The sequence below is a fragment of the Salvelinus fontinalis genome, chromosome 34 (genome assembly GCF_029448725.1).
Source record: "Salvelinus fontinalis isolate EN_2023a chromosome 34, ASM2944872v1, whole genome shotgun sequence".
In the NCBI taxonomy this organism is placed as follows: Eukaryota; Metazoa; Chordata; class Actinopteri; order Salmoniformes; family Salmonidae; genus Salvelinus; species Salvelinus fontinalis.
In genome coordinates this window covers 27,956,626-28,017,573 of record NC_074698.1, presented here as the reverse complement: position 1 = coordinate 28,017,573, position 60,948 = coordinate 27,956,626, and the positions used below count along the sequence as shown (strand labels likewise).

The following is a 60,948-nucleotide window of genomic DNA, read 5'->3' as shown; positions in this document are numbered from 1 at the left end:
TATGTGAATACACCCTCTGAATACACACATAATAATAGACACTGAATACACACATACGAATAAACTATGATAATACACATTCTGAATGCACAGATAATAATACACACTATGTGAATACACCCTCTGAATACACACATAATAATACACACTGAATACACACATACGAATACACTATAATAATACACACTCTGAATACACACATAATAATACACACTCTGAATACACACATAATAATACACACTATGGGAATACACCCTCTGAATACACACGATGGGAATACACACTGAATACACACACAAAAATACATACTATTGGAATACACACTATAGGAACAATATACTCTCTATCCACAAAATGTATTCTGTCTGTACAAGCCCTAAGTGAGGGCCGTCTATTTGAAATATGATGGTTATTTTGGGAAGCTTTGCAGTTACAGGGGCCGTTCTAATGTCCCTCCATGTTTCAGGAACTCATAGTGGGAGAGCAATAGTAATAAATTATATGACATTTATCAGACGCTTTTATCCGAAGGGACTATATATAGTTCTGCATATATTTTTACGAATAGGTGCTCCTGGGAATCAAACCCACTATCCTGTCATTGCAAGCACCATGTTCTACCAACTGAGCTACAAGGGATCAGAGGAGTTTGATCTTACCCAGGTCCTGGACAAGACGAGGTTCATGGTTAAGGAGAGCTTTGTAGAAGGCAGATTTCACTCTTGTTCCTCCTGCTTGTACAGCATCAAACAGTAGTCTCCTTTGTTCCTGACTGGGCCAAGCCATGAGGATTCTTGAGTACAATTCATCTGGGATCATCTCCTCCACAAGCAGGTCATCTGCTACATGCAGCACCATCGTGACCCTCTGAATGAGAGCAGCCATATGCTTATCCACAAACGCTTCACCCGAGAGCTGCTTCAGTTCAGTCTCAGCACCTGAGATTCATGTCAGAAAGTGGTCATATTATTAGAGCCATAATTAACTAAAACCCTCAAGAACAACTGTGTTCTACATAACAAGCCACTAAATACAACAAAACATATTTGATGACCTGAATGTGTCTCTCTTAATTAACTTTCTCAATAGGGGGGCGCTGTTTTCACTTTGTAAAAAATCGTGCCCAAATTAAACTGCCTCGTACTCTGTTCTAGCTCGTACAATGTGCATATTATTATTACTATTGGATAGAAAACACTCTCAAGTTTCTAAAACCGTGAATTATATCTGTGAGTAAAACAGAACTCATTTTGCAGCAAACTTCCTGACAGGAAGTGAAAAATCTGAAATCGATGCTCTGTTCCAGGGCCTTCCTATTCATTTGTTTGAAATCTATGGATATACATGCACTTCATACGCCTTCCACTAGATGTCAACAGGCAGTGGGAGGTGAAATGGGGTGTCTAGCTTGATCTGAGGTCGAACAAGAGCTTTTGGAATGACGTGTCTGGAAATTTCATTGTCTTCGAAGGCGCGAGAAGGAACCCCAGATTGCCTTCTGAAAAGCTTTCGGTATACACGGTAGATATCTCCGGCTCTGATTTTATTTGATAGATGTGATAAAAACATCATGAAGTAGTTTTTTTCAACCGAGTTGTATCAGTTTATTGAACGTTAATTGCGAGTTTTGGAATTTTCTTTTCTTTGCGTGATGTGAAGTTGGGCACGTTTGCGCCACATGGCTAGCTATGGTTGCTAATTCGACAGGAGAAGAGGACATTCTAAAACCAAACAACGATTATTCTGGACAAAGGACTCCTTGTACAAGATTCTGATGGAAGCTCAGCAAAAGTAGGAACCATTTATGATGTTATTTCGTATTTCTGTGGAAAATGTTTAGTCCTATTTTCCGCCCTTATTGCGGGCGCTGTCTCGCTATAACGTAAGCTGTTTGTTAAGTTATTTTAAAAAATCTAACACGGCGATTGCATTAAGAACTAGTGTATCTTTCATTTGCTATCCAACATGTATTTTTTAGTAAAGTTTATGATGATTTATTTGGTCAGATTAGGTGAGTGTCAGAAATATATCCGGAGATTCTGGGAAAAAGTTGCTACATTTTCACAATGTATAACCACGGATTTCAGCTCTAAATATGCACATTTTCGAACAAAACATAAGTGTATTGTATAACCTGATGTTATAGGACTGTCATCTGATGAAGTTTGTCAAGGTTAGTGAATAATTTTATATCTTTTGCTGTTTTTTTGCAATCGCTACCTTTTGCTGCTGATAAATGCGGTTGTGTGTTTGGCTATTGTGGTAAGCTAATATAATGCTATATTGTGTTTTCGCTGTAAAACACTTAAAAAATCGGAAATATTGGCTGGAGTCACAAGATGTTTATCTTTCATTTGCTGTACACCATGTATTTTTCATAAATGTTTTATGATGAGTATTTAGGTATTTCACGTTTCTCTCTGTAATTATTCTGGCTGCTTCGGTGCTATTTGTGATTGTAGCTGCAATGTAAAACTATGATTTTATACCTCAAATATGCACATTTTTCGAACAAAACATAGATTTATTGTATAACATGTTATAAGACTGTCATCTGATGAAGTTGTTTCTTGGTTAGTGACTAATTATATCTCTATTTGGTCGGTTTTGTGATAGCTACCTATGCGGTAGAAAAATTGTGAAAATATGCGGTTGAGTCTTTTGCTATTGTGGTTAACTAATAGAAATACATATTGTGTTTTTGCTGTAAAACATTTAAAAAATCGGAAATGATGGCTGGATTCACAAGATGTGTATCTTTCATTTGGTGTCTTGGACTTGTGATTTCATGATATTTATATGCTAGTATTTACTTGTGGCGCTATGCTAGGCTATGCTAGTCAGCTTTTTACTGATGAGGATGCTCCCGGATCCGGGATGAGTACCAAGTAGAAGTTTAACAAGACTGATCACTTGATGATGTACATAACAATAACAATGATTAATTATTTTGCGTAAGACAAGACTCAAACACAATCCATATCAGACATTTAGCCACAGACAATGAAAGAGAAAACAAAACCCCACCAGGATTAGGGTTGATCGGGTTGACTTGAGGTGGTTCGAAATCTGGAGAAAATCGAAACACATTTATTTTATCCTGTGTGTTAAATACAGTTTAAATAAGTAGGGGGTGAGGGGTGTACAGTGTGTTGAATACAGTTTAAATAAGATGGGGTGAGGGGTGTACAGTGTGTTGTATACAGTTTAAATAAGTAGGAAGTGAGGGGTGTACAGTGTGTTGAATACAGTTTAAATAAGTAGGGGGTGAGGGGTGTACAGTGTGTTGAATACAGTTTAAATAAGTAGGGGGTGAGGGGTGTACAGTGTGTTGTATACAGTTTAAATAAGTAGGGGGTGAGGGGTGTACAGTGTGTTGAATACAGTTTAAATAAGTAGGAGGTGAGGGGTGTACAGTGTGTTGAATACAGTTTAAATAAGTAGGGGGTGAGGGGTGTACAGTGTGTTGAATACAGTTTAAATAAGTAGGGGGTGAGGGATGTACAGTGTGTTGAATACAGTTTAAATAAGTAGGGGGTGAGGGGTGTACAGTGTGTTGAATACAGTTTAAATAAGTAGGGGGTGAGGGGTGTACAGTGTGTTGAATAGAGTTTAAATAAGTAGGGGGTGAGGGGTGTACAGGTTCATAACAAACTGGCATTTGATCGAACCTGTTGGAACTAGACACTCCCACACTCTTTGGTCGTTACTTCCTCTGTCTAAAAGACTCAGTCTGATGTTCTCTGCACCCGACATACAGTCTAAAAACACCTGAAATGTGGGGTGGAAGTTTGGGCTATAGTCATAGTCAAACTCCCCACTCTGAAACACAAAATGAAAGATAATATTAGCCAAATGTAGACAGTAACAGAGAGCTAGAATTACTGTAGCTGGTCATATAGCACATAGAATGTTTTTTCCTGTAGAAACTTCATGGTGTCAGGTACATGCACATAAAAACCACACATCATACCCAACACCACAAACCAGTAGTAGCACATTACAAAGGAATACTTACACTGAGTGTACAAAACATTAAGGACACCTTCCTAATATTGAGTCACAACCCCACTCCCCACAGTTTTGTCATCATGGCTGGATGTCCTTTGGGTGGTGGATCATTCTTGATACACACGGTAAACTGTTGAGCTTGAAAAACCCAGCAGTTTTGCAGTTCTTGACACAAGCCAACTTCTGTACCATACCCCGGTCAAAGGCACTTAAATCTTTTGTTTTGCCCATTCTCCCTCTGAATGGCCCATATACACAATCCATATCTTCTTGATACACACGGTAAACTGTTGAGCTTGAAAAACACAGCAGTTTTGCAGTTCTTGACACAAGCCAACTTCTGTACCATACCCCGTTCAAAGGCACTTAAATATTTTGTCTTGCCCATTCTCCCTCTGTATGGCCCACATACACAATGCATATCTAAATTGTCTCAGGGCTTAAAAAATAGTATTTAACCTGTCTCCTCCCCTTCATCTATACTGATTAAAGTGGATTTAACAAGATTCATCTGGTCAGTCAATGTCATGAAAAGAGCAGGTGTTCCTAATGTTTTGTAAACTCTGTGCATGTAGGAATGTATGGTAGTATGTGATGGCCATGCTTACTTTTGGCTGTATGGTAGAATTTGCCACCAGCTCACAGCAGAGGCCATATTTTCCTCTAGGAGTCAATGTGCAGTTGGAGCTGGTTTGAATGAAGGTACTCCCCTTCTGTTGATGTTCCACCTTCAAAGAATAAAGGTGCATTACTTCAGGGTAAACTGATCAAATACATTCACACTAACAGTTCTGAGAGAAATCAAGTAATTGTAATGAGCCATTTTACCACCATTTATCCTTCTAGAACAATGTCTACGTTCAAGTTCATTCTACAAAACAGCTCTTGCAGTGTGCAGAATTAATTCCTTCATACTGTAAACATTACCTCACAAAGTGGCACATTTCTGGGCAACAACATAACACTCAGTATGCTCTTCTGGTGTCTGTTCCCTTGTGGTCGGAGGAACAGCAGCACCTGGCTTCGGACCGGGAGGAAGGTGAACACATCCCTGACGAGGCCAAAGAGGGAGAGGTGTGTGATGTTTACAATGACGTGTGTAGCAGTCGTCTTGAGTGGCTGAACAATCTCCATGTTGCCATCAGTAACATGGGCCACGGACAATTTGTCATCCTTCTCTGCAGAATAAGAACAATGCTTTCATTGACTGTAATTAATGCTTTAATTTACTGTAAGTCTCATCCAAAGTATGTATTATTATTGAATGTATTATTCACCGTTATTGTCCCATTATACTTGTTTTATAATTGTATTAGAATAATCTTGATATTGTATATTAAAACAATCAATATACTGAAATGATGCATCACTTACCATCACACATACAGTGAGGCATCACTTACCATCACACATACAGTGAGGCATCACGTACCATCACACATACAGTGAGGCATCACTTACCATCACACATACAGTGAGGCATCACTTACCATCACACATACAGTGACGCATCACTTACCATCACACATACAGTGACGCATCACTTACCATCACACATACAGTGAGGCATCACTTACCATCACACATACAGTGATGCATCACTTACCATCACACATACAGTGATGCATCACTTACCATCACACATACAGTGAGGCATCACTTACCATCACACATACAGTGATGCATCACTTACCATCACACATACAGTAATGCAACACTTACCATCACACATACAGTGGTGCATCACTTACCATCACACATACAGTGATGCATCACTTACCATCACACATACAGTGTGGGAGATGCAGTTGGCGGACAGACTGCTCAGGACAGTCAATGCTGAATAGGGGTCCTGCTGGTATCCTGGAGCCCAGGAGGCTGCTGTCCCATTGAGTCACCATGTAAACCACATCTCCTTTCCCTTCCATCAGAAACACCAGTCCAGTGGAACTGCACTGGAAAAGACCTGCCTTGGGGGATTGGAGCCTGTGAGGCAGACGAAGGGAAAAGATGACAGCTGTAAACTTTTTGGGGGAATAAAAAGAGTCAAGCACTCTTTTGGTAAACATGACCATAGGAAAAGGCCATGATAAAGCAGTGAAAGTTTTAGTGATCAATAGTTACCTATATGTAGGCTTGTGGTTATGTGTTGTAAGTTCTTTGACAATCTCAGGAGTTAACAGTGTTACACCTGTTGACACCTGTAACAGAAAAAGGAAGACCAGGCAACTCTAGTACATGGGATCAAATAATCTCAGACAGAATTGTGGTTGAAATATGGTTAATCAACTCCCCACAAACATACCTGCACACGCTTCCTTCTATTCCCAGACTGTGATTCAAAAGTGGTAGTTTTTGTGTGTAAATCCAGTCTTGGAGTGAAGTGTACTGTACTAGAGCAACCCATCAGTTTCTCATAGTACATCTTCATCTTGTTATACTCCACAGTGACATCATCTGCATAAGAGAAAGGGTTCAGAACAAGCATCAACTTTTAAGGGGGAAGTTCAGGATTTTAGAACTTGATGTTAGATAGCGGCCAAATCACCTGAATTTAACTAAAAATCAACTCTGTATTTGGTTATATATATATATATATATTTTTTTTTTTGCATACACATACCCACATATATATATGAATATATACACATACATATATACATATACACTGCTCAAAAAAATAAAGGGAACACTAAAATAACACACAGGATTCAGGACAAGCAGCAACTTTTAAGATTTTTATAATTTGATGTTAGATAGTGGCCAATCCCCTGAAATTAACTCTATTTGGTTTGATGTTACTTTAAGGTGATTTGACCATTTCATTTTAAGAAGAAAAAACACATGATCAAATGTTCCCATCATTTCTATTGTTTGTTAGCTTGTGGTGGCTAAAGTTAGCTGAAGTTTGCAGTGGCTGTTTAAAGAAAACCAAACATGGATTACAGTTTCTCCTGGCCAAATACTTTAAGGGTGAGCAACCAACTGTCATGGTTCCACCTGTCACCAGAGGGCAGCAGAGACCATCCTAGAAACATTAATGACACTCCGGTGTGTCCTACTACTCATTATGAGTTCCCTGTTAAAAGAGGTGTGTTTTCTGGTTTCCTTTGCAGAAGCTTGAATTGTTTACCATGTACATTTGTCTCCTGAGTGAGTTTGAGATGGTGTTTGTTGTTTTTCCAGTGTTACTGTGGTCCTTCAGTTACCGTTTCTCAGTAAAGAATTTATGATTATCCGTAAGCACTGATTCCTCGACTGGTCTCTTCTCTGCACCTGGGTCCAATCTCACCAGGTCACACTAACATCAAGTTGTAAAATCCTCAACTTCTCCTTTAAGTAAAAAGCTTTCTAGCTGTCATCCAATATTGAGGTTTCTTTAGTCATTTTAGACTGCCATGGACAAAAATCCTGAAATGTTTTTGTGTTCTTGTCTTACTTTATTATAACCCAAAATATAAATGTTTATTACTCAATTGTTTACAAACAACAAGATTGAAAGTAACGTGAGTAATGTATAACTTGAAAACATTTACTTATGACACGAGCTAAATGGAGCTCAAGATAAAGTGGACATGGTTTCCAGACTTGTTCTGACGAGTACTTGACTTGATTTAAACTATATTGGAATAGCTCAAACATTTGGTCCATTTCATTTACCTGGGAGGAACGAGCTGTTGGGGGTCTTCAGTGAGAGATCCATTGATTCTTGTAGTTTACACTTCAGCTGCATCATGATGTGATCCTAATGTAGCACAGACATTATTATTTAGTCCACTCTCACACTACGTGAAGATTGTGCTTTACCACAACCAAGTCTAAATGCTGTGCACTGGGTGTTCATAAACTAAGTTCTTCTTAAGTGCATTTTGGTGTGCTTTCAAGCCACAAATACTTGAATTCAGCAAGTGTGATCATAATCTCTATGGTGGCCTGTGGAAACATGCAGATCCCAAGAGAAGTACTAACCTAAACCCATCTGAAAATGCACCCCTAACCTGCTGTGTGAAAGCAGAAATGACAATAGCAACAGCACTTGAGTACATTTACCTTTAGCAAACATCAATCCGTCTGCTGTGTAAACCGAAGGGTTGTAATGTGTACAGACACAAATGTACTTCATTTGAACCCTAACATACACTACCGGTCAAAAGTTTTACAACACCTACTCATTCAAGAGTTTTTCTTTAGTTTTACTATTTTCTACATTGTAGAATAATAGTGAAGACATCAAAACTATGAAATAACACATATGGAATCATGTAGTAACCAAAAAAGTGTTAAACAAATCAAAATATATTTTAGATTTTAGATTCTTCCAATAGCCTTGATGACAGCTTTGCACACTCTTGGCATTCTCTCAAACAGCACAATGTAGAAAATAGACTAAATTAAGAAACACCCTTGAATGAGTAGGTATTCTAAACTTTTGACCGGTAGTGTACATGCCACATGCTGCTATTCAAGGCAATATGGACTATAAACCTATATGGCTTCACCAGTGGCAATGTATTTCTTTAGAATTTTCAGAGATTTTGCAGCATGACAAATGAACGTCTATGTAAATATTTATTTTATGGGATTGTGATGTTGCTGATAAACAGACCTGAAAGTAACTTTTGGGACAGAACCCTATGTACGTACTGTTTTATCCAAGCAATATCGACACTATTTTGCCAAATCTAGATGTGGAGTGGCCCCTCTCTCTATTGAGACTGGTCGAAACAAAGCACTCCCCTAGATAAACGTATATGTACTTTTTGTAACGATGATTTCCTTTGAAACTGAAGCTCATGCATTATTTTACTGTGGGTTATACAACAAAATCCGCGTCATCTGACCACTTCTTTATTGAGCGAGTCACTGGTATTTCCTGCTTTAGTTTTTGCTTGTAAGCAGGAATCATGAGCATAGAATTGTGGTCAGATTTGCCAAATGGAGGGCGGGGGAGAGCTTTGTATGCATCTCTGTGTGTGGAGTAAAGGTGGTCTAGGATTTTTTCCCCCCTGGTTGCACATGTGACATGCTGGTAAAAATTTGGTAAAACTGATTTAAGTTTGCCTGCATTAAAGTCCCCGGCCACTAGGAGCGCCACTTCTGGGTGAGATTTTCTTCTTTGCTTATGGCCTTATAGAGTTGGTTGAAAGTGGTCTTAGTGCCAGCTTTGTTTTGTGGTGGTAAATTGATGGCTACGAATAATACAGATGAGAACTCTCTTGGTAGAATGTTTTGTCGACAGTTATCACAAGGTACTCTACCTCAGGCGAGCAATACCTCGAGACTTCTTTAATATTAGACATCGCGCAACAGCTGTTATTGACAAAAAGACACACACCCCCACACCTCGTCTCAACAGAGGTAGCGTCTCTGTTCTGCCGGTGCATGGAAAATCCCGCCAGCTCTATATTGTCCGTTTCTTCGTTCAGCCACGTCTCGGTGAAACATAAGATGTTACAGTTTTAAATGTCGGGTTGGTTGGATAATCTTAATAGTAGGTCATCACTCACTTTTATTTTGTAACAATTGCACATTAGCAAGAAGAATGGAAGGCATTGGGAGTTTACTCGCTCGACTCCGGCTTCTCAGAAGGATCCCCAATCTGGTTACCCTTTTCCTGCGTCTTTTCTTCATGCAAAAGGTGTGGATCTGGGCCTGTTCCAGTGAAAGCAGGATATCCTTCTCGTCGGACTCGTTAATGGAAAAAGTTTCTTCCAGTCCGCGGTGAGTAATCGCTTTTCTGATGTCCAGAAGTTATTTTCGGTCATAAGAGACGGTAGCAGCAACATGTACACAATAAGTAAAAAAATAAGTTACACAAAGCGCAAGCAATATTTTTTGTACACTCAGTGTATTACCATTGTTAGAGCGGTCACTTGGCTACCTTGGAGTCAATATAATAGCTTTGGGTCAAAACGAAAGGAACTGGTTTCTGTCCATCTCTTAATATGTCCTGTTTTAAAAGGTGTGTAATGTGCAAAAGTACAATGTTAATAGTGAAATTGCTATTTTTTTTTACAAAATGTCCCAAATTTTGTAATGTTTATTGACCGAGTTGTAAAACGTGTTGACATTGTGCCAGGGGCTTAGCTAACTTAACTAGCTAGCTTGCTAACATTACATTAATGAATATGGAGGAAATGCTAGCTGGCTTTACCTCCCTGTTTTAGTACATTTTACTCACTAAAATAGTTATTGCTAGCTATGAGTCTGAAATGGGGAATTGAAATTGAATGCTTTGAATATGAATATTTGTTCAATCTATTCAAGAAAAGTACAATTTAAAAAGGAAAATGGTAGGATTCTTTGGCGATGTCCTCAGCAATTGTTTTCTGTGCTAGCTAGCTAACGTTACATTTGGAAAAAGTTTATAAAATGTTCATATTACTTTTAACATTCTATATTGTAGGATGTCCATATTATTTTTGATAAGGAATGATTTATACATGCTGAACGCATGGGAAAATAGATATGACAGTATATTGACTGCATTAAATTCATACACAGACCTTTATTGTTGGTATTATAGATCAGTGGGAAACTGCACAGTTAGCTACCACGAAATGATTAGCTATAAATGCTTTATGAATGGGAAAATAGATTTGACTTTACTTTGACTGCATATAATTCATACATAGACCCTTAATGTGTGCGTTATAGACCAGTATGACCATCTTAATTGTGATGTGGAGGAGGACTGTTAATGAGTTATGATATGAACCTCAACTACACGATTTGATCCATAAAATGTACTCTAGGGATTCAACCCTGTGGGGATCTTCATGCACCATCGACCTCAGTGAGAGGAAAAAGAAGGTAAGTCATGGGCCTATTGCGGCCGGTGGGAGAAATGGGGCTGGTACATGCTACATTTCAGCTTAATTTTCAAAACGTGGTTTGGCATAATCTCTAGCACTGGTATGGCAGAAGCACACTTTAGAGAACAGCCGTAATGATGACACTAGGCTGTCATTGTAATGATACATCTATTAAGATATTGTACCTAAATATGAGCTTTTGCATAGCATGACACAAACGAGCTATAGATATGCTATGAATATATTTCAATAATCTTTATTGATGCGTTTGGGACCTGTAATAACACGTTCATGAAACGCTTAGTGTAATAAATGCATTATGGATATGTAGTCAAAGTCAATCCTTACCCTTTTATTATTTGTTTTTATGCATACATGTGTATAGATGATGTCATGTATTATAGATGAAGCATGTACCATGTTTAAGCATGTACCATGTTTGACCATGATTGTTTTTAGTGCCTCAAAACTCAATTTCATGTGTTATTTGTATTATTGTATCATTGTTGAGTGTCACTTAAATGCATTTTTCAAACTCTAACTCGCCAGTACAATGTTTCAAACCTTTAGGTTGGTTAAACAAACCAGCATAGCTTCCTTGGCCTTCAGGAATATGTTGTTATTCTTCATGTGATGATGGAGCTCATCTTTCATCCTTTTCAGAGAATCTTTTCCTGTCTGCTCTGATGCCCCTAAAACAAGTTCATCATATTGTTTCCATAACCATTGTATCTGCTATTAATACATTTAAATATGTTTAAGAATGTGTTACTTCCCAAATATCAGTATAATTTTAATAAGTAGAATACAACACTTTCTCAGATAATACATTTTCATTTTAAGACTTACTTATATAGCATCGATGCATGGTGTCCTTGATTGACTCGGTTAAAGTGGAGTAGATTTTCTTCTTTTTCTCTCGGAGGTCAAAGATTAGTTTTGCCTTCAATTCAGTTTCCTTTCAGATAGAAAAACATGGTCAAGAAGACCCTAATTTAAGTGGTTTCCAGTCTATGGACCAGATAAGAGTAATCTTATTTAAGTGGTTTCCAGTCTATGGACCAGATAAGAGTAATCTTATTTCTGGAGGGTGTGTTTACATGGCTACTTTCTAAAAATGGGGTATGTGGGGGAGGGGGGGGGTTCAATGTTCCTGATTGTTCGTTTAAAAATTCAAAAAGGCACTTGTACATCTGAGCTATCTTCTATCTTTGTAGCAGGTGCATGGTAACAATTGAATACTTGAAAGACATGAGAAAACCGCACAATCCTCTTGCTAGTATCATCGTTCTTTATCAAGCTTTACATATCAGCCTCAAAACGGATTTCTTTTTAAACCCTACCTCTGTCTTGAGGAATGTCAGATGCAGTGACACTTCCGGGTGCTCCCCAACCAAGCTGTTCGTGTCAAGGGTGAATGTCTCAATCTGCTCCCTGATTGGGCCACCTTTGCCCTCGTTTCTGAAACACAATATGTTGAAATCAGAAAGATGGTTACAAGATTTGATTAAACAGGGCCCTAATCATTCCATGTGTATTATTTACGCGCATTCGGAAGGTATTCAGATTCCTTTACTTTTTCCACATGTTGGTGCGTTACAGCCTTGTTCTAAAATGTATTAAATAAAAACAATTCCTCTTCAATCTAAACAGAATACCTCATAATGGCAAAGCACAAACATGTTTTTAGAAATTTTTGCAAATTTATTAAACCTAAAAAAGTATTCATACCATTTGCTATGAGACGCGAAATTGAGCTATAGGGGCATCCTGTTTCCATTGATCATACTTGAGATGTTTCCACAACTTGATTGGACATGATTTGGAAAGGCATACAGCTTGGCACACCTGTATTTGGGGAGTTTCTTCCATTCTTCTCTGCAGATCCTCTCAAGCAATGTCAGGTTGAATGGAGAGCGTCGCTGCACAGCTATTTCCAAGTCTCTCCAGAGGTGTACGATTGGGTTCATGTCCGGGCTCTTTCTGGGCCTCTCAAGGACATTCAGAGAATGGTCCCGAAGCCACTCCTGCGTTGTCTTGGCTGTGTGCTTAGGGTCATTGTCCTGTTAGAAGGTGAACCGCCACCCCAGTCTGAGGTTCTGAGCGCTCTGGAGCAGGTTTTCATCAAGGATCTCTCTGTACTTCTCTCTGTTCGTCTTTCCCTTGATCCTGACTAGTCTTCCAGTCCCTACTGCTGAAAAACATCCCCACAGCCACCACGATGCTGCCACCACGATGCTTCACCATAGGCATGGTGCCAGGTTTCCTCCAGACGAGACGCTTGGCATTTAGGCCAAAGAGTTCAAACTTGGTTTCATCAGACCAGAGAATCATGTTTCTCATGGTATGAGAGTCCTTTAGGTGCTTTTTGGCAAACTCCAAGTGGGCTGTGAAGTTCATTTTACTGAGGAGTGCCTTCAGTCTGGCCACTCTACCATAACGGCCTGATTGGTGGAGTGCTGCAGGGATGGTTGTCCTTCTGGAAGGTTCTGCTATCGCCACAGAGGAACTCTGGAGCTCTGTCAGAGTGACAAATTGGGTTCTTGGTCACCTCCCTGACCAAGGCCCTTCTCCCCTGATTGCTCAGTTTGGCCGGGCGGCCAGCTCTAGGATGAGTTTTGGTGGTTCCAATCTTCTTCCATTTAAGAATGATGGAGGCCACTGTGTTCTTGGGGACATTCAATGCTGCAGAAATGTTTTGTTACCCTTCCCCAGATCTGTGCCTCGACATAATCCTGTCTCGGAGCTCTACGGACAATTCCTTCGACCTCATGGCTTGGTTTTTGCTCTGACATGCACGGTCAACTGTGAGACCTTACATAGACAGATGTGTGCCTTTCCAAATTATGTCCAATCAATTGAATTAACACAGGTGAACTCCAATCAAGTTGCAGAAACATCTCAAGAATGATCAATGGAAACAGGATGCACCTGTGCTCAATTTCGAGTCATATCAAGGGGTCTGAATAGTTATGTTAATAAGGTAAATTCTAAAAACCTGTTTTCGCTTTGTCATTATGGGGTATTTTGTGTAGATTGATGAGCGAAAAAAAATATTTAATCAATTTTAGAATAAGCCTGTAGCGTAACAAAATTTGGAAAAAGTCAAGGGGTCTGAATACTTTCCAAATGCGCTATATATATATATATATATACACAGTGGTGAGTACAAGTATTTGATACACTGCCGATTTTGCAGGTTTTCTTACTTATAAAGCAATAAAATGCAAATGAATTACTTAAAATCATACAATGGGATTTTCTGGATTTTTGTTTTAGATTCCGTCTCTCACAGTTTGAAGTGTACCTATGATAAAAATGACAGACCTGTACATGCTTTGTAAGTAGGAAAACCTGCAAAATCGGCAGTGTATCAAATACTTGTTCTCGCCACTGTATATATATTTAGATAATGATTAAATGACTTACGGGAAATGTATCTTAAACTGTTCATCAATGAGAATTCTCATACATGAGGCTAAACTCTCATTAAGGTTTATTCCTCTTCTCCTTTCCTTTTTCCCTTTTGGTTTGTAAATGCCGCCATTCTTGCATAAAGCCTTCACTACTTGATATCCACAGCCTTTTTTCCCTCTCTGGGAATAAAAAATGAACATATGTTAAATGTTTTTAACAGCACAGCACTGGAAATCTGTCATGGATGAGTATCTCTTCAATAGTTCCTTTTCCAGTATCGTGCAAGCCTACAGTATATCTGTGCGAACCAATGTGTGCTATCGCCAGAGAAATGTGAAAATCGAGAGACTGGATACATGATAACTTCATGTACATAAGAACTTACAACTCTCCCATTTCTTTCTCCCTCTGGTAGTTTGGATAATGACGACTTGTGCACATTACTTCGGTTAATTGTGGGTTCTTGAGTCTTGAAGCACAGACTGAGTCATGAGGGACAGACAAGTGCTTCTGTTGGTGTTTTGGACCCGGGTTTGTGCAGTAATGATATTTTTCTCTGGCTTCAGTTAGATGGTTGCTTCTTTCTCGCTCGAAGTTGCCTTCTGCTGGTTGTCTTTTAAGTGCTTTTTGGGCTGGCCTGTCTTTCAATGCCCTTGCTGCAGCTCGCCAAAGAAAATCCTTCTTGGGAGACTGTGTTGGGGAAACCTGATGGTGTGGCCAGTCCATTGGAGCTGTGCATTTCTTCTGTTTGCCCTCTGCATTACCTCCAGGTTGGGGACCTTGTCTTACCACTGCATACCCATAATAGATCTCAGAGATTGTGTATGGAATGTTTCCAGCTGTTTGATGTGGTGACTGTTCAGGGTCCAAGTGTCACAGACATACAGCAGGGTTGTGATCACTACCATAGTATAGATTTTCAGTTTTGTGGAAAGAGGGATGGTGTTATGGTTGAGTATCCTGTTCCTCAGTCTTCCCAATGATTGGCTTGAGCCGTCCTCAGAGATGGTGCTCCCCAGGTATGTAACGTGTTCGACATTCTGGAACTCACATGAGTTGCGGTAGATCCGTTGAGGCACAATCGTCAGCAAAGAGGGCCTTATGGACAAGATGTTCTTGTGTTTTGGTCTTTGCTCGGAGCCTGCGCAGGTTGTAGATTGAAGCATCATCCTTGTATCTGATGTAAATGCCTTTGAGTTCCTTAGTGGCGTTTTTGAAGACGTCAGTAAAAAAAATATACAGTACCAGTCAAAAGTTTGGACACACCTACTCTTTCAAGGGTTTTTATTTTGACAATGTTATAGATTGTATAATAATAGTATAGACATCAAAACTATGAAATAACACAAATGGAATCATGTAGTAACCAAAAAATGTATATTTTAGACTTTAGATTCTTCAAAGTAACCACCCTTTGCCTTAATGGCAGCTTTGCACACTCTTGGCATTGTCTCAACCAGCTTCATGGGGTAGTCACCTGGAATGCTTTTCCAACAGTCTTGAAGGAGCTCCCACATACACTAAGCACTTGTTGGCTGATTTTCCTTCACTCTGCAGTCCAACTCATCCCAAACCATCTCAATTGGGTTGAGGTCGGGTGATTGTGGAGGCCAGGTCATCTGATGCAGCACTTCATCACTCTCCTTCTTGTTCAAATAGCCCTTACACAGCCTGGAGGTGTGTTTTGGGTCATTGTCCTGTTGAAAAACAAATGATAGTCCCACTAAGCGCAAACCAGTTGGGATGGCGTATTGCTGCATAATGCTGTGGTAGCCATTCTGGTTAAATATGCCTTGAATTTTAAATAAATCACTGACAGTGTCACAAGCAAAGCACCCCCACACCATCACACCTCCATCATCCGCTCACTTACTCTGCATCTCACAAAGACATGGCGGTTGTAACCAAAAATCTCACATTTGGACTCATCAGACCAAAGGATTTCCATCGGTCTAATTTCCATTGCTTATGTTTCTTGGCCCAAGCAAGTCTCTTCTTCTTATTGGTGTCCTTTAGTAGTGGTTTAGTTGCAGCAATTCGACCATGTAGGCCTAATTCACGCAGTCTCCTCTGAACAGTTGATGTTGAGATGTCTGTTACTTGAACTCTGTGAAGCATTTTTTGGGCTGCATTTGGAGGTGCAGTTAATTGCAGATTTCTGGTAACTCTAATAAACGTATCCTCTGCAGCAGAGGTAAATCTGGGTCTTCCTTTGCTGTGGCGGTCCTCATGAGAGCCAGTTTCATCACAGAGCGTGATGGTTTTTGCGACTGCACTTGAAGAAACTTTCAAAGTTCTTGACATTTTTCGGGTTGACTGACCTTCATGTCTTAAAGCAATGATGGGCTGTTGTTTCTCTTTGTTTATTTGAGCTGTTCCATAATATGGACTTGGTCTTTTACCAAATAGGGGTATCTTCTGTATACCAACCCTACCTTGTCACAACACAACTTATTGTCTCAAACGCATTAAGAAGGAAATAAATTCTTACCGGAAAAAAAAATCTCCTTACCGGAAGGCAAAACATTTCCCTGTTAGTCGTCGCATCCCACACTCTGTTAACAGATGCTGCCAATACCGGTTATGTTACTTGCATCCGTCCATGAAAGATTACTCTCCCATTTACTTTATGTTTCTATCTCACGCTAAACTGAGTTACAAGAAGTAAATCAAATCGCTTTTGGGATCCTGGTTGAGTCTCTTGATTTTCAGCTTCTCTGGCGCTAGCACAAACTGGCTAGCACGGATATACTGTACACTGATTTTACAAAACATTAAGAACACCTGCTCTTTCCATGACAAAGACTGACCAGGTGATTCCAGCTAAAAGCTATCATTCCTTATTAATCTCACTTGTTAAATCGACTTCAATCAATGTAGATGAAGGGGAGGAGACAGGTTAAATAAGGATTGTTAAGCCTTGAGACAATTGAGACATGGATTGTGTATGTGTGCCATTCCGAGTGTGAATCGGTAAGACAAACGATTAAGTGCCTTTGAACGGGGTCTGATAATAGGTGCCAGGCGCACCTGTTTGTGTCAAGAACTGCAACGCTGCTGGGTTTTTCACACTCAACAGTTTCCCGTGTGTATCAAGAATGGTCCACCACCCAAAGGACATCCAGCCAACTTGAACAACTGTGGAAAGCATTGGAGTCAACATAGGCCAGCAACCCTGTGAAGCACTTTCGACACCTTGTAAAGTCCATGCCCCGACAAATTGAGGCTGTTCTGAGGGCAAAAGAGACCGGGTGCAACTCAATATTAGGAAGGTGTTCCTAATATTTGGCAAACTCAGTGTAGGGTGACAGTGCAAAAGCAGCTATTCTTAAAACTGATTTTTTTTTTTAAGTAGCTTACTGGTGCTATCACTTTATTCATTAATTTTTCGCATGATTCTTCTGACTGTCGAACTCCTTCTGAGAGGCATCGTTCAAAAGTCTCATAAGCCTCATCCAAAGTTTGACCAATGGGCTTGATCTCATCCTTGAGCCTCTGTTCCAGAACCTGGCACACCTCTTCTTTGCTGTCTGTCTGAAATTCAAACTCAACATAATCAATATAATACATTGATTCACATGTAAGGAATATGTTTTCTGAGAGAAATACTTTGTTCTGCCTTAAGTACAATACCATGTCACTGCTTTTGGCTCCTTCTATCAGAGAGAGGATCCCATAGGCTCCAGAAACATAATCTGAAGTCTTTGTACTACGATCATTGAGATTTCTGAGAAATTCCTGAAGTTTGGGTATTTCTGCAACATCAGTTAAAAACAAAATATTTATTTCTACCTTTGGTTGGTGTCAGTGTTCTTTGATGCTCTTATTGATCCTGGATTAAATTCTTGATCATTTAATTTTCCGTTTGATTAACTGAATTATTGATTATGGGCATAATCCTAGTTATGCATGCAGAATTTCAATTAGGAATCAGCGCATATTAGTGGTCAAAAGAGCAGGATGTTATTTCCTGAGAAGACGAGTCTCCTTAGAATATAGTGAAATGTTTCAGAGGATATGAGGATAGCTTAGCATGCTGTATGTATACACACTACCCACAATATTTGAGAGACAACAACAACCTGCATTATTGAGTATCATATGGTCCAGGTTACACTTGTAATTGTTATTGATTAAGACATATTGCATGTTTAAATGTTCCAGATACGACAGGTCATACTCAAATATGCATGCTGCTTAGGTGAAGTTTGTTGCTATGTAAGGTAATTAACAACACAAATAATCTAAAAAAATGCATAGGCATAAAAATAGGGGACACAATTGTCTCTATGTTGTAGAATCAATAAACACGTTCAGTTATCGTACCTGTCTCTTCTTGTTGCAAATGCTTTTCCTTTTGGTATTCCTTGGAACTCACAGTAAACACCTGAAGGAAATCCTTTCCCCCACTGAAGTGTTTCTGAAAGGTGTTTATGAGACAATGACAGAAAATGAAACCATGTCCACACACTGACATTTTGTAAGGTGTAAAAAAAAATCGAAATTCATTATGCTCATGCAAACAGTTGCGCTTCAACCATTTAAAAAAAATAATTCAATACATTTTGAAGATTTTGATATGACTGATAAATACCAGATTAGAACAACTTTCTTACCTTATCATAAATACAAATAAGCACCTATTACTCAATTGTTTGTTTTGTATATTAGACAACACAAATGTCTAATGAAAAGCTTTAGTGTACAATGTAATCTTGCTTTCATTTAATTCCATGAAATTCTTAATCTTCACCACTACAACATACAGTATGAGCATGTTGACAAGTCACAAAAGATTCCTTTATGTCAGTTGGGACTTACCTTGACTTCTTTTTGTTTGTTGAATTTGTCCCTCACTTGCCTCTTGGTTGTTTCATTTCTGCGCAAAATAGAGGTACGTGCATTTGCCTTTTGATTTTCCTCAATGTCGTCTGTCTTGGTGCAGATGAAACTGATGCTTCGACATTCTCCACCAGGCCCGATGAGGCTAACGGTGCTGTCTAAAATCTCCCATGATTCCTTTTCTGAAGTTGCTCTTGCAATGTCGCTCACAATCCACACAGCAGAGCAGTTTCCAACAAACTAAAGAAGTGTAAAATTAACTTAAAACATCCCAACATTAATGGTGTAAAATACACAATAAACATAATATTAATAACATACATAGGCCTATATAATATGTTTAATCAATTGAACATACATATAAATAAACTCAAATACATAGTTATAGCCAGACATTTGGCCCTGTACCTATGATGTTAATCTAACATCAACCAAATTAGAAATTGTATGTATACAATTCTAAATTGAATATCGAACCATTACCAATAAGAATTGTAAATAATTACCGATTTCCACATCTCATCTCTGCTCTTGTTGCAGTCTCCATTGCCTGGAAGATCAACCAGCACAACATGCTCCAGCAGGTCTTTGGAGTTTGGCACCTTGATGGTTATACACTTCACAAGTGGCCAATACTGTCTTTTAAATGTATCACTCTGTGTGTCACTCCGTGTGTAACAAGTTATCTTTTCAGAGAGTTTTTTTGCCTGCAATTGTAATAAAGTATCATTACATGCATTGGTGAAAAAATTATTTTCTCCTAAAGAACACTTTGACAAAGTTCAAAGAGCCTAAAAGATGTACAGTAGTTCCATATTTTCCAGCAATAGCTTACAAAAGGGAATTTGTTGTGGCCAACTTCTCGCAAGTTTGTGGCAAATCTGCTGCAAATTATATAGTGGGCCACGAAATGTTGCCAGAAGTTTGCAAATGTTTGCCGCTAGTGGTGAGTTTGTGGCAATTCTTTGGCCACAATAATATTTATTCCCACTAGTGGCAAAGAGTTTACTAGAAGCCGCTTCTGGTGAACACATGAGTTCCAAGACCTGTATCCATTGACGACCAATCAGGGGGATTTGAAAATCTGTAGGAAGCTTGGTTTCCATTTATCTAGCTAGCTACCTACCAAAGTTGTCCGGTGAGTGTCTAACTTATTACTTAAACATCTTAATAAACTTTAAAATTGTGTTAGCTAATTGATGCCTAGTTAGCAATGTCATGTTTTATGGGATACAGTGAAACACATTTTGTTGATATCAGTTTTAATCTGTCAGCACCACTGGCTGGCTAGCGCTTAGCTAACTAACGTTAGCTATCCTATTTTTTCACAATTAATGTGATAGCTAGCTAGCTAACTAATGATATGCCTAAACACTTATCTTTTTTGGTGAATACATTGCTGTAATTTAATACCAATATGCATGTCAATATGCTAGAGTCTCTGTTCACTAGCATGTTAGCTAGCACAACAGCTAAGGTAGCAACAATATGAGCTGACTTGACATCAAAGCAAGACTTCACTTTTGCAGATGGATACCCTTCCCCTACCCGTGGTGTTGGAGGAGGATTCATTAACACCCTGGAAAGATGCTTGTGGTGCACTCACTCATAACACGTTTTCTGAGTGATAAATTAGTTGATCATCTTCAAGCTTGTTACAGGCTTTGGTTTTTCCATTTATGTTTTGAGGTTGGACTTCAGCACGTATTGCACACCGGTTGGTGTCACCTCGTTAGTCAGTATGTGTTACACCTGTGCTGGTTGCCATCTCTTTAGTGGGAAGGTGTTTCAGCTGTGCTTGCCCAGGTGCTGTTTAAGAGTGCCTGGCCCAGTGTTCTAGTTGTCTTGAGAGATGTGTAGGGTCATCACCTGTAGTTGGCGCTCCCTATTTGATTTATAGGAGAAAAAAATCAATTTTTGGGGGTTGCATCCTGTCTTTATGTTTGGTGTGGGTTTTTCTTTTGTTTGCCTCTTCTTTGTGAGCGCTCATGCTGGGTGTATTTTGGGCACCCTATGGGACTCTCAATCATGGCCAGTTGTGATGCAGCCTGGAATTGAACCAGGGTGTCCAGAGTGATACCTCAAGATCTGATTCAGTGCCTTAGACCGCTGCGCCACTCAGGAGCATTTACATTCTGAAGGTATTCAGATCCCTTGACTTTTTCCACATTTTGTTTTGTTACAGACTGTCACGCCCTGACCTTAGAGATCCTTATTATTCTCTATGTTTGGTTAGGTCAGGGTGTGACTCGGATGGGAAAGTCTATGTTTTCTATTTCTTTGTTTTTTTGGCCGAGTGTGGTTCCCAATCAGAGGCAGCTGTCTATCGTTGTCTCTGATTGGGGATCATTAATAAGTTGTCATTTTACTTTTGGGTTTTGTGGGATCTTGTTTTCTGTTTAGTATCTGAGCCTGACAGAACTGTGCGCTTTCGTTTTTTTTGTCTTTGTTATTTTGTTTGGTGTTGTCAATAAATATACGATGTATGCCTACAGCGTTGTAGGCGCCTTGGTCTCCTTCTCCCAACGAGAGCCGTTACACAGACTTCCTCTAAAATTGATAAAATATGTTTTTTTTTCATCAATCTACACACAATAAACCATAATAACAAAGCAAAACGTTTTTTTTAAATGTTCGCAAATGTGTATATAAAATAAATATCACAATTACATAAGTGTTCAGACTCTTTACTCAGTGCTTTGTTGAAAAACCTTTGGCAGCGATTAAAGCCTCGAGTCTTCTTGGATATGACACTACAAGCTTGGCACACCTGTATTTGGGGAGTTTCTCCCATTCTTCTCTGCAGATCCTCTCAAGCTCTGCCAGGTTGGATGGGGAGCATCGTTGCACAGCTATTTTCAGGTCTCTCCGGAGATGTTTGATTGGGTTCAAGTCCGGGCTCTGGCTGGGCCACTCAAGGACATTCAGAGATTTGTCCCGAATCCACTCCTGCGTTGTCTGTCTTGGCTGTGTGCTTAGGGTTGTTGTACTGTTGGAAGGTGAACCTTCCCCCCAGTCTGAGGTCCTGAGCGCTCTAGAGCAGGTTTTCATCAAGGATATCTCTGTACTTTGCTCTGTTCATCTTTCCCTTCATCCTGACTAGTCTCCCAGTCCCTGCCGCTGAAAAACATCCCCCATGTTGCTGCCACTACCATGCTTTACTGTAAGGATGGTGCCAGGTTTCCTCCAGATGTGACGCTTGGCATTCAGGCCAAATAGTTCAATCTTGGTTTCATCAGACCAAAGAATCTTGTATCTCATGGTCAGAGTCCTTTATGTGCCTTCTGGCAAACTCCAAGCTGGCTGTGAAGTTCATTTTTACTGAGTAGTGGCTTCCGTCTTTCCACTCTACCATAAAGGTCTGATTGGTGGAGTGCTGCCGAGATGGTTGTCCTTCTGGAAGGTTCTCCCATCTCCACAGAGGAACTCTGGAGCTGCCACTGTGTTCTTGGGGACCTTCAATGCTGCATACATTTGTTGGTACCCTTCCCCAGATCTGTGCCTCGACACAATCCTGTCTTGGAGCTCTACGGACAATTCCTTCGACCTCGTGGCTTGATTTTTGCTCTGACATGCACTGTCAACTGTGGGACCGTATATAGACAGATGTGTGCCTTTCCAAATCATGTCAAATCATATTGAATTTACCACAGGTGGACTCCAATCAAGTTGTAGAAACATCTCAAGGATCATCAATGGAAACAGGATGCACCTGAGCTCAATTTCGAGTCTTATGGCAAAGGGTCTGAATACTTATGTAAATAAAGGTATCCGTTTATTTTTAATACATTTGCACAAATTTCTAAAAACCTGTTTCGCTTTGTCATTATGGGGTATTGTGTGTAGAATGAGGGATTTTTTTCAATTACATTTTAGACTGAGGCTGTAACGTAACAAAATGTGGAAAAAGTCAAGGGGTCTGAATACTTTCCAAATGCACTGAGTCAGGAAGAAGAGAACTAGTAGACAACTGTCTTAGTGATGTATAGTGTATACTGTGGATCTCTAGGAACAGTTGGCCACACATTTTAAATGTAGTAGTTTTTAGTAGAGCTAAGTCCCAGTTTATTCTCGATACTTTGTTTGTTTATGTAGCATTTATACAAGGCAGAAAAATTGTTTCCATGCTGAAAAATATATAGAATTCCAGTTTCAGTGAGAAGCATTGCAATATCAAGGCAACTTTGTAACAGCTGACCCAGTTTTTCCAATGCCAAACCTGGCCATTAGCCGCTGAGTCTACCTTTTAACTTCTTATGGCTGCAGGGGCAGTATTGAGTAGCTTGGATGAAAGGTGCACAGAGGTGCCCATAGTAAACTGCCTGCTCCTCAGTCCCAGTTGCTAATATATGCATATTATTATTCATATTGGATAGAAAACACTCTGAAGTTTCTAAAACTGTTTGAATGATGTCTGTGAGTATAACAGAACTCATATGGCAGGTAAAAACCTGAGAAAAAATCCAAACAGGAAGTGGGAATTCTGAGGTTGGTCGATTTTCAACACAGCCCCTACAGAACACACAGTGGGATATGGATGAGTTTGCACTTCCTACGGCTTCCACTAGATGTCAACAGTCTGTAGAACCTTATCTGATGCCTCTACTGTGTAGTGACTGTGTAGTGGGGCCGAAGGAGACAGGAAATAGTCAGGTCTACCATGACCTGGCCATGCTCTGACCATGCGCGTTCACATGAGAGGGAGCTCTGTTCCATCGCACATCTGAAGTCAATGTAATTCTCCGGTTGGAACATTACTGAAGATTTATGTTAAAAACATTCTAAAGATTGATTCAATACATCGTTTGACATGTTTCTACTGACTGTTACGGAACTTTTTGACATTTCGTCAGCTTTTAGTGAACGCGCTTTCTGACTTTGGATTTGTTTACCAAACACGCTAACAAAAATAGCTATTTGGACATAAATGATGGACATTACCGAACAAAAGGAACATTTCTTGTGGAAGTGGGAGTCCTGGGAGTGCATTCCGACGAAGATCAGCAGAGGTAAGTGAAGATTTATAATGATTTTTATGAGTTTTGTTGACTGCTTCCTTTTGTGGCTGAACGCTGTTCTCAGATTATTGAATGACTCCTGTCTTTGGCTGCAAAAATGACTGTGTTTTTCTGTGATTTTGCGGTGACCTAACATAATCGTTTGTGGTGCTTTCGCTGTAAAGCCTATTTGAAATCGGATTAAAAACAAGCTTACCTTTAAAATGGTATAAGACATACAGTGGGGAGAACAAGTATTTGATACACTGCCGATTTTGCAGGTTTTCCTACTTACAAAGCATGTAGAGGTCTGTAATTTTTATCATAGGTACACTTCAACTGTGAGAGACGGAATCTAAAACAAAAATCCAGAAAATCACATTGTATGATTTTTAAATAATTAATTTGCATTTTATTGCATGACATAAGTATTTGATCACCTACCAACCAGTAAGAATTCCGGCTCTCACAACCCTGTTAGTTTTTCTTTAAGAAGCCCTCCAGTTCTCCACTCATTACCTGTATTAACTGCACCTGTTTGAACTCGTTACCTGTATAAAAGACACCTGTCCACACACTCAATCAAACAGATTCCAACCTCTCCACAATGGCCAAGACCAGAGAGCTGTGTAAGGACATCAGGGATAAAATTGTAGACCTGCACAAGGCTGGGATGGGCTACAGGACAATAGGCAAGCAGCTTGGTGAGAAGGAAACAACTGTTGGCGCAATTATTAGAAAATGGAAGAAGTTCAAGATGACGGTCAATCACCCTCGGTCTGGGGCTCCGTGCAAGATTTCACCTCGTGGGGCATCAATGATCATGAGGAAGGTGAGGGATCAGCCCAGAACTACACGGCAGGACCTGGTCAATGACCTGAAGAGAGCTGGGACCACAGTCTCAAAGAAAACCATTAGTAACACACTACGCCGTCATGGATTAAAATCCTGCAGCGCACGCAAGGTCCCCCTGCTTAAGCCAGTGCATGTCCAGGCCTGTCTGAAGTTTGCCAATGACCATCTGGATGATCCAGAGGAGGAATGGGAGAAGGTCATGTGGTCTGATGAGACAAAAATAGAGCTTTTTGGTCTAACTCCACTCGCCGTGTTTGGAGGAAGAAGAAGTATGAGTACAACCCCAAGAACACCATCCCAACCGTGAAGCATGGAGGTGGAAACATCATTCTTTGGGGATGCTTTTCTGCAAAGGGGACAGGACGACTGCACCGTATTGAGGGGAGGATGGATGGGGCCATGTATCGCGAGATCTTGGCCAACAACCTCCTTCCCTCAGTAAGAGCATTGAAGATGGGTCGTGGCTGGGTCTTCCAGCATGACAACGACACAAAGCACACAGCCATGGCAACTAAGGAGTGGCTCCGTAAGAAGCATCTCAAGGTCCTGGAGTGGCCTAGCCAGTCTCCAGACCTGAACCCAATAGAAAATCTTTGGAGGGAGCTGAAACTCCGTATTGCCCAGCGACAGCCCCGAAACCTGAAGGATCTGGAGAAGATCTGTAGGGAGGAGTGGGCCAAAATCCCTGCTGCAGTGTGTGCAAACCTAGTCAAGAACTACAGGAAACGTATGATCTCTGTAATTGCAAACAAAGGTTTCTGTACCAAATATTAAGTTCTGCTTTTCTGATGTATCAAATACTTATGTCATGCAATAAAATGCAAATTAATTACTTAAAAATCATACAATGTGATTTTCTGGATTTTTGTTTTAGATTCCGTCTCTCATAGTTGAAGTGTACCTATGATAAAAATTACAGACCTCTACATGCTTTGTAAGTAGGAAAACCTGCAAAATCGGCAGTGTATCAAATACTTGTTCTCCCCACTGTATGTATGTTTGAGGAATTTTAATTATAAGATTTCTGTTGTTTGAATTTGGCGCCCTGCACTTTCACTGGCTGTTGTCATATCATCCCGTTAACGGGATTGCAGCCATAAGAAGTTTTAAACTTCCATTGGTTGAAAGCTATTGCTCAATTGTCACTTGGCTCATGTACATTCATGTATTTGCCCTTTTAAGCATCCTAAGATCAGCATCCCCTTAGTGTTCAATTTAAGGGGATTTCAAATTTCAAATTGGCTCATGTACATTCATGTATTTGCCCTTTTAAACATCCTAAGACCAACATCCCCTTAGTGTTCAAATTTCTCTCATATACAGTAGATGTTGTAGCAACTGCACATAAAACTACAAAATAAACAATTTATTTGCTAAATATCTGGTCTTTGCTCTTATCTTCATTAGCATGCTCACTTCAAGTTGTATTGGATACATTTTTATCTGTTAAGACATTGCATACAATGTTTAGTACATTTAGTAATTTTTGTATGTTTGGTTTAGTTTTCTGTGAGAAGCAACTTCATTTAAAGTGAATGTTATTTGGTTTACGTAGATACAACATTTCAATGTTAACACAGAGTAACCAAAAACCTGATTTAATTTCATATGTATACTATGTTTGCAGCAAACAGTTACATTTTTGCCACAAGCTTCCCAGAATTGTTTGCCACAAGTTCACAAGTCACTGCAAATGTGCCGCAGTAGTTTGCCGTGAAAATATGCGCTTGCTGCAAATTTGTGCCAAATTGGCCAAAGGTTTGCCACAACTGTTTGCCAGAAGGCAGTTTTTTTGGTAAGGGAATAAATACATGATTTAATATAATTTGCAATCAGATGTGGTTACCTTCTTTAAATTATTTTTTTAACAATGATTTTCACCTTAGCACACAATCTTCACAGAAGTGAACTAGCATGACAGTAACTTACTGTGTCACATACAAATATTTTCTTGACTGATAAACGGAACTCTGGAATTTCTCTGAAGTGCTTCCTGTCCATTAGTTCTTCTAAGGTTGCCCCACGTCCATCTTTTCCATACAAAGATGATATCTTTTCATCATCATCGCCATCATCGTCGTCATCCCTTTCATGGTCTTCATCATTTCCATCCTCATAAGATCTGTCTCTTAAGATGGACCATAGCTCCTCTTTCCATTCCTAATAAAAATGTAAAACCATTACAAATGTGTAATGCATACTCTCTTCATTTGAAAGTCCTGCATTACAAAACCACCTAGCCCCCCAAATGGTGACCAACACATAGTATACAAATAGGGGAAAAGGCGGTATGCCAAAACTAAAGATTTACACACAAGAAACGTGGGATGGCCCAAGAGGCTACAGTCCAGCATCACTGCAATCTGACTAATTATGACCCACACCTCAAACTCACTCGCAACTTACTACTGCTGTTACTACAATTACTGCTCTGCTATTAGGCCTTCTACTACTACTACTACTGCCTACAGTCACTATTACACTATGGCAACTAACCCACAACTATTTATAGTAGTCACTACTAGTCTCTCTCCACATCAACTCCCTTCCCCTCCCACAGAGGTGTAGAATTGTGGCTAGAAACCAGTTTGCCGTTTCCAGGTGGGCACACCCTTTACCATGTTACTGTGCAAGAAGCATTATGCACAAGGGCACATCCCGTCCCTTTACCCCATTACTGTGGAAGGTACCGCAGTGTGCACCCTTATAACTTGTTCAACCTTAAATAACGTTCTGTGGCAGGTAGCACAGTTTCTGATCAACTCTCATACATAGCTAAGAACTACAGGAATGAAGCCTATCAGATACTGCAGTGGGAATCTACCTCTCTATTTGTATAAAACCTTTGTTTCCTCATATCTGTCAGAACATCAAAGTGTTTAACCCTTTTCATCTGGACCTGATTGTGTAACAGCGAAGCACCTTACACCAATCAGAGTGCTGAATTAGCCATCATGTTGAGCCTGCGTGCTGGCCGCTCTGATGAACTCTCATTCTGCCACTGAGTCATTACTAAAGAACTACAGATCATGTAAATCGAGTGCTATTTGCATGTGAAAATGTCACGGGATGCATTTGTTCTATTGTTACCATGTTTGTTGGAGGCCCAGGCTTTGAGGTTACTCACAAATGAAGGAGTGTGACTTGTATTCATGCTCATCACCAGCTCCACAAACCCTGCTGACTTACTACCTGCAACATGCTATCACCCTGTTTCCTCTATACTGTAAAATTATGATTAATGTGACTTGCTTCAGCAGTCACACTCTACTCTCCAGTCACACTGGATAAGAGCGTCTGCTAAATTACCAAAATGTCAAATCTAACACATGGCGTGTGGCAATTCCCTGCAATTCACACCTCCTGTGTTGATTAGCATAAAAATCTGTGCTCGCTCCCTCTTTCCCGCCCAAAATGGGTCTGTAGATTAACGTTGCCGCGTGAAACCAGCTGATAGGCAACCTCAGCACTGTGTACCGCACGGCCATTTTGCCTGTGATTTCACCTCCTCATGAGGTCAGTATCTTCCAAAACAGAGATTGGAGAAAGGAATATAGGGTGTGTAACAGTTTTCCTTGGGTTTAATTTAAATTTCAACCCTGCCCACCACCCAAATAATCATCAATTCAGAGCACAGCTGCAAGTGACCCATCGTAGCATTAATATTTTTATGTGCAACCTGGAATTGAAATTTAAAAGGACCAGGACCAGGACCAGCACATAGCAAGAAAATCCCCCTCAAATTTGTGCCGTTTGCGAGCAATGTTAGGCTACATTGTATCATTGTTCCTTTTATCATTGCTTCTTCTTTTAAATTAATGCAAGGTGTCAATTGGATCAATGACAGACCTCGATTCAGATATTAGTTTTAGTGGCCTTGATATGTTTCAAAGAAGCCTTTCATTAAATGTACTGTTCATCATGACACCACAAAACATTGTGAGATTAGGATATAAACAGATGAAACAGATGCTATTACCTCCTCTGTCATGAACTCAATCTCTGCGATGTATTTAGAGTCCGAGTCTGTCATATTGGCCTCCACCTGAATCATGACCGAGGTGCACGCCCCTTGGTTTCCAGAGGGCAGCAGTTTCTTCTCACCCAAGATGGTGTTAATCAAGAAGCTCTTACCAGCTCCAGTCTTCCCAAAAACACCCACTATCTCTTTTTTGTCTTTCTCCAAAGTTTGGATTTTACCTCTGTTAGAAATGAAAGACGAAAATAATTAAAGCAATTTAGTGGATTATATGCATCTCCCCACATTTAAAATTGCATACCTGGAGCCTCCCGAGTGGCACAGTGGTCTAAGGCACTGCATCGCAGTGCTAACTGCGTTACTACAGATCCTGGTTTGATCCCAGGCTGTGTCGCAGCTGGCCGTGACCGGGAAACCCATGAGGCGGTGCACAATTGTCCCAGCATCGTCCGGGTTAGGGAAGGGTTTGGCCAGCTGGGATGCCCTTGTCCCATTGCGCTCTAGCGACTCCTGTGGCAGGCCGGGCGCATGCACGCTGACACGGTCGCAGGGTGTTTCCTCCGACACATTGGTGTGGCTGGCTTCCAGATTAAGCGAGCATTGTGTCAAGAAGCAGTGCGGCTTGGTGGGGTTGTGTTACAGAAAACACACATCTCTCTACCTTCACCTCTCCCGAGTCCGTATGGAAGTTGCAGCGATGGGACAAGACTGTAACTACCAATTGGGGAGAAAAAGGGGTAAAAAATGTTTTTAAATTATGCATACCTGAGGAAGTCAATGAGTTTGGTAGAAGGCAGATCATCAAGTTTGCTTTTGATACGTTGCATGATCTTCTTCACCTCTGTCTTGGTTTCAGTTTCTGTCAGAGTTAAACACAGGTCACCAGTCAGCTATAATCTTGTTGCGTCAACATGTGTTTATAAAGGTGAAAAAGATATTACAGGGAAATAACGTGAGTAATGCACAGTGGCATTCAGATCTGCTATATAATACACTGAGATAACCTTTTTCTGTGTGCTGATGTTAGAGGAATTTACAGCATGTGTGAAGTTAAAGGAGTACTCCACTCAAACAAGCATATACAGTATCTACTACTCTTAGAGAGATGGCTACAAGAGCAGAGCACTGGAATCTATAACACCACAGACACACTTTGATTTTGGAGTGAACTGCAATTGTAGCTTGTCCTACTGTGCAACCTGCAATCAGTGAACAGAACAGTGAACTGTCAGTCATGTACATTTGTATGATTCTCAATTAGGAATCTCTACAATACATCATGTTAAATGGTTTCCAATTAAACAAGTGTTTCTTAAAATGATTGTGGTTCATATAAACCCCTTCATCCACCTACCAAATGTCTCAGTTATTCTGGATGCAGCAACACGTTGTCGTTTCTTTGTTTGTTTGTTTGCATCGGTCTCATCAGATTTCCTTTTGCCTGGAAACAATTGGAAACGTATTTTATTAATGAATACACAGATCATCCAACAGCAGTCAAAGATCTCCCAATCTCCTTACAGCCAATGATGTGATGCAAATGAGTTGCATCAGTCGGTGGAAAATAACTTCAGATTATCCACTTACTGTGTGCATATGGTACACGGTACAAAGGGTACATGCAAATCAAGTGTATAGAATCTCATAATTCAATGCGTAACTGAGTGAGTTTTATTATATGTTTTGGAAAGATGGTACCACTACATTTTTCTCCTTGTCATCTTCTAAAACTAGTATTTTAGCATCATTTTTCTGTAAGTGGAGATCTGAAACAACTGTGCTTTTTACCTGGGATATTCACTTGAAGAGGGCGTGTTTTACTGGTTGAGGGTTCACTCTGAAAAAACATATAGATAATCAACAGGTTAACAAAGGAATTGTTCCACAAAACTTACAACACAAACATATCCCTATTGTTACCCTCTATGTAGCTATTATATGGGCTTTTCTTGCTTTAGTTTGAGATGCATTTTCTTTATTAATAATTTGGGTTTCTACCTGTATGTTGTTTTCACTGACTGGTATTGTTTACAGAGTAGATGTTTTCTATGTTGTATAGGGTTGTGACTATGAGAAAGCGCTTGCTAAATACATTTGATTGTTATTATCTTAAAGTATTATTTTAGTCCCCGTGGAGTGCACTGCTATCCTAATGTATGATAATTCATCTCTGTAAAATGGCCTGAAATCTTTCCAAGTTGTGCCAAGAAGTGATGCCTTAGCTGTGACCACGGACAAATGAGATATAGATTTTACCCACCTGGTCATAGACTGTTTCCCCCACTCCAGAGGTGTTCAGTGTGGGCACACTTCCTCCAAGTGTACCAAAGAGTTTATCCAATGACCTGGCGACAGACTCACAACAATTGTCATTTTGTTGACACCAACGGGATATTATATGTAGTCAGTGATGAATAAAGAAATTATGTGTTTCTTACCTTTTAGTCGCTGATCGTTTAGGAGTTTGATTTCTGGGTTTTATGATGGCCTTTTGACAAGACTCTTGATTGACCATCTCACCAGTAACCTGGGGACGGAAGCCGTGTTGAGTTATAGGGTGACAAATATAAAGGTCTGTATACTGATCTAAATAAAACAACTATGCATTTGGTTTAGGTAATTGTACTCTGGCTGAGATTTCATGTAATGTATATGGTTATATAGGAGGGTAAAGATGGTACATTTTGTGAGGAACTCTTGGAGGCCTTAATGGATACTGATGACCACGTGGCCGCTTGAATGTTCTTATCATCATCGGGTTGATTCTGTTTCTGCAGTTAAAAAACAAAATTCTCTAAGTTGTTAGGCAAAGAACAAGAACGGTACAGTAACAGTTCAGACTTTAGTTACAACAAATTAAATCTAATTATATTGGTCACATACACATGGTGTTCGTGCAATGTAGTGTATTTGAGGTTTAAAATGGCTCCTGAAGTTTAATTTCCATTTTGAAATTTCACACTTGATTTTTCCTATCGAAAAATGCATCAACCACTACAAAAAAAGTCCATTAATTATAATCAACATAATATTTCACATTTCCTATTGCTGCAAGACTATTTTCATGCTGTAGCAAACTGGCTCAAACAAAGTAAACTTTCTTTAACTAGGCAAGTCAGATAAGAACAAATTCTTATTTACAATGACAGCCTAGGAACAGTGTGTTAACTGCCTTGTTCAGGGGCAGAACGACAGATTTTTACTTTGTCAGCTCAGGGTTTCGATCTAACAACCTTTCGGTTACTGGCCCAACGCTCTAACCACTAGGCTACCTGCCACCCCTTAAAAGGGGATTTTATCCTGGCTCTGCCACCTGTATATAGTCATTACTATACTAACAACATTATATTTTCGTCATAAACATCAATTAATTTTAAAGTTTTGACTTCCTGGGCATTCGTCTGCTCATAGTGCACCACAAAGTCCAGCATTCATAGCAAATGCAGATACCGCCCGCTAGGTAGATGGGACGTGACCACAACCTTGGTTGATGGCGTTGTTTACTTCGAATGACCAACACACAGTAATCTCAGAACATAGTGTAGCATTTCATGTTTTTAAATGTTTGTTTTTCACTAACATTTGTCATCATGCCCGTGTGTTGTTCTGTCTGGCTGTGCTAACTACAACAAGCGTGAAAAAGAGTTATCTTTCACTGTTCTACCTACCAAAGATTTGCCCCGATGCTGCCAGTGGTTTGCGGCTATCGAGAATGATTCTTACGGTGACCAAAGATTATCAGAGGGATTTTCTGGCTGAACGGATTCCATTTAGTCGACAGCTGAGAAGTGATGCGATACTGTACCATCATTTTCTCTTTTCACAACAAAATGGAAGATTCTTGATTAGAAGTAACATGACGTTCGCTGGAATAGGTAAATTAGCTAGCTAACATTACAGTCGTGTATTGAACTCGGTAACGTTAACCCACCAGCTAAATCATATAGCTAGCTATCTTTTGGATGCACACTGTCAATCAATTTCGCCTATGCCATTGTAGTCACTAGAGGTTGACATGGGAGTGAATATTCATTCCTGTCCCATCTTGTCCTGTCAAATTTTTTCCAGTATTGTCTTGATCCCGCAACAGTTCTATAACCCTGGAACTTTCCTGTCCCATCTGAATAAAAAATCACTCCCGTCCTGTGAACATTTTTTACGCGCGGAAATCTGAAATAACTTCCTCCTAGCTGCTTTTCCTCTCTGATTCAGACGGGTTGGGTTAAATGCATTAGACACATTTCAGTTGAATACATACAGTTGGACAACTGCCTAGGTTTCCCCTTTTCCCTTTCCTTTCCCTTTCTGTCTGTCCTCCTCTGCGCCAGCATCGCATGATGCGCGGAGTCTCTCACTGTTGCTTCCTGTTATAGACCCCCCTCAGCTCCCAGCTGTGCCCTGGACACCATATGTGAATTGATTGGCCATCATCTATCTTCAGAGTTTGTTCTGTTAGGTGACCTAAACTGGGATATGCTTAACACCCCAGCAGTCCTACAATCTAAGCAAGATGCCCTCAATCTCACATAAATTATCAAGGAACCCACCAGGTACAACCCTAAATCCGTTAACATGGGCACCCTCATAGATATTATCCTGACCAACTTGCCCTCCAAATACACCTCTACTGTTTTCAATCAGGATCTCAGCGATCACTGCCTCATTGCCTATCCGCTATGGGTCCGCGGTTAAACGACCACCCCTCATCACTGTCAAACGCTCCCTAAAACACTTCTGCGAGCAGGCCTTTCTAATCAACCTGGCCCGGGTATCATGGAAGGATATTGACCTCATCCCGTCAGTCGAGGATGCCTGGTCGTTCTTTAAAAGTAATTTCCTCACCATCTTAAATAAGCATGCCCCTTTCAAAAAATATAGAACCTAGAACATGTATAGCCCTTGGTTCACTCCAGACCTGACTGCCCTTGACCAGCACAAAAACATCCTGTAGCGGACTGCAATAGCATCGCATAGTCCCCGCGATATGCAACTGTTCAGGGAAGTCAGGAACCGATACACGCAGTCAGTCAGGAAAGCAAAGGCTAGCTTTTTCAAACAGAAATTTGCATCCTGTAGCTCTAACTCCAAAACGTTTTGGGACACTGTAAAGTCCAAGGAGAACAAGAGCACCTCCTCCCAGCTGCCCACTGCACTGAGGCTAGGTAACACGGCCACCACCGATAAATCCATGATAATCAAAAATTTCAATAAGCATTTCTCTACAGCTGGCCATGCTTTCCTCCTGGCTACCCCAACCCCGGCCAACAGCTCCGCACCCCCCGCAGCTACTTTCCTGAGCCTCCCCAGCTTCTCCTTCACCCAAATCCAGATAGCAAATGTTCTGAAAGAGCTGCAAAACCTGGACCCGTACAAATCAGCTGGCCTAGACAATCTGGACCCTCTCTTTCTAAAATGATCCGCCGCCATTGTTGCAACCCCTATTACCAGTCTGTTCAACCTCTCGTATCGTCCAAGATCCCTAAAAATTGGAAAGCTGCCGCGGTCATGACACTCTAGACCCAAACTGTTATAGACCTATATCCATCCTGCCCTGCCTTTCTAAAGTCTCCGAAAGCCAAGTTAATAAACAGATCACTGACCATTTCGAATCCCACCATACCTTCTCCGCTGTGCAATCCGGTTTCCGAGCTGGTCAAGGGTGCACCTCAGCCACGCTCAAGGTACTAAACGATATCATAACCGCCATCAATTAAAGACAGTACTGTGCAGCCATCTTCATCGGCCTGGCCAAGGCTTTTGACTCTGTCAATCACCGTATTCTTATCTGCAGACTCAATAGCCTTGGTTTCTCAAATGACTGCCTCGCCTGGTTCACCAACTACTTCGCAGACAGAGTTCAGTGTGTCTAATCGGAGAGCCTGTTGTCCGGACCTCTGGCAGGCTCTATGGGGGTACCACAGGGTTAAATTCTCGGGCCGACTTTTTTCTCTGTATATATCAATGATGTCGCTCTTGCTGCTGGTGATTCCCTGATCCACCGCTACACAGACGACACCATTCTGTATACACCTGGCCCTCCTTTGGACACTATGTTAACTAACCTCCAAACGAGCTTCAATGCCATACAACACTCCTTCCATAGCCTCCAACTGCTCTTAAACGCTAGTGAAACCAAATGCATGCTTTTCAACCGTTCGCTGCCCGCACCCGCCCGCCCGACTAGCATCACTACTCTGGACGGTTCTGACCTAGAATCTGTGGACAACTACAAATACCTAGGTGTCTGGCTAGACTGTGAACTCTCCTTCCAGACTCATATCAAACATCTCCAATCCAAAATTAAATCTAGAATCGGCTTTCTATTTTGCAACAAAGCCTCCTTCACTCACGCCGCCAAACTTACCCTAGTAAAACTGACTATCCTACCGATCCTCAACTTTGGGGATGTCATCTACAAAATACTCTACTCAGCAAACTGGATGCAGTCTATCACAGTGTCATCCGTTTTGTTACCAAAGCCCCTTGTACCACCCACCACTGCGACCTGTATGCTCTAGTCGGCTGGCCCTAGCTACATATTCGTCGCCAGGCCCACTGGCTCCAGGTCATCTATATGTCTATGCTAGGTAAAGCTCCGCCTTATCTCAGCTCACTGGTTACGATAACACCTACCCGTAGCACGCGCTCCAGCAGGTATATCTCACTGGTAATCCCCAAAGCCAACACCTGCTTTAGCCGCCTTTCCTTACAGTTCTCTGCTGCCAGTGACTGGAACGAATTTCATAAATCGCTGAAGCTGGAGACTTACATTTCCCTCACTAACTTTAAACATCAGCTATCTGAGCAGCTAACCAATCGCTGCAGCTGTACATAGTCCATCTGTAAATAGCCCACCCACTCTACCTACCTCATCCCCATATTGTTTTTATTTACTTTTCTGCTCTTTTGCACACCAGTATCACTACTTGCACATCATCATCTGCTCATCTATCACTCCAGTGTTAATCTGCTAAATTGTAATTACTTCGCTACTATGGCCTATCTATTGCCTTACCTCCTCACGCCATTTGCACACACTTTCATAAATAGACTTTCTTTTTTTCTGTTGTGTTATTGACTGTACGCGTGTTTATTACATGTGTAACTCTGTGTTGTTGTTTGTGTCGCACTGCTTTGCTTTATTTTGGCCAGGTCGCAGTTGTAAATGAGAACTTGTTCTCAACTAGCCTACCTGGTTAAATAAAGGTGAAATAAAAATAAAAATAAAAATATATATATAACAATTATTAGCTGGAAACTTTAGACTGTTCTCAGGGCTTTGTTGTAGCTAGATATGTTTAAGTTGCGTCGGGATAATTTTAGCATTTTAGCAAACCCTATTCCTAAACTAAACCTAATTATCTTAACCTGCCACGTTAATTCTCCAAACCTACCACGTTAATTATCCTAACCTGTTACAGAAAGTCACTTATGCTATTCAAAACTGGAAGATATGCCCAGAGCACGAAAGGGGGTTACCTAGTCAGTTGTACAACTGAATGCATTCAACTGAAATCTGTATGCCGCATTTAACCCAACCCCTCTGATTCAGAGAGATGTGGAGGGCTGCCATAACTGACACTTCCCCACACGAGTTGTAGTCTTTCAGAGACTGGAAAACATATGCCAGTTTGTAGATTTAGCAATTAATCCTCTGATAGGAACATCACTGAAAAGACATCCAATGGATCTATAATTATAATCTGTGTAACAGTAGCTGTTGTACACCTAGTTTGTAAAGTACCTTGAGAAATTCTTTGTGTTTGTTTCTAAATGCAGACCTTGGTCCTATTTTTGGAATCAAGTTGATGAAGTCTTTCTCCTTAAGGAAGAGGAAACTTTCTTCATCAATTTCTTCATCTGAAATTAAGGAAATATACATTTTAGGCATCTCAATATCATCAAATAATAATGACTGTATCAAATTAACAAATAAACATACATGTTTACAATTGAGGTGAAATCTTTAGTTGAATGTGTAATAATACAATGTACAATAATACCTACATTATTTTAATCAAATCAATCAATAATTGTATTAATACACAATGTATTATACAATGTAGAATAATACATCACAAATGTCTTCACCTTCAAACCTCTGAATCAAGTCACTGAGGTTCCACTCAGTTAATTTGTCTCTGACAAAATCAAATGATGCCATGAGACGTCACTATGAAGGGAGAGAAACATAGTACAGTTTACATATTTGTGGTAGGCGATATCACATACATTTTATTCCAAAAGGTGCAAGTGCAACTATAAAGAAAAACATGATGATTTATTAAAACAACAAAAGCACATGCCATTCAGTATTTAAGCTTCATTTGCAAGAGAAAATCAAGTGCTCATGTTCTTGTGATTCCTAACCATTTTGTTATTGTAGGATGTCCGCAATAATTTTTCATAGACTTACTTGTTCTCAGACGAGTAAAGTTTATCTGAATGCAAGTATATCGGTCTTTTCAACCCTTATCTACATATTATTTTTTTAAATATATGTAATTATTCTCCTATTTACTTTGCTATAACTATTTGAAAGGTTGAGGCGCCTTTCAGACCCTTGTTTTTTATTATTTACCTCTGCAACACAAACTTCTAATTTCTCTTTTACTTCTGATCTTCATATTGTTTTGTCTTTTAATTCTCATTGGGGATGCTAATTTCAGTCCATTTTGCTGCCGACTAAATAACTAAATGAATTCCAAAAAGTACAATTATGTGACCATTGAAAATACTATGCATGGGTACAAGGACCCAACATTTGTCATTAACCCGTCTAGGAACGAGGTTCTGCTAGCGGAACCCCTCGCCAACAGCCAATGAAATTGCAGGGCGCCAAATTCAATCAACAGAAATCTCATAATTCAAATTTCTCAAACATACAAGTATTAGACACCATTTTAAAGATAGAATTCTCGTTAATCCAACCACAGTGTCCGATTTCAAAAATGCTTTTCGGCGAAAGCAGAACATATCATTATGTTAGGTCAGCAACTAGTCACAGAAAGCATTCAGCCATTTTCCAACCAAAGAGAGGAGTCACAAAAAGCAGAAATAATGATAAAATTAATCACTAACCTTTGATGATCTTCATCAGATGACACTCATAGGACTTCATGTTACACAATACATGTATGTTTTGTTCGGTAAAGTTCATATTTATATCCAAAAATCTGAGTTTACATTGGCGCGTTACGTTCAGTAGTTCCAAAACATCCGGAGATTTTGCAGAGAGCCACATCAATTTACAGAAATACTCATAATAAACATTGATAAAAGATACAACTATTATGCACGGAATTATAGATACACTTCTCCTTAATGCCACCGCTGTGTCAGATTTTTAAAAAAACTTTACCGAAAAAGCACACCATGCTAGAATCTGAGTACAGCGCTCAGAGCCAATACATATATCCGCCATGTTGTGTAGTCAACAGATGTCAGAATAGCATTATAAATATTCACTTACCTTTGATGATCTTCATCAGAATGCACTCCCAGGAATCCCAGTTCCACAATAAATGTTTGTTTTGTTCGATAATGTCCATCATTTATGTCAAAATAGCTCCTTTTGTTAGCGCGTACAGTCCAGTAATCCACATTCATGACGCGGGTTCACTAGTTTCAGATGAAAAGTCAAAAAAGTTCCGTTACAGTCCGTAGAAACATGTCAAACAATGTTTAGAATCAATCTTTATGATGTTTTTAACATAAATCTTCAATAATGTTCCAACCGGAGAATTCCTTTGTCTTCAGAAATGAAGTGGAACGAAGCTACCTTTGACGTGAGCGTGCGAGACTGAGCTTGTGGCCCTCTGCCAGACCACTCACTCAAAGAGCTCCCATTCCCCCCTCCTTTATAGTAGAAGCATCAAACAAGTTTCTAAAGACTGTTGACATCTAGTGGAAGCCTTAGGAAGTGCAAAATTGCCAATATCCCACTATGTATTCGATAGGGGCTGAGTTCAAAAACTTCCCACTTCCTGGTTGGATTTTTTCTCTGGTTTTTGCCTGCCATATGAGTTCTGTTATACTCACAGACATCGTTCAAACAGTTTTAGAAACTTCAGAGTGTTTTCTATCCAAATCTACTAATTATATGCATATTTTAGCTTTTATGGCTGAGTAGCAGGCAGCTTAATTTGGGCACGCGTTTCATCCAAAATTCCCAATACTGCCCCCTACCCCAAAGAAGTTGTACTACTTAAGTAGTCTTTTGGGGTGTCTGTACTTTACTATTTACATTTTTTACTTTTACGACACTACATTCCAAAGAAAATAATGTACTTTTTACTCTATACTTTTCCCCTGACACCCAAAAGTACTCGTTACATTTTGACAGGAAAACGGTCCAATTCACACACTTATCAAGATTACATCCATGGTCATCCCTACTGCCTCTGATCTGAAGGACTCACTAAACACAAATGCTTCTTTGTAAATTATGTCTGAATGTTGGATTATGCCCCTGGCTATCCGTCAATAAAGAAAGACAAGAAAATTGTGCTGTCTGGTTTGCTTAAATAAGGAATTTGAAATGGTTTATACTTCTACTTTTACTTTTGATACTTAAATACATTTTAGCAATTCCATTTACTTTTGATACTTAAGTATATTTAAAACCAAATACTTTTAGACTTTCACTCAAGTAATATTTTACTGGGTGGCTTTCCCTTTTACTTAAGCCATTTTCTATTAAGGTATCTTTACTTTTATGACAATTGAGTAATTTTCCCACCACTGACACAGATGAATATCTCCATTAGAAACTTAGAAAGAGGGGAAATATAAATATGCAACAACTAGGATGGGTTGTTAATATGACTTCTTGAGCTGACAAAAATCCTAGTCACCAAAATCGGGTACTAAGTTGTATTTTTATCGATAAAAAATAAAAAGTCTGATATGTAAGTCTAACATTTATGGCTGGTTTCAGCTCCTCCAATGGTGTGTATTATTACACTGCCGTCAAGTGGATGTAAGCGCTACTACATGACTTAGTGTCATAACTGCCCATTCTGTAATGTTCATTGGCTCAGAGAGGCTTATGTGAGTTGTATGGTGTAGCTGTGGCTCTGAGTATTGTTTATTCATCCTATGTAATGTACAGTATTCCCAGTGAATTTGGTGATGCGTTTTTCTTCCAATATCCAGAGAAATTAATAATTCATTTTGTCAGGTTTATGTCTCATCCTGATATTATGCAACCTTAATGTAATGTGAGTATGAACATATTTTTTTTGTTTCAAAGTGGCAGCATGAATTAAGTTAGCTTGAATTGGGGTTTAGCTTAGGTAAAATTTGATTCAGATTTTGATTACTATCTTGAAAGATGATAATTCAATGCTAAAGTTATTGCAAATGAGATAAGACATTACAAAACTGTTGTACGATAGAAGCAACCTCCACTCTACTGGTGAATTGATGAAACATGCTCTTTTTCTATGGCCAAATAGAAAGTCACGTCAAACCAAATATCGAGTTGATTTCCGTTGGTTTTATCACTACAGATGAATTTTTGCTAAATTACAGTTTCTTCCAGAACCATAGACTACTTTCAGGTTGAGGAAACAACTCAACTTAAGTTTTAAAATACTGAACTTCCCCTTTAAGTAAAAACGAATAGAAGATGGGTTTATCCTGTATCTAGTCCCCCCATTTGAAGAAGTCATAAGTATTTGGACAAATAAAAATTCACAGGACAAATACAAATTCAGTGTTACGAAATCGATTAACTAGCTGGCTAATATTATTGCGCTTGCTAACTCTATGGGTCTTGGGCCAACCTGGAGAGGGCACACTACATCACATATCTCTGCCCAGGTCTCAGCTAGAGATACACACGAATCATCTCCCTCACTAGGGAGACCCATTTCCTGGGAACCACTGTCTATGTATTCTCAGGAAATGTTGTGATGTTTTTTCTCCCTGTTCAGAGAAGTTAGTCATTGAAGTTGTTAGGTTTATGTCTTATCATACATCCTGATATTACCAGGTTCTGACCACTAGATGGTACTGTTCTCTGATGGTGTTGTTCCCTCAATGTTAAAAGTGTAGTTCACCTAAATTACTAAATCACATATTGGTTTCCTTACCCTGTACGCAGTTTATTATGGACAAGGTATGACAGCAACCCATGCTTTGGTTGGAGAGCTCTGCTAAGTTAAAATATGGAATATTTTTGTTAAGTGGAACTGAGAGCGTTTTAGCAACATGAAACCTTGTTAAAATATGTTCATATACACCCCAAGAAGAATATCACACTTTTTTATTTTATTTTTTTCGACAAGCAAGCACTTAGATATTGTCATTTTCACGTTTTCATACTTTCATAGAATGTTTGAGAATGACGTAGAGTAAGACATTTGTAAATGACATTTGTAAATTCTATAGCAATATAGTGGGAAAGCAGCTGTGCATTTTTACAATTTATAGACACTGATCTTTGAACTGGACTGTGTGTTTACATGCAATAGCAACAGTGCAACTTTAGATAGTTAGAAAGCATTGGCCACAAGCCAAAAAATACACCTGGATGGATTTCTGCAAATATGCAAACACCATGGGAGTCCTATTACATTTGGGAACTTTACAGTCCTATTGATCAAACAACCATGAGAAGTGAGGCTCTCTCTCCCTCAGTTGCCTATGCACATCAACAACAAGATCAACAACTAATACTAGCCAGAGTGAGATAAGCAAATATCTAACAAGGGAACAGTAGATAAACCCTCAAACTTTTTCAGCTTGTAGTTGGCCATCAAAATTGCCTGCTCGCCCTTCTGCAGCTTGCCTGCCAATGCATGATTGTTCCAACCCACATTTTGACAACTGAATGGGAACTTGCCTGCCTGCTCGCCAATTTGATCGATCCCAGATACATTTGATTGACAACTAAGATATATGCTAACTGTGGATAACAGTCGTTCAAGTTCACCATAGCTAGCAAGCAAAGGGATTCACATTTCCCCAAGCTAACCAAATGACACATGCAACTATGGCTGTAGCCACTGAAAAGGGGGCTAAAAGTTGCCCACGCCCAATGACATGACATCCTCCCAAAAGCTAGAAAGTTAGCTACTGTAGCTAACACATAACCAGCCTTAGTTACATTTGTCCATTTTTGTCCAAAGTACTGAGTCATTGAAACTGAAACAGTGATCATTCTGAATGGGTGGAAGCAGCAAACACTGTACCAGACCAGCTGTGATTTACAACCTGATAGCAGCATTTGTTGGACTACCAAGAAATGTACTGGTAAATTATATTAATCATGCATCGAACTGCATCCATCTATTCTGCCAACAATGCCTTACCCCAGGTCATGGAATTTTGGGGTAAAATATAACCTATTTGTAAAACCTCTTATAAAGGTGGTTTCGTAGCATAAACTATGAACTTGATATTTTTACTGAAATTATGATTGTCTGTTTGTTTCATATCTGCCAAGTAGATAAATGTGATTTAGCCATGAAAAAATACCATTGTATGTTTTACTAACGCACCAGTAGAGTGGAGGTCGCTTCTATAGTAGAGCAGTCTGTAAAACATGAATTACTTTTCCATATCTCATTTACAATAACTTTATCATTGAATTATAATTTTACAAGATATTACCCAAGCTAAATTCAAGTTAATTTAATTAATGCTGCCACTTTGACTTTTTTTTTTATACATGTACTCACATTACATAAAGGGTGCGTTCGTAAATTCACCTTGGCAATCTACTCCAATTTCAGAGCCAGAATAATTGAGGAATTTACAAACACCCTAAACTCGGTTGTCCTGACAGGTGTAAGTAAACATCTGCCTAATAAATGGAATAAAATGTTTTCCAATAACACAGTTACAGTCATGAACCCTCTTGATAACACACAAGCAGCTCTACCAGGGCGAGTAAAAGGTTTATAGAGTGTTTTTCTCTTGTTTATTGTACGTCTCTAAGTAGCTAACAAGCTAGCCAACTTTAGCCAGTTAGCTTGTGTGCTTGACTGCCATTGTGAGGTCAGAATGCTTGGATCAACCCTACTCCAACACTCAACGCTCCAACGCTACTCCAATCTGACAACGCTCTAAATTTACAAATGCCCAGAGTGCACTCTGAGCGCACTCTGACACTCTAGAGTGATATAACGAATGCACACAAAGTTCTCCAATCTCCAAATTACAAAATCTTCTCATTTGAAGGAATTTTTGCATTTCATTATCACCTTTTAAGATATTCATCAAAAACGGAATGAATTTAGCCCAAGCTTAACCCTCATCAAAGATAGTTGAATAAATGTTGCTACTTATATAAAACAAAAATATATTTTTATACTCACATAAAGTTGCAAATCTCTTCAAATTTTCTGATTTGTTTCCTTACTCTGAAAACATGAAATGTGTGAAAAGTTTCAACAAAAACATGCTGATACTTACCACATAAAGGCAATGTTCAGCAAATGTATATTCTGTGCTACTGACACAGTCCTCTAGCAAGAAAACAGACTGAACAACAGGAGTATGTGGTGTTGAAAGCAGTACAGCCGTATGGGTATACTGTAGGTGTGGCTGTTCTTTGTCATGTTGTGACGCAGGTTAACGTTCATTTTCATTTGTCTTGTCCTGGAGGCACAACTGAGCGGTTTCCGTTAGATGGGCCAGCTGCAGACAAAATTGGTTATATCGTAAAAATGTATAAAAACAAAAATGAGCTTTTAGGATTTCATTTAAGGTTAGGTTTAAAATGACATTTTATGACTTTGTGGCAACTAGTGGCCACTCTGCAGACCGCTAAAATATACCTTTTGGCTGGACAGCCAAAACAGATCATCACAGTAAAGCAAGGCATGAGTTTCAGTTTCAAAGGAAACCATTGTTACAAAAAGTACATATACGTTTATCTAGGGGAGTGTTTTGTAAGGCAACATTTCAGAGAAATAGAATGGAAACTTTGGTAAAAAGCAACAAAAGAAAAAAATAGAATTACGAAGACAAAAGACATTTAAAAATGAACATGGTTACATATTATTGTAAACACTAGGACACACTACTAGCATGAAGAAATCTGGTGTGTTTGTGGTAACATTCCACTCCTTGGTGCATTTATCAAGAAGGCACGCCAGCGCCTGTTCTTCCTCAGGCAGCTGAAAAAACTTTGTACCTGTTTCTACAGATGTACCATTGTGCTGCATACTGACTGGCTGTATCACTGTCTGGTACGGCAGCTGCACCCCTCTCCACCACAAGGCTCTACGGAGGGTGGTGAAGGCTGCACAGTTCATCACTGGGGGCGAGCTCGGAAGCATTAAAACTGCTGAACAGCTTATCAATGACTGTCTACCTGCAATCACTGGCTGTCTACGCACACCACCCCACACGTTCCCACCCACACACACTCACATTCATTAATTTACACACACACACTGACACAGTGAATCCTGTGCACGTGACAAATAAACTTTGATTTGATTTTGATTGATTCTTGTCATGCCATACAGCCAGACTGTTTGGCATGACAAGAAGTGGAAAGTAGTGGAATGTTAGCACAAACACAGGACTGTTACAGCTTTAACTTTTAATCATCATATACTTGCTGTCAGTCATATCTCCCAACACTCCAATGCAGATTAGGAGCATAGTGACTGTAGTATTGTGACATCCTGCTCTGGAAGAGGGACCGCTTGCTGCCCTTTGTCCAGCGGTCGAGGACCAACCCAGGCCATCACATTCATCAGAGGGAAGCTGCTGCTGCCATTGGTAGAAGAATGGGATTAGAAATGTTACTGTAAATGTACATACTTCCCATCAAAATACATAAGAATACACACTATAGGAATACACACATAATAATACACACTCTGAATACACACATAATAATACACACTATGAGAATACACACTATGAGAATACACACATAAGAATACACACTCTGAATACACACATAAGAATACACACTCTGAATACACACACATGTGAATACACACATAAGAATACACACCATGGGAACTCACACTCTGAATACACACACTAATACACACTATGGGAAGACACACTCTGAATACACACATATGAATACACTCTGTCCACAAAACTGCACTGAACTCTGCAGCAAAACCTTACTATATTGTAGCAGGAATGATCTGGTAACTGATCTTTAATAGTGTTGTATGCTGTCTATAAGAAGGCAGTGATTGTTTAAGCAACAAAATAATTACGAAGTTTAAAGAAGAAAGTGGGGGAAATGCAATGCACGCAATGTTGCATTATTGCAAATATGCAGAAATGAGTTGAACTTTTGATGGACAGACAAATACTTAATGTATTAAAACTGTACAAGCCCTAAGTGAGGGCCGTCTATTTGAAATATGATGGTTATTTTGGGAACACTTTGCAAGTTACAGGGGCCGTTCTAATGTCCCTCCATGTTTCAGGTACTCATAGAGGGAGAGCAATAATAACAAATGATATGACATTTAGCTAACTCTTTTATTCAAAGGGATTTAACTAGGCAAGTCCGTTAAGAACAAATTCTTATTTACAATGACAGCCTACCCCGGACGACGATAGACCAATTGTGTGCCGCAGTGCTTGAGGTGTCACTACAAACCCGGGTTTGATCCCAGGCTGTGTCACAACCGGCCGTGACCGGGAGTCCCATAGGGCGGCGCACAATTGGCCCAGCATCGTCCTCGTTAGGGGAGGGTTTGGCCTGGAGGGCTTTACTTGACTCATCGCGCTCTAGCGACTCCTTGTGGCGGGCCGGGCGCCTGCAGGCTGACTTCAGTTGAACAGTGTTTCTTCAGACAAATTGGTGAAGCTAGCTTCTGGTTTAAGCGGGCGGGTGTTAAGAAGCGCGGTTTGGCGGGTCATGTTTCAGAGGATGCATGACTCGAGCTTCACGTCTCCCGAGTCCGTTGGGGAGTTGCAGCGATGAGACAAGATCGCAATTGGATTTCAAGAAATTGGTGAGAAAAGGGAGGTCAAATAAAGAAGACTCAGTCTGACGTTCTCTGCACCCGACATGCAGTATAAAAACACCTGACATGTGGGGTGGAAGTTTGTGCTATAGTCACAGTCAAACTCTCCACTCTGAAACACAAAATGAAACATAATATTAGCCAAATGTAGACAGTAACAGAGAGCTATAATTACTGTAGCTGGACATATAGCACATAGAATGTTTTTTCCTGTAGAAACTTCATGGTGTCAGGTACATGCACATAAAAACCACACATCATACCCAACACCACAAACCAGTAGTAGCACATTACAAAGGAATACTTACACTGAGTGTACAAAACATTAAGGACACCTTCCTAATTTTCAGTCGCACCGCTACTTCCCACAGTTTTGTCAAGTTGGCTGGATGTCCTTTGTGTGGTGGACCTTTGTTGATACACAAGGGAAGTTGTTGAGCGTGAAAAACCAAGCAGTGTGTCACGACTTCCGCCGAAGTCGGCTCCTCTCCTTGTTCGGGCGGGGTTCGGCGGTCGACGTCACCGGCTTTCTAGCCATCGCAGCTCCATTTTTCATTGTTCCATTTGCATGCATTTATTCCTCTGCCCCCCCCCCCCCCCCCCCCATGTCTTTGTGTGAAATAGTTTTTGTTATGTGCTTCGTGTGTACGCGCCAGGCTGGGATTTTCCCTGTTATTCCGTGGTTTTTCCACAAAGGATGTTTATTGTGTAACATTTGATCATTTTTGTGACTGTTTCGCGCCTTGCACTTTTACATTTGGCTGGAGGTTTTGACGCAGTGGCGTCTGTGTTTTTTTGCCTCTGCCTAAATAAAGTGTGCGCCTGTTCACAACTCTCTGCTCTCCTGCACCTGACTTCTCCACCAGTAGCGCACACCGTGACACAGTGTTGCAGTTCTCGACACAAACCAACTACCCCATTCAAAGGCACTTAAATATTTAGTCTTGTATGGTAGTATGTGATTGCTATGCTTACTTTTGGCTGTATCCTAGAATTTGCCACCAGCTCATAGCAGAGACCATATTTTCCTCTAGGACTCAATGTGTAGTTGGATCTGGATTTAATGAAAGTACTCCCCTTCTGTTGATGTTCCACCTTCAAAGAATATAAACTCAGCAAAAAAAGAAACGTCCCTTTTTCAGGACCCTGTCTTTCAAAGATAATTCGTAAAAATCCAAATAACTTCACAGATCTTCATTGTAAACGGCATTGTTTCCCATGCCGTTAAGACACTAACATCTTACAGATGGTAGGCAATTAATGTCACAGTTTTGAAAACTTAGGACACTAAAGAGGCCTTTCTACTGACTCTGAAAAACACCAAAAGAAAGATGCCCAGGGTTCCTGCTCATCTGCGTGAATGTGCCTTAGGCATGCTGCAAGGAGACATGAGGACTGCAGATATGAGCAGGTCAATAAATTGCAATGTTCTTACCGTGAGATGCCTAAGACAGCGCTACAGGGAGACCGGACGGACAGCTGATTGTCCTCGCAGTGGCAGACCATGTGTAACAACACCTGGACAGGATCGGTACAACCAAACATCACACCTGCGGGACAGGTACAGGATGGCAACAACAACTGCCCGAGTTACACCAGGAACACACAATCCCTCCATCAGTGCTCAGACGGTCCGCAATAGGCTGAGAGAGACTGGACTGAGGATTTGTAGGCCTGTTGTAAGGCAGGTCCTCACCAGACATCACCGGCAACAACGTCACCTATGGGCACAAACCCACCATCGCTGGACCAGACAGGACTGGCAAAAAGTGCTCTTCACTGACGAGTCGCAGTTTTGTCTCACCATGGGTGATGGTCGGATTCGCGTTTATTGTCGAAGCGTTACACCAAGGTCTGTACTCTGTAGCGGGATCGATTTGGAGGCTCCATCACGGTCTGGGGCGGTGTGTCACAGCATCATCGGACTGAGCTTGTTGTCATTGCAGGCAAAATCAACACTGTGCGTTACAGGGAAGACATCCTCCTCCCTCATGTGGTACCCTTCCTGCAGGCTCATCCTGACATGACCCTCCAGCATGACAATGCCACCAGCCGTACTGCTCGAATGTCAGTGTTCTGCCATGGCCAGCGAAGAGCCCGGATCTCAATCCCATTGAGCACGTCTGGGACCTGTTGGATCGGAGGGTGAGGGCTAGGGCCAGTCCCCCCAGAAATGTCTGGGAACTTGCAGGTGCCTTGGTGGAAGAGTGGGTAACATGCTGGTGTCAGATACTGACTGTTACTTTTGATTTTGACCCCCCCATTAATGGTAATGCTTCATTTTACCACCATTTATCCAGCTAGAGCAATATCTAGGTTAATTTTCAATCTAGAAAACACCTTTGGCAGTGTGCAAACACCGCTCTAGCTCTGTCATCTTTCACCGCAGATGTGGAAGTGCAACGTAGGGGGGTGGGGTGGATTTAGACGCATCCAATGCAAAAAACATATCTCTAACTTAAACTGGCACATTTTTATGGGGATTTTTTTATTATGCTAATTGGATATCCAAGGGACATCAACATTAGGGGTTTTTAAAGGAGTACTCCGCTCAGATCATCATATATCTAGTACTCTTAGAGAGATGGCTAAAAGAATCATCATATATCTAGTACTCTTAGAGAGATGGCTAAAAGAATCATCATATATCTAGTACTCTTCGAGAGATGGCTAAAAGAGCAGACCACTGGACTCTATAACACCACATTTGATGTCTGAAAACATCTGACATTGTTTTTGGAGTGAATTGTAATTGTAGCTTGTCCAACTGTGCAACCTGCAAACAGAGAACAGACAGTCATGTACATTTGTACGATTCTCAATTAAGAATGTCTACAATACATCATGTTAAATGGTTTCCAATTAAAAGAGTGTTTCTTAAAATGATTGTGGTTCATATAAACACCTTCATCCACCTACCAAATGTCTCAGTTATTTTGGATACAGCAACACGTTTTCGTTTCTTTGTTTGTTTGTTTGCATCAGTCTCATCAGATTTCCTTTTGCCTGGAAACAATTGGAAACATCTTTTATTAATGAATACACAAATCATCCAACAGCAGTCATAGATCTCCCAATCTCCTTACAGCCAATGCTGTTAAGCAAATGAGTTGCATCAGTCGGTGAAAAATAATTTTAGATTGTTTAGTTACTGTATGCATATGGTACACGGTACAAATGGTACTTGTAAGTGTAAAGTATCTTATAATTCAATAGCATGACCTTAAATTATTTATACTTTATTGTTTATAAATGTAATAAATATAGAATCACTCTACATGCTTCTCATTTTCGTCTTCTAAAACTAGTATTTTTGCGTTGTTTGTCTGTATGTGTAAATCTGCAACATCAGTGCTTTTTACCTGGGATATTCACTTGAAGAGGGCGTGTTTTACTGGTTGAGGGTTCACTCTGAAGCACATCGATAATCAATAGGTTAACAAAGAAATTGTTCCACAAAACTTACAACACAAACATTTCCCAAATGTTACCCTCTATGTAGCTATTATCTGTGGTTTTCTTGCTTTAGTTTGAGATGCATTTTCTTTATTAATAATTTGGGTTTCTACCTGTATGTTGTTTTCACTGACTGGTGTTGTTTACAGAGTAGATGTTTTCTATGTTGTATAGTGTTGTGACTATGAGAAAGTTCTTGCTAAATACATTTGAGTGTTATTATAATTATTTATATCTTAGTCCCTCTGGAGTGCACTGCTATCCTAATCCTAATGTATGATAGTCCATCTCTGTAAAATGGCATAAAAATATCCAAGCAGTGCAAAGTGATGCTTTGGGATCACCACTGAGCACCTCCTTAGCTGTGACCACGGACACTGCTTTTTATTGACCATCTCACCAGTAATCTGGGGACAGAAGTGATGTTGGGTTATAGGGTGACAGATATAAAGGTCTGTATGCTTATCTAAATAATAACTATTGATTTGGTTTAGTTAATTGTACTTTCGGGCTGAGATATTCATGTAAATGGTTATATAGGAGGGTAAAGTTATTAATATACATATTAGGCACATTTGGGTAGTCTTGATACAATATTTTTAACAGAAATGCAAATTGTTCATTGGATCAGTCTAAAACTTTGCACATACACTGCTGCCATCTAGTGCACAAAATCTAAATTGCACCTGGGCTGGAATAACACATTATGGCCTTTCTCTTGCATTTCGAACGCGATTGTACAAAAAAATAAGTGTTTTTCTTTGTATTATCTTTTACCAGATCTATTCGGTTATATTCTCCTACATTCCTTTCACATTTCCACAAAGTGCAAAGTGTTTCCTTTCAAATGGTACCAAGAATATGCATATCCTTGCTTCAGGGCCTGAGCTACAGGCAGTTAGATTTGAGAATGTCATTTTAGGCCAACATTTTTAAAAGGGGCGTATCCTTAAGAGGTTTTAAGCCGTTTTGCCACAACTTTGAAAGTATGCTTGGGGTCATTGTCCATTTGGAAGACCCATTTGCGACCAAGCTTTAACTTCCTGACTGATGTCTTGAGATGTTGCTTAAATATATCCACAAAATGTTCCTCCCTCATGATGTTATCTATTTTGTGAAGTGCACCAGCCCCTCCTGCAGCAAAGCACCCCCACAACCTGATGCTGCCACCCCCGTTACCTTATTTATTACAATGACAGCCTACCGGGGAACAGTGCCTTGTTCAAGGGCAGATCAACAGGGGCAGAACAACCGGGGAATCAATCCAGCAACCTTTCGGTTACTGGCCCAACGTTCTAACCACTAGGCTACCTACCACCCCATCTACGCTTTCAGTCTTCCAGAAATTTGAGACCGGGACGGAAGTTCACCTTCCAGCTGGACAATGACCCTAAGTATACTGCTAAAGCAACACTCAAGTGGTTTAAGGGGAAACATTTAAATGTCTTGGAATGGCCTAGTCAAAGCCCAGACCTCAATCCAATTGAGAATCTGTGGTATGACTTAAAGATTTCTGTACACCAGCGGAACCCATCCAACTTAAAGGAGCTGGAGAAGTTTTGCATTGAAGAATGGGTAAAAATCACAGTGGCTAGATGTGCCAAGCTTATAGAGACATAACCCAAGAGACTTGCAGCTGTTATTGCTGGCTCTACAAAGTATTGACTTTGGGGGGGTGAATAGTTATGCACGCTCAAGTTTTCATTTTTTTTGTCTTTCTTGTTTGCTTTACAATAAAAAATATTTTTCTTCAAAGTGGTAGGCACTCCTAGTGGCCGGAGACTTTAATGCAGGGGAAATTAAATGAGTACTACCAAATTTCCATCAACATGTTAAATGTGCAACCAGAGGGAAAAAATTATAGAGCACCTGTACTCCACATACAGAGACACGTACAAAGCTCTCCCTCGCCCTCCATTGGGTAAATCCGACCACAACTCTATCCTCCTGATTCCTGCTTACAAGCTAAAATTAAAGCAGGAAGCACCAGTGACTCGGTCGATAAAAAAGTGGTCAGATGAAGCAGATGCTAAACTACAGGACTGTTTTGCTATCACAGACTGGAACATGTTCCGTGATTCTTCGATGGCGTTGAGGAGTACACCACAGCAGTCACTGGCTTTATCAATAAGTCCATCGAGGACGTCGTCCCCACAGTGACTGTACGTACATACCCCAACAAGAAGTAATGGATTACAGGCAACATTCGCACTGAGCTAAAGGGTAGAGCTACCGCTTTCAAGGTGCGGGACTCTAACCCGGAAGCTTACAAGAAATCCTGCTATGCCCTGCGACGAACAAACAGGCAAAGCATCAATACAAGGATAAGATTGAATCATACTACACTGGCTCCGACTCTCGTCTTATGTGGTAGGGCTTGCAAACTATTACAGACTACAAAGGGAAGAACAGCTGCGAGCTGCCCAGTGACACAAGCGTACCAGAGGAGTTAAATCCCTTCTATGCTCGTTTCGAGGCAAGCAACACTGAGGCATGCATAAGAGCATCAGCTGTTCCCGACGACTGTGTGATCACGCTCTCCGTAGCCGACGTGAGTAAGACCTTTAAACAGGTCAACATACACAAGGCTGCGGGACCAGAAGGATTACCAGGACGTGTGCTCCGGGCATGTGCTGACCAACTGGCAGGTGTCTTCACTGACATTTTCAACATGTCCCTGATTGAGTCTGTAATACCAACATGTTTCAAGCAAACAACCATAGTCCCTGTGCCCAAGAACACAAAGGCAACCTGCCTAAATGACTACAGACCTGTAGCACTCACGTCCGTAGCCATGAAGTGCTTTGAAAGGTTGGTAATGGCTCACATCAACACCATTATCCCAGAAACCCTAGACCCAGTCCAATTTGCATACCACCCAAACAGATCCACAGATGATGCAATCTCAATTGCACTCCACACTGCCATTTCCCACCTGGACAAAAGGAACACTTATGTGAGAATGCTATTCATAGACTACAGCTCAGCGTTCAACACCATAGTACCCTCAAAGCTCATCACTAAGCTAAGGATCCTGGGACTTAACACCTCCCTCTGCAACTGGATCCTGGACTTCCTGACGGGCCAACCCCAGGTGGTGAGGGTAGGTAGCAACACATCTGCCACACTGATCCTCAACACTGGAGCTCCACAGGGGTGCGTGCTCAGTCCCCTCCTGTACTCCCTGTTCACCCACGACTGCATGGCCAGGCACAACTTAAACACCATCATTAAGTTTGCAGACGACACAACAGTGGTAGGCTTGATCACCGACAACGACAAGACAGCCTACAGGGAGGAGGTAGGAGACCTGGCCGGGTGGTACCAGAATAACAACCTATCCCTCAACTTAACCAAGACTAAGGTGATGAATGTGGACTATAGGAAAAGGAGGACCGAGCACGCCCCCATTCTCACCGACGGGGCCGTAGTGGAGCAGGTTGAGAGCTTCAAGTTCCTCGGTGTCCACATCAACAACAAACTAGGATGGTCCAAACTCACCAAGACAGTCGTGAAGAGGGCACGACAAAGGAAACTAAAAAGGAAACTAAAAAGATTTGGCATGGGTCCTGAGATCCTCAAAAGGTTCTACAGCTGCAACATCGAGAGCATCTTGACTGGTTGCATCACTGCCTGGTACGGTAATTTCTCGGCCTCTGACCGCAAGGCACTACAGAGGGTAGTGCGTACGGCCCAGTACATCACTAGGGCTAAGCTGCATGCCATCCAGGACCTCTACACCAGGCGGTGTCAGAGGAAGGCCCTAAAAATTGTCAAAGACCCCAGCCACCCCAGTCATAGACTGTTCTCTCTACTACCGCGTGGCAAGCGGTACCGGAGTGCCAGGTCTAGGACAAAAAGGCTTCTCAACAGTTTTTACCCCCAAGCCATAAGACTCCTGAACAGGTAATCAAATGGCTACCCGGACTATTTGCATTGTGTGTGTCCCCCCCCAACCCCTCTTTTTACGCTGCTGCTACTCTCTGTTTATCATATATGCATAGTCACTTTAACTATACATTCATGTACATACTACCTTAATTGGGCCGACCAACCAGTGCTCCCGCACATTGGCTAACCGGGCTATCTGCATTGTTTCCCACCACCCGCCAACCTCGCTTTTACGCTACTGCTACTCTCTGTTCATCATATATGCATAGTCACTTTAACCATATCTACATGCACATACTACCTCAATCAGCCTGACTAACCGGTGTCTGTATATAGCCTCGCTACTTTTATAGCCTCGCTACTGTATATAGCCTGTCTTTTTACTGTTGTTTTATTTCTTTACTTACCTATTGTTCACCTAACACCTTTTTTGCACTATTGGTTAGAGCCTGTAAGTAAGCATTTCACTGTAAGGCATTTCACTGTTGTATTCGGCGCACGTGACAAATAAACTTTGATTTGAAATCAACTTTGATTTGATGTTGTGTAAATCAAATGATACAAACCCCCCAAAAATCTATTTTAATTCCAGGTTGTAAGGCAACAAAATAGTAAAAATCCCAAGGGGTGAATATTCATCATTTAAGCTTAATTTTGTAATTTTTTATTTATTTTTTATTTCACCTTTATTTAACCAGGTAGGCTAGTTGAGAACAAGTTCTCATTTGCAACTGCGACCTGGCCAAGATAAAGCATAGCAGTGTGAACAGACAACACAGAGTTACACATGGAGTAAACAATAAACAAGTCAATAACATGGTAGAAAAAAAGAGAATCTATATACAATGTGTGCAAAAGGCATGAGGTAGGCAATAAATCGAATAATTACAATTTAGCAGATTAACACTGGAGTGATAAATCATCAGATGATCATGTGCAAGAAGAGATATTGGTACTGGTGTGCAAAAGAGCAGAAAAGTAAATAAATAAAAGCAGTATGGGGGGTGAGGTAGGTAAATTGGGTGGGTAGTTTACAGATGGACTATGTACAGCTGCAGCGATCGGTTAGCTGCTCGGATAGCAGATTTTTAAAGTTGTTGAGGGAGATAAAAGTCTCCAACTTCAGAGATTTTTTCAATTCGTTCCAGTCGCAGGCAGCAGAGAACTGGAAGGAAAGGCGTCCAAATGAGGTTTTAGCTTTAGGGATGATCAGTGAGATACACCTGCTGGAGCGCGTGCTGCGGGTGGGTGTAGCCATCGTGACCAGTGAACTGAGATAAGGCGGCACTTTACCTAGCATAGCCTTGTAGATGACCTGGAGCCAGTGGGTCTGACGACGAACATGTAGCGAGGGCCAGCCGACTAGGGCATACAGGTCGCAGTGGTGGGTCGTATAAGGTGCTTTAGTAACAAAACGAATGGCACTGTGATAAACTGCATCCAGTTTGCTGAGTAGAGTGTTGGAAGCTATTTTGTAGATGACATCGCCGAAGTCGAGGATCGGCAGGATAGTCAGTTTTACTAGGGTAAGTTTGGCGGCGTGAGTGAAGGAGGCTTTGTTGCGGAATAGAAAGCCGATTCTTGATTTGATTTTGGATTGGAGATGTTTGATATGAGTCTGGAAGGAGAGTTTGCAGTCTAGCCAGACACCTAGGTACTTATAGATGTCCACATATTCTAGGTCGGAACCGTCCAGGGTGGTGATGCTAGTCGGGCGTGCGGGTGCAGGCAGCGAACGGTTGAAAAGCATGCATTTGGTTTTACTAGCGTTTAAGAGCAGTTGGAGGCCACGGAAGGAGTGTTGTATGGCATTGAAGCTCGTTTGGAGGTTAGATAGCACAGTGTCCAAGGAAGGGCCGGAAGTATATAGAATGGTGTCGTCTGCGTAGAGGTGGATCAGGGAATCGCCCGCAGCAAGAGCAACATCATTGATGTATACAGAGAAAAGAGTCGGCCCGAGAATTGAACCCTGTGGTACCCCCATAGAGACTGCCAGAGGACCGGACAACATGCCCTCCGATTTGACACACTGAACTCTGTCTGCAAAGTAGTTGGTGAACCAGGCAAGGCAGTCATTAGAAAAACCGAGGCTACTGAGTCTGCCGATAAGAATATGGTGATTGACAGAGTCGAAAGCCTTGGCCAGGTCGATGAAGACGGCTGCACAGTAATGTCTTTTATCGATGGCGGTTATGATGTCGTTTAGTACCTTGAGCGTGGCTGAGGTGCATCCGTGACCGGCTCGGAAACCGGATTGCACAGCGGAGAAGGTACGGTGGGATTCGAGATGGTCAGTGATCTGTTTGTTGACTTGGCTTTCGAAGACCTTAGATAGGCGGGGCAGGATGGATATAGGTCTGTAACAGTTTGGGTCCAGGGTGTCTCCCCCTTTGAAGAGGGGGATGACCGCGGCAGCTTTCCAATCCTTGGGGATCTCAGATGATACGAAGGAGAGGTTGAACAGGCTGGTAATAGGGGGTGCGACAATGGCGGCGGACAGTTTCAGAAATAGGGGGTCCAGATTGTCAAGCCCAGCTGATTTGTATGGGTCCAGGTTTTCCAGCTCTTTCAGAACATCTGCTATCTGGATTTGGGTAAAGGAGAAGCTGGGGAGGCTTGGGCGAGTAGCAGCGGGGGGGGCGGGGCTGTTGGCCAAGGTTGGAGTCGCCAGGAAGAAGGCATGGCCAGCCATTGAGAAATGCTTGTTGAAGTCTTCGATTATCACGGATTTATCGGTGGTGACCGTGTTACCTAGCCTCAGTGCAGTGGGCAGCTGGGAGGAGGTGCTCTTGTTCTCCATGGACTTTACAGTATCCCAGAACTTTTTGGAGTTAGAGCTACAGGATGCGAATTTCTGCTTGAAAAAGCTGGCCTTTGCTTTCCTGACTGACTGCGTGTATTGGTTCCTGACTTCCCTGAACAGTTGCATATCGCGGGGGCTCTTCGATGCTATTGCAGTTCGCCACAGGATGTTTTTGTGCTGGTCGAGGGCAGTCAGGTCTGGAGTGAACCAAGGGCTATATCTGTTCTTGGTTCTGCATTTTTTGAACGGAGCATGCTTGTCTAATATGGTGAGGAAGTAACATTTAAAGAATGACCAGGCATCCTCAACTGACGGGATGAGGTCAATATCCTTCCAGGGTACCCGGGCCAGGTCGATTAGAAAGGCCTGCTCGCAGAAGTGTTTTAGGGAGCGTTTGACAGTGATGAGGGGTGGTCGTTTGACCGCAGACCCGTGGCGGATACAGGCAATGAGGCAGTGATCGCTGAGATCTTGATTGAAGACAGCAGAGGTGTATTTGGAGGGCAGGTTGGTCAGGATAATGTCTATTAGGGTGCCCATGTTTACGGATTTAGGGTTGTACCTGGTGGGTTCCTTGATGATTTGTGTGAGATTGAGGGCATCAAGCTTGGATTGTAGGACTGCCGGGGTGTTAAGCATATCCCAGTTTAGGTCACCTAACAGAACAAACTCTGAAGCTAGATGGGGAGCGATCAATTCACAGATGGTGTCCAGGGCACAGCTGGGAGCTGAGGGGGGTCGGTAGCAGGCGGCAACAGTGAGAGACTTATTTCTGGAGAGATTAATTTTTAAAATTAGAAGTTCGAACTGTTTGGGCATAGACCTGGAAAGTATGACAGAACTTTGCAGGCTATCTCTGCAGTAGATTGCAACTCCTCCCCCTTTGGCAGTTCTATCTTGACGGAAAGTGTTATAGTTGGGTATGGAAATCTCAGAATTTTTGGTGGCCTTCCTAAGCCAGGATTCGGACACGGCAAGGACATCAGGATTGGCAGAGTGTGCTAGAGCGGTGAGTAAGGCAAACTTAGGGAGGAGGCTTCTGATGTTGACATGCATGAGGCCAAGGCTTTTTCGATCGCAGAAGTCAACAAATGAGGGTGACTGGGGACATGCAGGGCCTGGGTTTACCTCCACATCACCCGAGGAACAGAGGAGTAGTAGGATGAGGGTGCGGCTAAAGGCTATCAAAACTGGTCGCCTAGAGCGTTGGGGACAAAGAATAAAAGGAGCAGATTTATGGGCGTGGTAGAATAGATTCTGGGCATAATGTGCAGACAGGGGTATGGAGGGGCGCGGGTACAGCGGAGGCAAGCCCAGGCACTGGGTGATGATAAGAGAGGTTGTATCTCTGGACATGCTGGTCTCAATGGGTGAGGTCACCGCATGTGTGGGGGGTGGGACAAAGGGGGTATCAGAGGTACGGAGAGTGGAACTACAGGGTCCATTGCAAACCAAAACAATGACAATGAAAACTAGCCTGAACAACAGTATGCAAGGCATATTGATATTTGAGAGAGACATACAATAAGGCATAAAGTGATTGCAGGTCTTGATTGGGAGAGCTAGCTAAAACAACAGGTAAGATAACAGCAGCAATAACAGGGTGCTAGTCTGACACAGCAACAACAGGTAAAAAATGGCGATGACTAGGCAGAGAGGGTCGGATTAACTACACACAGATCCTGAGTTAAAGCACAGAGCCGACAGATAAGACACAAATAAACAGAATGGAGTACCGTGAATTAATGGACAGTCAAGCATGCATCAGCTATGTAGCCAAGTGATCATAGTGTCCAGGGGGCAGCCGTAGATGGAGCAGAGGAGGCCTCCACTAAGCTAGCACGCGGCGTGTAAAGTTAGTAGCCCGGGGGGTGGTCTGCTCAGACGGAGGGGGTCTGCTCAGACGTGGTTGTGTCGACAGAGAATCCAAGCCAGATGGCGATGGCGAAAGAGAGGTTGTGAATTGTAGAATAGTGTTTGCTAACTGGTGCTAGCTTCGTGGCAGTGGCAGTGGCACTAGCTCTTCAGCTAGCCGGCAGATGGGCCTAGCTCGAGGCTAGCTCAAGGCTAACTGGTGCTTGCTTCGGGACAGAGGTGTTAGCCAGTAGTAGCCACTCGGTTGCAGCTAGCTAGCTGTGATGATACGGTGTAATTGACAGAGCTTGCGTCAGGAATCCGGTGATGTGGTAGAGAAAAAGCAGTCCTATATGCTCTGGGTTGATATCGCGCTTGCAGCTAGCCGGCAGATGGGCCTAGCTCGAGGCTAGCTCAAGGCTAACTGGTGCTTGCTTCGGGACAGAGGTGTTAGCCAGTAGTAGCCACTCGGTTGCAGCTAGCTAGCTGTGATGATACGGTGTAATTGTCCAGAGCTTGCGTCAGGAATCCGGTGATGTGGTAGAGAAAAAGCAGTCCTATATGCTCTGGGTTGATATCGCGCTTGCAGACTGGCAGGTATCGGCCCGGTATTGAAGCTGGCTGTGTCCGAGTTAAGGGCGAAGACCGCAGCAGTGGCTAACTGACTACTAGCTAGTAGCTAGTTATCTGGCTAGCTTCTGATTGGGGTTACGGTTCAAAAGTATATAAAAAATAGCAGGTCCGTACCACATTGGGTGAGGCGGAATGTAGGAATGTATATTCAGTTCCTAGATGGAAAGTGAAATTAAAATAAATACGAAATGTATACGAAAAATACGAATACTATTTACACGGGACAAGACAGGACAAAGACACATCCGACTGCTACGCCATTCTTGGATTCTAAAAATTGTAGGATGTCCACAATTTTTCACATCACATTTCAAAGAATAGTAAGACACCGATACTTTTTTTCTCTCACATGAGCAAAATCTTTCTCTCAATGCAAGTGTATCGTACTTTGGTTTAATAGCGAACAACTTTACTTTCATTAATTATCTTTTCACCCCTAATCTACTTTTATTGTACGTTTCATTTTCCTTAGTGTTACTTGCAACTATTTGTTTATCTTTTCTTCAAAAAAATCATGAATCAACTCTTTTTTTTCACCTCTCCTGCACATGCATTTCTTATTTCTCTTTTAATTCTCATCGTATTGTTTTGTCTTTTAATTCTCATTTGGAATGCTAAATTATGTCAAATTTGCTTCTGACTGGGCCTCCCGAGTCGCAGCCGGCTGTGACCGGTCTGCTTCTATCTCCAGGCCATCAGACTGTTAAATAGTCACCACTAGCCGGCCTCCACCCAGTACCCTGCCCTAGTCACTGTTAGGCTCCCGGTACTCAACCCTGCACCTTAGAGACTGCTGCCCTATGTACATAGTCATTGAACACTGGCCACTAAAATAATGTTTACATACTGTTTTACCACTTCATATGTATATACTGTATATTTATATTAGGGACTCTGACATTGCTCTTCCTGATATTTCTTAATTCCTTTCTTTTTATCATTTGGATTTGTGTGTATTGTTCGGTATTACTGCACTGTTGGAGGTAGGAATATAAGCATTTCGCTGCACCTACAATAACATCTGCAAAATATGTGTACGCGACCAATAAAATTTGATTTACAGCTTACGTTCTCTAGCCCTCTTTCCCCCTCCCATGCTTTCTCACTCACTCATTCACTCACTCACTCACTCACTCACTCACTCACTCACTCACTCACTCACTCACTCAACTCATTCACTCACTCACCCACACTCACACACGTTGGAGACTTTTTACTATCACTCTCGTTTCCGCAAAATCAAAAGTGCAGGCTCAATGGTTATGGACGCAAAGAGGAATTAGTTCTAACAGTTCTGCCTCCATCTAGTGGTTGATAGTTGATGGTGACTGGGCTCGTTCGAGCCAGAGTTGAGAGACAAATCAGAATTTCAGAATAACATTAAATTCAACCCATAAATTAAATAGTACATTTTATTGACGTGGATTTAATTAATGTGAAATCAACGAAACATTTTACCATGTCATTGGATTTAGGTTAAAAGTTGGGTAAAAAAAGGACAAACATTCCCGAAATTCCCTTATGATTACTTTTTGCAAATCCAATCCGTTTTAAATGCTTTAACATCATGCAATTTTTTCTAATGAAATGACGTGAACACAATGTTGATTGAACCAGTTTGAGCACCATGCGTAGTGACTGTTTGTTTTCAACAAGATCCCCATATTCACTCCTGTAAAATATTATCCTTGGTCACAAAAAGAACACCTCAAGTCAATTGCCCATGTGAGTAAATTCAGAATTATTATAGACAACCTACAAAACTATATATTTTTTATCTAATGTAAAAAGTTTTAGTTCAACATGTTGTTGTTAGAAAAAATAAAATGTTACATTTACAACAAGTATGAAATCCTCCTGAGTATGTCTAATACATAATGTACAATAATTCCACTATTTGGCGTCATGTATCATGATGAAATAGTTATAATACACAGAATTGCCAAATTGTGAAAACAATTAATGTAATGAACAATCACTTACAGCAAATTTGTCACACAGCCTTCTAGCTGCACTTTATGTAACCAACCCAGATGATCTGTAGGCCCACACATACCTAACCGGTTCTGTTGAACAGGAATTTGAAGTGGTTTAGATTAGTTTAACACCAACCAACCCAGATGATCTGTAGGCCCACACATACCTAACCGGTTCTGTTGAACAGGAATTTGAAGTGGTTTAGATTAGTTTAACACCAACTTGAGTGTGAGTCTTTCATTAACTTCCTAATCAGCTTTTCCTTTATGTAATAAATCCTTAATTTTTTTTATTTAACCTTTATTTAACTAGGCAAGTCAGTTAAGAAAAAAATCTTATTTACCATGACGACGCTGGGCCAATTGTGCGCCGCCCTATGGGACTCCCAATCACGGCCGGTTGTGATACAGCCTGGATTCGTGTAGTTTTGCAAATATCAACTGAATCCCTGTTG

The 60,948-nt window shown here is 41.0% G+C and overlaps 1 protein-coding gene across 1 annotated transcript; it reads right to left on the bottom strand.

The window, feature by feature from the left end:
• Positions 1-639: 639 nt before the first annotated feature.
• Positions 640-37,080, bottom strand: LOC129832778 (nuclear GTPase SLIP-GC-like). Its single transcript, XM_055896775.1, has 25 exons — positions 37,008-37,080; positions 36,661-36,776; positions 31,598-31,687; positions 31,355-31,443; positions 31,177-31,261; positions 30,705-30,753; positions 30,271-30,357; positions 29,682-29,775; positions 28,917-29,139; positions 26,867-27,097; positions 19,592-19,792; positions 19,065-19,325; positions 18,570-18,663; positions 17,877-17,998; positions 17,604-17,777; positions 14,256-14,422; positions 12,170-12,287; positions 11,676-11,784; positions 11,391-11,518; positions 7,672-7,756; positions 6,317-6,468; positions 6,136-6,212; positions 5,792-5,997; positions 4,944-5,189; positions 640-938 (listed from the first exon to the last, which is right to left on the bottom strand). Exons 1-25 carry the CDS (start codon positions 37,078-37,080, stop codon positions 640-642), a joined length of 3,576 nt encoding a protein of 1,191 aa, XP_055752750.1.
• Between the last annotated feature and the right edge of the window lie 23,868 nt (positions 37,081-60,948).

What these genes read in the sequence shown, in the direction of transcription:
- LOC129832778 (XM_055896775.1), bottom strand. Translation starts at nt 37,080, where the DNA reads ATGGCATCATTTGATTTTGTCAGAGACAAATTAACTGAGTGGAACCTC. An exon ending in CAGAATAACTGAGACATTTG is followed by an intron (nt 29,776 to 30,270) that starts GTAGGTGGATGA and finishes TAACTCTGACAG; the next exon opens with AAACTGAAACCAAGACAGAG. An exon ending in CAACAGCTCGTTCCTCCCAG is followed by an intron (nt 6,469 to 7,671) that starts GTAAATGAAATG and finishes TCTCTTATGCAG; the next exon opens with ATGATGTCACTGTGGAGTAT.